This window comes from Calonectris borealis, chromosome 2, assembly GCF_964195595.1.
Source record: "Calonectris borealis chromosome 2, bCalBor7.hap1.2, whole genome shotgun sequence".
NCBI classification, from domain to species: Eukaryota; Metazoa; Chordata; class Aves; order Procellariiformes; family Procellariidae; genus Calonectris; species Calonectris borealis.
In genome coordinates this window covers 42,693,226-42,753,786 of record NC_134313.1, presented here as the reverse complement: position 1 = coordinate 42,753,786, position 60,561 = coordinate 42,693,226, and the positions used below count along the sequence as shown (strand labels likewise).

The 60,561-nt window shown below is 38.3% G+C and overlaps 1 protein-coding gene across 9 annotated transcripts; it reads right to left on the bottom strand.

Annotated features, from left to right (window-relative positions):
• Positions 1-3,162: 3,162 nt before the first annotated feature.
• NSMAF (neutral sphingomyelinase activation associated factor) lies at positions 3,163-43,905 on the bottom strand. 9 transcript variants are annotated; one of them, XM_075141793.1, is made up of 31 exons: positions 43,559-43,905; positions 32,526-32,615; positions 32,353-32,431; positions 32,204-32,271; positions 32,078-32,114; positions 29,192-29,242; positions 26,708-26,779; positions 26,277-26,324; positions 26,127-26,179; positions 25,478-25,607; positions 24,445-24,516; positions 23,483-23,591; positions 20,847-21,023; positions 19,872-19,951; positions 18,354-18,444; positions 18,196-18,259; positions 18,028-18,079; positions 16,862-16,982; positions 16,440-16,571; positions 14,583-14,625; positions 13,970-14,133; positions 12,420-12,528; positions 10,992-11,050; positions 10,204-10,271; positions 8,503-8,570; positions 8,144-8,267; positions 7,307-7,390; positions 6,104-6,254; positions 5,622-5,724; positions 4,509-4,618; positions 3,163-3,526 (listed from the first exon to the last, which is right to left on the bottom strand). In XM_075141793.1, exons 1-31 carry the CDS (start codon positions 43,609-43,611, stop codon positions 3,432-3,434), a joined length of 2,757 nt encoding a protein of 918 aa, XP_074997894.1. In that variant the 5' UTR covers positions 43,612-43,905; the 3' UTR covers positions 3,163-3,431. The 9 variants fall into 9 exon arrangements, 8 of the variants coding, with proteins under 8 accessions (XP_074997894.1, XP_074997895.1, XP_074997896.1 ...); XR_012672342.1 differs by lacking the exon at positions 6,104-6,254; XM_075141794.1 differs by lacking the exons at positions 25,478-25,607; positions 26,127-26,179 and having other exon boundaries at positions 43,559-43,749.
• Positions 43,906-60,561: the final 16,656 nt, after the last annotated feature.

Here is a 60,561-nt window from a genome sequence, read left to right as displayed (position 1 = left end):
TTAAAACTGTTTGCAGCTTGCTGGGTGTACTGGGTCTGGTTGGGACGGAGTTAACTTCCTTCACAGGGGCTGGTATGGTGCTGTGTTTGAGACTTGTGACTACAACAGCCTTGATAACATGCCAATGTTTTTGCTATTGCTGAGCAGTGCTTGCACAGTGTCAAGGACTTTTCTGCTTCTCACCCTGTCCCTGCCCCCTATGAGTACGCTGGGGGTGGCCAAGAGGTGGAGAGGGGACACAGCTGGGACTGCTGACCCAAATTCACCAAGAAAAAATTCAACACCATTTGACATCATGCTCAGCAATAAACTGGGGGGAGTCTTTCCAAAGTAGCTGTTGCTTGGAGACTGCTGGGCATCAGTCTGCTGGTGGGAGGTGATGAGTGATTGCCTTTGCATCACCTTTTTTTTCTTTTTTCTTTTTCTTTTTTCCTTCCTCTTCACCTAGTAAACTGTCTTTTATCTCAACCCATAAATTTTCCCAGCTTTTGCCCTTCTGATTCTCTTACCCATCCTGCTGTGGGGCAGATGAGTGAGAAACTCTGTGGGGGCTCAGCTGCTGGCTGGGGTCAACCCACCAGACGAGGTCATAGGCATGTTCAACTGAGACTTCAAGAAGTTAAGTAAGTGATCTGAAGTTAAATACCAGTTTTGGTGAGTGATTTCCTTCTTTTTTTTTTTATGCTCTGTTCCAGGTTTCAGCTGTGCAATCTAGGATTACTGAACTTCAGAGTACTGTTAAGTTTAGCAGTGTAAGCTCAGCTGTGCCTGTCAAGAAGAGTCTGTCTTGTAGCTTCTTGTTTCTCAAATGAATTTCTCAATTATGGTAACTGAGGGAAAAACCATTGCACTACTTCAGGCTGTAGTGGTGATTAAATTCATCCTGGGAGCCACTTTAATTAGACTTTGGTTACTAAATGATACGTCTCTGGAACCACTGTGGCAAGCATGTACTGGCAGTAATTGGTGACTTCATGTAGCGTTGGTATGATTCAGCCCTATGGGCATAGGACCTGTGGCAGTCATCTCTAAGTTTCTTGGCAAGCTAGTTTGCTTGCTATGAAATCCCTGGAGCCCAAAATTTATTACTGAAATGCTGATCTCTATATCTAGCCAGTTTTCACTTAGGAGCAGATGATTCAGCAGGGGCCAGGGGAGATCCACTGGACTTCAGTACAAGTACTTAGTGTTTTCCTTCCAGCTGTAGCATGTAGCAACCAGAAGTGAAAGAACTCATCAAAAACTCCTGTTTTCATGCAGAAGCTAGCTAGTAATTTGATTTCCCCCCCCCCTTAAAAAGCTAAGGCTGTTTTAGGCAGTAAAACAGCTAGCTGAGGGCTCTGTTTTGTGAGCATGCTTTACAGCAGAAAGCAAACATCAGATGCACTTAAGAACTATGCATTGTATGCATACATATTTAACCAAAAGAAAGTTAAGGGTATTTTCTCTCTGAGGTAGCTTAAGTCAAAATTCAGGGGTCACAAACTTTCAGGGTCATTTTCCTCTAGTTTAGATCAGTAGGAGCCCTCTAGTGACAAAGGAGCACAGCTGTGCCCAAAATTTGGGTAAGACAGCATCAAGAAAACAGGTATGAAGGTGTGTAGTTTACTGTTACTCAGGTAGTTCCTTTGTGATTTTCAAGCACATGACTATAACCTGAGTTGCAAAATTGCACATTAGCAGGACAGAATACAAAACTAGGATGTGCTAAGAGGTGAAACAAGTTACAGTGCAAATTCTAAACTCAGGCTGGTATTGTAATGCAGAAAACCTAAGCTTTGTGGGCCAGGGATAAAATACAACAGGGTGGAGGTAAACAAGCAGTGATAGGCACGCTTAGACACATAAAAAGCTTTTAATTCAATCCAGAAATCACCTAGGACATCTCCAAGCAAGTGTAGAATGTGGATTTCTATGTTATCTTTGCCTACACACAGATAAAGTTGGGAAATAAATATAATGAAAGGTAAAGAAACATTCTGCTGCAACATTAAGACTGGTAACAGCAGGCATGCATGGTATGGCTTAATATTTTGCCTCATGTGCCTTCACCACACCCACTCATTGATTACATAAAAATTCAGTCATTTGCTAAGCCAAGTGAGTAATGCAGCTGAAATGCCAGTTTGCTTTAGCATCATGCCATTACCTTACTGAAAAATAAGTTAGAAGTCCAGCATAATCAAAAATTGGAGGAATGAAAAAATAGCCCCTAACCATAAAACAATTGTTTTACAATGCTAAAGAAAGAGCTGTGCCCTGAAATAGGTGTTAGGTGTCAAAACCAAGGCAGGATGTCTACAGACAAAGGACTGACTGAACATAATTTAAAAGAATGCTTGTCCTGGACACATTGACAGGGCATCTTAATACCAGCACTGGAGAATACCATCAGAGAAGAAAATACTGATCTAGGGTCACACTCCGGCAACATCACAACTGCAGCTGCTTGTTGCTGTAATAAGCCATTAAGTTCTTTAACTTCAGAACAGCTCCTTGCAGGAAATCATATCCTTAAGTCCTACCGAGAAAGTAAGCCTAGAGCAACACTGCTTTGTTACTGGGTTAAGACAACAAGGGATTAGATAAACCCAGGAGCTGTAGCTCTGTTTAAATGCTGTATTGAAATTCCATCCCAAAGATGATTTGAGTTGAAAGAGGATGAGAATACCAAACAAAACATGAAGATGCTGAAGATTATTAAGAGAAGGATAGTAATAGAGATGATGAAAGGTAGTAGTAATACAGCATAAGACATGACAGACTAACTTCAGGCACAGTATTAGGGGAAGATTTATATCAACACATTACATATGTGTAACTATTCTCTGTTAGGGGATCAATTTTATGCTTGGCTTCCTTTCAGGCTAATACATCAGTGCTGTTTTTCAATAGGAGAAAGCAATGCAGAATATGTTCTTATTCTTCTCTATGCCTTTGCAAATGGCCACATTTGGAGACTAGATGATAGATAGTAGACTAGACCGACCGCTGCTCAAACCAACAGCTGCCTTAGCAGCATGTCATGAGACATGGCACTAAGTTGCAAGCATCCTTAAAGACTCTTAAGTTAAGAATGCAAATGCTTCTTTGAAACCAATTGAAACAGCATGCTATGATGCATTCTATGTAAATCAAACAATGACTGCAAGTTAACAGCTCTTTAATTACAGAAAAATAGGTCTTTAATTTCATCTCAGATATCATTTTAGACAAGCATTTTCAGTATAATAGTCCATGAAAAACAAATGCATACACTATGGAAGTTAAGAGCTCTCAGTGAAGTCACCATAACATAGAAAGTTGTAGTTGAACAAAGCTTCCTATCTGGTTGAACTTCGGCAGCCATCATTGCACACAGTTAAGTTAAGTTCCTTTAAAAGGTTTGGTTTAAAATAAGAGTTCATTTAAATGTCTGGAGGGAAAGGCACTTAATATTGCAGTTTCCAGAACATGATTTGTTTGTCTTCCCCTCCTGTAATAACACTGTTGCACTGTTCACTCATCCACATGGACATTACAGCACCTGGGGGGAACAAAACCCAAACAAACAAGTAAATCTAAATGCAAATACAAGTAGTCCTTGAGATGATGGAACAGATCTTTTTAAGAGTTTAGGATCATCTGATCATTAGTTTGGACCACGTTGACACCACATACGCTAAGAAGAATTTTAGTGGGCTTCTAGGTGGCTGTTCTTATTCACAGCAATGATCTCATGCTACATCGCCTCAGCGGACGCTGGGTACTACAGGGACGTCAGTTGCAGTGTAGAATGCAGATGGCACACTGGCTAGAGGATTCATGGGCGTAAGGGGAGGAGGTTTCTCTAGAAAGTGAGATTCTTCACTCTGCCATTTGGACTTCTGTTAAAAGCATATTCACACCTAGCATATGTCTAGAAGCCCACTTCTAAAGACTCCTCTAGCTATAGAATGATCTCTATACAGGTCAAGTTCCACAGTACAAGCTTATAGTAGCTAAGTTTGAAATAACTTCATGAAGGCAGCCTTAAAAACCAAACTGAATAAAACTGAGATAGTTTTTCTCCTTCACACATTTTGGTTGCTAATGTACTGAAGACTGTACAGATAAATTTAAGAAGCCTATAAATCCCCATCCAAAACAATTTCTCTAGGGAACTTTACTTAATTTGTTGTTAGACTCACAGTCTGGATGGACCTTGACAAAGTATACAACGCAGTCTATACTACACTTTATTAGGGCTATGAGGTAGAAAAATGTTGACTTTTGTGATATTGTGTGAATTAGAAAAATCCCAAGTAATTTACCTTTGGTCAGTCTTGTAAACAGCAATATTCCTCCACTGTTACTATATTTCCTAGGAGGTTCATGTGGACCTACTTTTAGTTCTGGTGTTCCAGACAACACTAACATCAAGAATAGCCTCCTGACTGAGTAGATGACTCTCAAACTTTTCAATACTATCAGAGCTGGAAAATAGGAATCTTTCATTCAATTTGAGAATGGGAATAGTTCAGGCATACCTGTATGTCCTTTGATTCTTTCAATAACTTTTCCTCCAAGAAGGTCCCAAATCAGTAACTCACCAGACTGACTTCCCGATAAGATGGTATTTCCATCCCATTTGAAGCACCTGCAAGTAAGCCTGAAATCAGTTCACTTCAAGCTTTTGTATAATGAAAGCAGAACATTTCCAAACTGACTAAGCCAAAAAGAATTCAAAATGGAGGTACGAAACTGAAGGAAACTCTACCCTTTAACACAGTCTTTCTGGAAAGGTTATTCTCAAATTATTTTAAAGGATCATGACCCAAACTTGCTTCTCTGACTGCCCTAGACCCAGCCAGACCTTCCCCTGGCAGAAGGATGAAGCATATTCCCATAACAGAAGAGGACCCAGTCAGCCATACATGTGTATGGTACCCAAGTGCTCTCACGAACCATCACTTTCACTTCTGTCACTTCATGTTCCTGAAACAGTCATTTCAAGTGCAAAGCGGACTTTCAGGGAAATAACTGAAGAAAAAAATATATATACACATGCATATACATATATATTTATGTATACACACACACACAAAAGAAACCAACAAGTGTACTCCATGTACGGCTGCTATATTTTTACTCCAGTAACTAAGTATTCCATTTGTTTACCTGATAAACCATAAAGAACTGTATGCATTTTGGTTTATGAAAAAAAGTGACTACTCGTTAATTATAATAGCCAATCTTTTCTTAGATTATCGAAACAAAAAGAAAGCATTGCAAAAAAAAAAAAAACAAACCCAAGATTATTGACAGAGATGATTCAAGTAAGAGAACTATCTCCTTGTTAGAAATTTCAGTAGCTCAGCTGCTGGAAGAGCTGGTTAGCTACAGCTCCCATCATCTTTTATGGACATTAAAGTTGTTGTTATTTACTTAGATACTTGCTTGGTTTGTCCCAGTTTGGAAAGCTTGATCATAATGCACACAACATGCTAGAATGTCAGTCTTTGCACTTTAAAAAGTAATTCAATAAAACAAAGTTGCCGGTATTACTGCCCTTTCCATTCTGCTATCACCAACCATCAAGCACCTCCACAGTTAACTAAGTTGGCCACGCAGCTTCATAATCTGTATGTTCTCAGAATTACCTCTGTGGCTCATCAGCGGCTACAGAAGATATAAGCATTCCAGTTTGTACATCTATTACTTTAAAACAACAGTCCTCTCCTGTGCTGAGTAGATGTCTGCTGTCTGTACAAAAGAAAAAAGCAAACAAAAGAAACAACAACAAAAAAGAATGTTTAGACATTCAGTTCTAGTTACCAAAGGAGTCTGCGATACAGCATGTTGGATGTGACATTGCCTGACCTACTTATTTATACATAATTTATTGTAAATTAAGTCTCTAAGCAAGCAATGATAAACAAAATTGGTTTAGAGCCTAGACCACTGGTCTACAGTCTAGTATGGCCTTGTGTACAATTCATAAATTCTTTATAATGAAGATGCATGTCAATCCAAAACATCCCAGCATCCCCCTTAAAGTACTAATTCCAATAACAAGGGTATATTACATGATATCAGGAATAAGATTCCTTTTGAAACTCCCAAAAACTGAAATCCAACGTACCAGGACTAAAAGCAGCATCAAACACAGTCCCAGAATGACATGGCAACTGGTGCAACACTGTTGCTGTAGTAACATCCCAAACAGTAATGGTACCCTCTTTGGTTCCAGATGCTAGTATAGTATTTGCAGCATTAAGGTCGATTGTATTGACCTAGGAAGTTAAACATCCCATGATTTTCCTGTTCTTTCATGTGACCCATCTTGAGACAGGTTTAAAACATATACCAAGCAAGCCCATTATCTGTAAGATGATATTTTATTTACAGAAAGCTTTTACATGTAATTCTGCAACATCCTTAATGAAGTACAATTATTAAAAATCCTACCTATAAAAAGTAAAAGATGGGTCCCTTTGATGATGTTTTAAAATGCTTTTTCTTTGCAGAATCAGAAAAGTAAACTGACATTTCAGACTACTTTTAGGAGCCATGCTGTCCATCTAAATGTAAGACTTTACCCTTAAGGGTAAAATCCTTCTTTACTTTTAAAGAACTTCCTATTCTCTTGGGTACAGTTGTTTCCAATTCTCTTGGGTACCGTTCTTAAATGTTATCAGAACTGTTTCAGTATTTGCCTATGTCGTGACCTGTTAAAAAACTAAGTATTAAGAAGGTTTAAAACACAGTAATTCTAAATATTCTACTAAAGTGACATTAGAGGCTATAAATAAAAGTGTGCAGTTACACATTTATGATTCACTGCACACGATGTGTTTATATATTTACAGTGAAATTCACTAATATGTTTTACAGCATGGTAAACAACTCAGAGGAATTCTTTTTCATTTGCTTGCCTTTGGCAAAGATACATTAAGAAGAAGCTATAACAATGAAAATACTTGAAAAACATTAGTCTGTTTTCAAAAACAAAGAAGCAAACAAAAATACCCCAGTCCTCCCTGTCCCCCCCAGAACCTTGTGCACAAAAGCTGAGCAAGACAAATTAAGAAACCTCCGTTTATACTGTTGCTTCAGTCCTTAGGAGTGGACCTTTCAACCAGGGAAGCAGGGGACACTGGTGCAGGACACATCAAACAAAAAAAACAGAACGAAACACAAATACCCCTACATGCACACTTCCCAAAGCAACACACACCCTCAGGCCCCTAACCCAATCCTTGTGCTTTACCACTAGATCTTGACTTTGATTTTAATGAATTAATTTGCATATTCTGAGATACTATATCTCTATCCACATACTTACACTAACATCATGTTCTAACTCTGCAAGCAGTTCAAAGTGGTGTTTTTTATTGCTCAGGGTCTCTCCAGGAACACAGTGCCACACCTACAACACAGATATTTAAGTTTGCTCAAGGAAGCATTAGTATAACTCTGGATAAGTTTCTTCAGTACTGAATTCTCACATTACAAGGAGGGCAGCTTGTGTTAACTGTGGGCCTTGCCTACGTGGCAGAATACAGCAACAACAAATGGCATCTGAACTCGTTCACCCTAAGCAGAGCCACACATTAAACATGACTATGCTGATTCCAGATGGCTTACAGAAGCCTACCTAAGTACGGGTATATCACTCCACTGAATGCATACTTAGCAAAAAGCCATACACAGAAGGCTTTAGGAAATTCTCTCCTGTCTCTAACTTCCAAATTATCTTTCCAGCTAACTGTAGGCATGGTCTTTAGATTAGCAAGTTCCCAGTCCGCTTAGCTGAAGAACGTAAGCTACAAAGCTATTAAACTTAAACATTTTAGAAGCCTATTCCACTCTGCAAACAGGATCACCAGCCAAGGTCACAAAACATTCCAGTTCCTCCAATAAATACAGTTGGCCTCCAAACCCCCCACATTTAAAGTAAGTTAGAAGGAATGGAATTTCTTTAAATTAACATTTTAGCTTTGCAACAGAGTTGAGATAAAGCTAAATGAGGAAGATATTCTAGAAATAAACTTACTGTGATACTAGCTAAGTTATTATTCTAGTACAACAGGTACATCCACTCCAAAGCATTTGGCTGGCTGAATATTACAAAATGCTAGCTATAAATAGTTATTGAAGTATAACAAACCCATATACAAACCTTCACAGTGGAATCCCAAGATGCAGAATATAAACGCCCATCACTCCAACAGATCTTACTGACTGCATCATCATGTCCCATTAAGATGTCTTGCCGTCTTCCAAATGCAATTGAATAAAAATATCTAACAGGAAAGGGTTATGAAAGCATTATGTCTTTGGAAAACGTAAATGTTTTTTTCTAAATACATGACAGTAACTTTGCTTCTACAGTTTCTAACAGAAATCTACAAAAAAAAGAGTAGAAATACAGACACTGCGTTTTAACAATGAATTTCTGTATCATTATCTAAAACCATAAACGTAATGACCAAGGCACTCAATGTAATTCTATAAAGTCAATAGGAAGCAAATACACACATATGATTGTCCCATGAAGAACTTATGACAGTGGTATCTCCTGGTAAGATTAGACAAGATGACAAAGCCTGTAAGAAAAAGAAGAAAAAAACCCAAAAAGTAGTGTTCAATTTCTTACCCCAAATCAAATAGAAGTACATTAACGTGCTTTTGGAGAACAAGAAGCTTTTTAATCTTCTATACAGACAACATACAGGTGTTATATGAACACTAATCAAGAACAATCTTATAGGTTGGACACTGAACAGCAAGAATACTTAAACCCTGGTAAACATAAAGGTAGCACTGAAGTTCAGAAACACATGCAGAACTGATGGATCTTTTTCAGAATGCTGGTATTTCAAAGACATGATATGTAATTCTTCACTCAGGAGAAACTGGATCAGCTCTTCATCTTGTAAGCTACTGTCAATTCTAGACGCAAACAGCTAACAGAAACTAAAAATGAAGGTTTCCTTTGATGTTTGTTCTCCATGGCAGCTACTTATCAGCTCAGCTCTTTCAAACAACAAATGTAACTATCTAATACCTACTATTCTCAACACGAAACATGCTTTACAGACAGCTGCTCAGTTACATTACCATCACTGGAAGCAGCAAGGGAAAAAAGTGAGCCCAGTGCTTCTACTAGTATAATTACTGGTCATGTTTTAGATCTGTTCTAAAAAACAGTAAGCTGCTGGACTGTAAAAAGACTATTGCTTCTAGCATTGCTGCAACAGATCAGCACTAAAACTACAGAAAGAGAAAGAATAAAAGAAAGAGTTACAAGGCCTCCTTATGAAAAACTGACTTTTGGCTTAGGATTCAGCAAAGAGCTCCCTTTTTACAGCGCCAAGAAGCGACATTCCTAAGTTTGCCTTGGCTAAAGCATTAGGAATTGCTGTATCTAGAATCACCTGCTAGCATGTGCCATGGCAGGCAACTTACATGGGGGGACCTGGTAGAGCACGCTATGGCTTCTGTCTGGGCAACCCATTTGCCTTTTTTGTTCCCTCTAAAGACGAGGGTACAGAGAAGGCTGAAATATCCTAGTGTCTTGCCTCAATAAAGGACTCTGAACATGACAATTGGGAGTGAATCTCTATGACTCAGGTCTGGCCACAGTGCTCGAGGATGGAAAATCAAATATAGAAGCTCTTTCTAAGTTCCGGTTTAGAAGCAGGGGAAAAATGTTGTTCAGAGGTTGCTGAGGTCACTGCTCATTGAGGAAAGACGGCTCAAATTCACTCAGCATAGATTCCATTCCCTGTGCTTGGTTTTCCTCTGCTGGCTGACTCACAGCCTTCAAACACTTGGGAGTAGTAAGGCAATGCTGGATGTGAGCACATGGGCAGAATTTAGGCTTTGTGATTCTGGTCCCAGTGACAGCTCAAGATTGTTCAGGAAGACTCCTCTGCTCATGCCAGGCTATCTTTGTCTGCCACAAGCTCTTCGCTGGATAGCAGGGCAACTCAGAACAGAGCTAGCACAAAAGTAAAGTGCAACCATTTAACGCTCCCTTCCCGCGTTCACAGAACACACGCTGTCTCCCTGGAGGCCTGGCAGAGAATCTCAATTCACTCCGCTAAATTATTCACACACAATACAATGGAGTAGGCTGGGGAAGAAAAGAGGCATTGATGCATACTAACAGCCATTTCTGTGAGTAGCTTTCAGAAGATTCCCAATGATCTCGTTTTTATTTTGACAGCAACTTACCATGTTTGAAAAGGACACACTTCTCTGGATTGTTTTTGATTCTTTGGAAAACATCTTCAAAGTTGAATCTGGGGATAATGGACAAAATAGAAGATAAAAGGACTGTTTTATATTATAGAAGCTAGCAATTTTGCTCTTGTTTGAATATTCAAATATCTTACTATGAAGAGCAGGTGTATGTTTCTCATGGTCTTTGAGAAACTTTTTATACAGCTTGTGACTTGAGCCTGGAACTAGCCTGTTTTGCACCAGTTACAGATGGACTCCTCCATGTCCATCAAACTCAAAGAGAACTCTGGTGTCTACAGGGAGAAATTACCACCTTCCCAAGCCTCAATATAGATAGTATTGAAATCCTTGAGTCAAAGTGATCTAAAACTTAACAAATTCCTATACTTAAGCTACTGAATTACAGGAAATATATATTTTACTTAATTTCCCTAATAGGTGACTCACAAAGATGACAATCCAAAAGCCAAACAGAAGTAGCCTTTACATACGAATACTGAAATTCTCTCAAACAGTAAGAAGGAATTGAGCATGAAGTGAAAACAAGAATCTTGCATTTGGCAGAAGATTAGGGCCACTCCTTTCACAACTGTAAAAAACCCAGAACTCAATGACGCCAGAAATATCCCATTTAATGTTGTCTTCATTTTGCTCTCAGTGAAGATATTCATGGGATTCAATCTTAACTACGTTTCAGAGTTTCATGTTATTTTGTTCACAAAACATTAACCTGCATTTACCCTGCAGGCTCTAGTAAATACCTCTGCAGTAATACTTACCCTGGGATGTAGTGAAAACAGAAGACCCATTGCAAGTGACTGCTATTCCAGTAATTGCCCTGTTTAATACAAGTAAGCTTATAGGTGATTTCATAGGTTTTGAAACTTAACCACCACACTGTAAATTGACTATAGTTGAAATTTGTTATTTGATCTCTGTAAGAGCTAAGACATTCAAGGAGATTAAAAGCACTACAGTGGTGTGTTATATGCCTAAAGACAAAAATACACCTTGATATAATACGTGAAACATCAGTACAGGTTCCCCATATTGTTCTGCAAGAACTTCATCCTCATTAGAAAGGACATGCCCATGTGAGAGGATAAATAGTTTCACATTCAGTCTTTCCAGTTTGGGATTAGCTAGAGAAAGAGTCAGGAACCTGTCTACAAGCAGATACTGAATACTTCAAGTGTCAGGAACTTGCATGTCTTTTCTCCTCAAATTTGACATTGGCAAAGTCACTATAGTCTAGAAATTTAGACACATAGCTTATGTCAGGGAGTTACTTGTTAGGAAGCACAGAGCATTCTGCACAGCCAAAATTCTGTTATACAGACCTGCTTCTATTTTTTTTTTTCAGTGGTCTTTAGGAAAAAAAAAAAAAAAGAATCAGAAGCTGAAATTCAAGTCTGCTTTCAGGATCAGGATTTCCCTGTTACCTAACCGGGTAACAGAGGCCCTTTCTCACTACAAATATTACCTTGTTTTCTGGACAAGAGAATGTTTCTTTTTTAGATTGGGTTACAGTCACCAAGAAAGTAGTTGCACTCAAGGTAGTAAGAAATCCTCCTACCCGTTCAGCCACTAGGACAAGGGATGGGGCCAAAGGAAAATCTGTTCTTTAAAATATAGCTGCTGTTGTTCATTGTTAGGTATTTTCAAAGTTCACCTGAAGTGCCCCTGCTGACTCATTGCTCCCTAGGAATCCATCAGAACAGTACCTGGATTAACTGAAAACCTACAGCTGGACTTGGCAAACTGCTAATACAGCAGCAGCTCAAGGTGTACAGTAGTTGAACTTAAGTGGTTTAACCTTTCAAATCAAATGGGATGAAAAAGAAGTTAGGTCCTCCTGGGGTTATAAATAAATAAATAAATGGAAGTGTCTATCTGGCTGCTGCTATCACAGTTTTAGAGAAGGGTAATCAATATCTGCTTCAGGTACTAAAGTGATGATGAACTTAGCTCTAGATCTGTCTAAGGAACCAAAAAAAAAAAATTCAAACTGACAAATATCTTTTCAGGATTGATAACCATCATATATTCAAATTCATCTTGTGTAATCAAATCAATGAGCTATCTCAATGAAAAGTATTTACCTTAAACCCTAACTCATCATTCAGATTGACACACAGATACCTCCACCCTCCACCCCCAATTAAATGGAACAATTTTGACTGTGAAAAGAAAAGAATAGTACCTACTCTTTGTGAATTTTATATTGCTCATCTAATTTTAGTTTGGCAATATTGTTCCAAGCAAGTGTTATACTTTCTTCTGTCAAATCTTCAAATGATTCTTCATTTGGAGAAACTGCAATAAAATGCCACAATAAAGTTTCATCACAAATAGAAAATAAAAAGATAGATTTCAAATAACTAGGTAGCTGAAGTTGCAAACATAAATATGAGAGTACAGAAATGATGCAGAGCTCCAGGAATAACAATTTTGGCTAATGCAGAGAGTGACAAGATCACTAACTTTTTTCCAAATCTCTTCCTGAATGCATAGGCTTACACAGTCAAAAATAAGATTTTAGTCCCAAAACCAGCGCTTTTAAACTGGAAACTACAGAATACATTTCCAAAATGGAAAAACCAAAACCAGAAACTTTTTTGTAGAGATTTTTGGTGTTCCATTGAGATGTCAAGACCTTTCCAAACGGAAAAGTACCAGGAAAGCCATCTACTGCTACAATACATCATGTGCTTTTATTATTCTATTGCATTCTGTTAGGAATGACACAACTTCATTTCACTGCACTGTTGCAAAAGTTAAGGGATAAAAAAATGCAACAAAATTGAGACAATTAGATGTCAATTACTATAAAAAGGCCAAACCCAATAGGAACTGTTGATCTGTGAGTTAATGACTTTGGCAGCATACCATGCTATCTATTTAACACATATGAACACTATTATCACCATATACAACTTTCAAAGCCACTCTTGCCATTCGGATGCTACAAGTTGCCATGCTAAGTAGCACTCATCTTCACTTCTCTGCTTAAAAATGAAAGCCATCAAAAGGTAAGTGAATTGAAGACAACCAACTGAGAAAAACCTTTCCATGTGATACCTGGGCTGAAGATTCAGTCCAATTTATAGTAGATCAGTATACATATGATGAGGATCATAGCATCTTAGTTTCAGAGAAATGGTCTAAGTTCCTCATTGAACAGAAGCCTGTGATGGCATTACATATTCTTTTCTTGAAGAAAGTTATTCAATCAACTACAGTATGTAGGGAAAACAAAGTAATTTCTTTACAGATTTTCATTAAAGTCATGGAAAAGGAAAAAAATTTGGATGCTTAATTTAAGTTCTTAGGGTTTATTTAGAGCAAGCCAATTGATCACCCCAAAGATATCCCCGTCCAAAATCTGAACAAATCTTTACATCATTTAGAATGCCTGCAGATATGGTCACTGAAGCTGCTGTCATATCAGCTTGATTTTGAAGTGTCATGAAAGGCCAGGGATGATAGCCCTCCCACAGCTTCAAAAGCAGAGGTTGAACAGTCCCAGAGGAGACCAGTGGAACAGAAGACAAAATGCAGGACAACGCCTGTATTTTCAAATTTGAAACTGGTCTTGCCAGTTCTTCTGTAACAGTTAGTGCATGGATTTATTTTGAGTTGGCTTACAGGGAAAGTGGCCAAGAGAGTTGTATAATGAGAACCTGTGGGAGAAAGATACAGAACTTCTCAAAATTACAAATCCATTACATCATCAGTTTATCTGTTACACATTTACCTGGAGACTCAGTTATGGAAACACTGTGACTAGATGTTCGAGACAAGCTTTTCAACTTCGGTATTATCCTTCGGGGATGAGGAACTGTAAACAACTGTTTTGGCGTCTGTCCAAACTCCAAGATTTGTGTCAGCAGAGCTACTTTTTCATTGGGGTCCATAATACTTTACAAAAACAAGATATTTAATTAAGCCAAGTAGGCAAGTACTTTTTTTTTCCTCCCCTCCCCTAAAAGCATGGGCCTGCATGTGCAGTTACTACAGCACTATAGGCCATCACAAATTCTTACAGAACGGATTTACCACAGATGTCACAGACAGTCACATGACAGCTTCATAATTTTGTTTATGTACGATGACAGTATGCTCGTCAATTAAAAACATACAGCAATTTCACAAAAGCCAGACTGAAGAAATGTTCAAGTAACAATCCTGCATTTAGCAAATACATGCTAAAACTGAGAACCTGATGCTGGTTCTCTGCATATTTGGGAGTCTAAAATGGAAGAGCTACACCATTCACATACAGAGCACTTTTACAGCCAATGGAGAACCTGGAGGTTCTGAAATTTAGCTAACTGTTTTAAAAAAACATTCTGATTCTTGTTAATTACCTGTTTAAATCCACTCCTCCTTCATAAGTTAATGGGTGAAACACTGGAAAAAAAAAAGTTTATTTGTACTATATAGATACACAAGGCTCATTTTCTTTGTCTTGCATACTTATTATAAAAAAATAGTTATATTTTTTACTCAACTTGCTTATGTTTGGGCAACTAAGCTATTTCAACTCTAGAGTTTGAGATCTTGTGTTTTAATCCTGGGTTTCTTACCTGAAAAAAGTTTAGGATTTCTAAGAGACTCGGAGAAAGTTTCAGAAGAAATCAGTCCTTTCATAAAGGAAGGATGACTTATTTAAGCTTCATTAAATACCCCCACACACCCAACAAAGAAATTGAAAAAAGCACAGTTGCAGAACTGGATCTCTGGTTGTTTTCCAGACAGGTAACAAAATGTAGTAAAAAAATGATCATAAAAATCTACCTATTCACCTGTTCATTTGCTATGAGGATAGCAATTACACAGTGAATTACTTTGGGGCCTCTGCATAAGAATACTTTATCTTTTGACGTAAGTTCATTCATACATAGATCCCTTCCGTCTCTCTTATCTACTCAAGTGTCTGCAATTCACTACACTAATAAAAATCCACCTTGCAGCAGCAGAAGCACATTGTGCATAAAAAGTGCTCTCATTTGAGAGGTAAAAATATAGGTGCTATAATTTAAATGCCGATTTACCATATTCAAAGCCTCTGGCACATTGTAATTGACACTTATGGTCACAGTATGATTGGATGCCAAACCCTGCAAACCTAAAATACAGCCAATCATGATTTAAGGACATGTGGGGAAGCATATTAAAAAAAAAACAATAACAACAAAAAACAGAAAAAAAGAACAAAAAAACCACCACAAAACAAATCACATTATCTTACCCTGGAAGTAGAAAGCACGGACTACCAAAATGAAGAGTTGCTTATTCCTTTCCTCTCCACTGTTGTAGGAAGGTTTTCTTCTTAAACTTATTCTATCTTGTTAAGTGCAAACTATCTCAACATTTTCTGTTACTTGTAATCCTTCAAAAGGATCGGGGCTTCTGGAATAAACACCCTATAAATCTGATCTGCTAATCTTCCTTTACCAAGAGGACATTTCCTTATTAGGTAGTAACATACATAGCTAAATATCAGACTGCTGAGTAAGTTAATCATTGATATTGCTATTAGATAAATTAAATTAAACACATCACCATACCAATCTCATAACAACATCCCCTTTTGTAAGCATTTACAATGGCTACACACATGCTCAGAATAAGATTGCAAACAGTGAAACTTTCCACATGTACAGTAAAAGGTATATATACTACTGCAGTAGTATATATGTACACAAGGACAAACTAGTCACTTGCATACTTTTTCCTTCATTCTTGTTCCTAAAGAGCTATAGCCTATTAGCCCCTTCTTTCCCTTGCCAATTCTCTCAGGAAGGGGGGGGGGGGAAATTGCATTGAAATTCTCACAAGCAATTACAGTGTAGGAAAGTTAAATACATGTTTGTGTGGAGACCCTACAGACTCCCATTTTTAATTGGGAAACACTATGTCCATATCACATTACCACACCGTGTTGTGCGAGCAAATAAGAGCCATGCTGTAGAATCTTCTTGCCTACCATCTTAAGTACATCCTCAAAGATGCAAATCACCATGAGGGCAATAGATTTTACTAGATAAGACACTATTTCCAGTAATGAAGAACTGCATTTCCTTTAAGGATCAAGCATACAAAGCATAGTTATGAATGCTCAAAACAAATCAGGCATTACAGATATGCTGTTATTTACCATTCCTGCTTAATTAAAGCATGCCTTTTTTTTTTTTTGCTATTTCTATAAAGTGTATATTTACCATTGTGAGCTGCAACTGCTTCACTTCCTTTCTGCTTGTAGCCAAATATTATGTCAATCCATTCATGAAGATGTTCTGATACATACTGACTTTCTAAAGCCTCTTGGCTCTTCTGAAGAAAGTCATCAGGACCTGGAAAGACAAAGGTTAATTAAAAGGAAAAGATATCCCATTCAGTATTGGTATCCATCTCTGTTCCTCCTCCTTCTTGAAAAGGCAACCAAACAAAAAACCCCCAACACTCCACACCATACCTCACATTTGCTATAAAAATTAAATGCAACTATTAACTATGTCAATGTTTTAAAGCAAAAATTATTTCAAAGAAAATAGAATGGGAATTTTTGAGAGAAGAATCACCATTCCAGGAATCTAGATAATCTTGAATCAATTCATAATACAAGAAGTTTGACTATTATTACCTGATGCCCAAGGGGGAAGCTCTACATCTTCAACCATCTTTCCACCCTGCCTTTTTCCCAAGTCCAACTTCAAACTGTTTACTAGAAAACTAGAATCATTTTCATAAAATTCTGGAATCAACTAGAAAAAAAAAGAAAAAAAAAAATTTTGAGGCTAGCTTAGCTTTGATCACATAAGTTATCAGTACAATACAGTCAGTAAAAACTGCAAATTATGAAAGTTCATACATCAAGCCCTAAAGTTGGGTAGTAATTTTTCCAAGCTTTCTTCTCTGTCAGTAAAGAAGCACTGGAAACTTCCTCCCATTATCCTTCCAACTACTTTTAGGCTTCTTGACTACCTACAAGGCAATTCTCTGAGCTAAATTCAGAGTGGCATAAATATTTTTAACATGTAATGTGTGACGTATGAATCCATAATACCTAAGAATATTTTCAGAACTCTCATTGCATAACTACCTTCTCATTTTAAGACATCAGGTAAGAGTCAAGACAAAAAACTAGAATAAAACTAGAATGATGACAAAAGTTTCAGAGGTCGAGTCAATTATTTAAAGACCACCACAGCTAACCAACCTTAATTCCATTACCATTAAGTGTAGACTTCTTTTCTTAAAAAAAGGTATCACTATATTAAACTTGACAAAGAAACATTATTTAACAGCACACACTATCTGACACTTAATCATTCTCAACATATTCTAAAAGTTACAGTTTTTATAAGGTGCAAAAAACTAAGATAAAACTTCTATAGTTTAACCTCTCCAGATGTACTGTTGTAATATAGCCAAATCCTTACAAGATTCCCGCAGACGATACATAAAATTGCATCTTTTCAGCCTTAATCCACTCCGGTAATTCCTACTTATTCTAATAACATTCACAATGACAATTCTGTTAAACTAAAAGCCAGAAAGCAGACACAGACAAGCAATCATGGAATTAGAGTGAAGGAAGAAGTTAAAAACATTAAAGGATTCATAAAATGCAGTCAACAGTCTTAAAAAAACCCCACACAACTAAAACCCACAAACAACAAAGCAAAAAACCAACCAAACAGACCTTATTCCCACCCCAAAACTCTCAAATCTAAACAGGAGACATCTGAGAACAGAAAGCTCAGCACAGATACCAAGAAGGACTTGAATAATTTTCAAGCCATTTACCTCTTTGAAATCTGTTGCACCATCCAAACAGTTTTTCCAGGTTTCTGCAAGACTAGATAACACATATCAATCACGCATTTGTTAACAAAATATTTTTAAGGCTTTGCACTCCCTTGATGCATATTTGAAAATAAAACCAACCTAGTTATAGACAAAATGTAAACAAACCTGTTGAACATTCTGTCAGCGTGATCAAACTTCCCATTCTGCAGACAGAGCATGTATTCTGGAGCTAAGCAGAAAGAAAAAAAAATCATCAGCTTGCTCCAAACCTTGTCCACTTTGGAGGTAATTGTCTGCTCACAGAGCATGTAAAGATGTCTTACCAACTCTAACGAGATAAAACAAAACATAACCCGGAGATGAATAATGGCTCCCATACATGAACTTAGGCTCTGGCATTTCCTGATAACGTGTCTGTAACGTATGAAGAAGAAAGAGAGGTCTGTTTAAAATCAGCACTCCTGCTTTCCTTCAATATTGAACACATACACACTATTTTTTTCAAGACAGATTAGGACTACCTTCAATTTTTTTTTCTAACAATAAAACAAACACTAAGTTCTAATAACCATGCAGCTTTAATCAGATCAGTAAATCAATAAGGCAAAAAAGTTGTTATAACTTATCATCCAGAATTATCAAGTTTTCAGCTTTTTTTCTTCTCTCACTTTCACACGTAACTGCAGTGACTCAACTTCAAAGGAGTGCAAACAAAGACTTCCTTTTTGTCTTTCACGTGGAGTTTCATGAGAGTGAAATGGAAGAACACATTGACTTAATCCAACCTGGAGGATTCCCTCCTATCTTAAACTCCAATGCATTATCCCTAAAACCTATCATAATCTAAATAAAATGACTTTTACTGCAGTAGGTATGAGGCAGCTAACAGTTTGAGGAAACAGTCAGATCTTAGAAAGAAAACTTCATTTACTGTTACTGAAAGCATAATATTGATCATGTTCTTACCCTCCACACCTTAGGAAGCTTTATGATTTTGAAATATTTAATCTTTTTTGTCAATATAATGCAGTTAGTCTGGCAATATATTTTTTTTTATAATGCTTCATTAAGAACTAATAAAGGTTCCAAAACTTTAAATATAGTTATGTTCTGTAAATTATTTTAGAATAATTCACTTACCACAGGAGACAATGACTTTATACAAAGAATTAAAAGCCAAGAAACTGAGGACCTTCTAAGCCTGTAAACTATGTGTTTGACTGCTTATGAAAAGAAAGCCTGCCTACTTTGAGAAATGGAAAAAGTTTGTGCACTGTCACCTGCATGTGGAAATTTCAAGTTGGTGCTCTGATCCCCATGGATCCAGATTTCCTCTCTTTGAAGTACTCTCCCTCAAATTCAGCATTTTTCTCAAATGGAAGTACTTAAGATTTCTACTATTTTGTTTTGTTTAATTCATGCACGTATTTTACATTATGCATTTAAATCCATTGGACTTGAAGTTTCTATTTCCATATAAGTTTATAGTATCTCAGTGCCTGCCATACAAATGCAGTTACAATCGTTAAATGCATTTGGGGATTTTATTTTAAAAGTGAGGTAAAACATTTAAAAGCATATACATATGAAACATATGAAACGGTAGTAGGAGAGAGGAAACAGATTCAAGTAATTTTAAATTAGTACTGACAAAATCAGTACTGATGAAATCAAGCTGAAAATAAATGTGGTATGTTTATAGGTAAGTTTGCTTCTGATATGGTTTATAGTTAGTTTTAGACATCTACATAATTCCCAAAGCTTGCTTGACAAAGCTTCTTTTATTGCCAACATGTACAAGGCCCAAAATGTGTAATACATAAAAGCCAAGATATACATACCAATAATCTATCCAGCCTTTCCTTATTCAGGGCACCAATTGGCTTACTAAGGTCACGGAATGTTTCAGGCTTTGTCAGATCTAAAAAACATAGTTAGACTCTATGCATTGATTCTACTAGACAGGAATGTACTCTAATCAATATTTAAAACAAAAACAAAACCCAAACAGCAATAAAACAAACAAAAAACAACATAGAACCCCTCCAGTAATTTTCTCTGCTCCCTAACTGCAAAAGAATAAAGTCTTACTGTAAATAGCTACTCATCTTCTTCCTTCCAAGTAGACGTAATCTCATACCTCTTGCTTAAGAGCTGGTAGTTACATATACGTGACCACTATTTTAACCAACATCACCTAGTCAATACAAGTCCTGCTACCTGAGGCACAAAAGCAGCTGGCATCGTCTTTCTCCCACTCATTAACTATCCTTTCAGGCTACAGTTAAGTTCTACCAAACAATCAGATTGGAGTGTTCGAGCAGATGCTGATGAATAGCATGAGATTCCCCTACTCTACTCCTTTTAGAGGGACACAATCCTCAAAAGGACAAGCTTCCAAAACAAATTCCACAAAGACCCTTAATCAAGGAGCCTATTTAGGCACAAGCCTTGTTAGCCTCTCCCTTTCAACTTGCAATGCTGTAAAACTGTAAAAGAACACCTGGATTCTACACATTTCGATGCATCCAACTTGTTCCATAAAAAGCTATTTTACTGGTGCTCAGTACCGCAGATTTTCAAAGTGACCAAGCAGATGCTTGGTACATACTCTGTGAAGAGTGAAATATTTAACAGAAAAAGGTGAGATATTTTGTCCACTAAACTCCAGAGGAAGGGTGAGTGCACAAGAAAACATCTAAGATCACTAATGCCAGGTTCATTTTGATGTACCATGAACTTTACACTGTATAAAACCCCTCAAAACATTTCAGGTTGGACATGATGCACTAACTTGTCTTTTTGTATATACATACCTAATACTGAACTAGAGTAGTCTGCTATGATCCAGGGAAATACAGGATATTGGGAGAGATCGTTGCAGCTTCTATCAGCCAGATTGTTGAGATGAAGAAGATACTGGTAATTTGATATATGTCCTCGCTGCCATTGTAACATATAACTTTCAGCTGTATGCTCTGTAATATGATTTTCTAAAGTAAAAGAAAACATTAAGAGTTTTGAGGTTTGGAGTTCCATCCCCAAATTATACTGTGATTAACATTATGCAAGGTATTATAAAATAATTAAGGGCATAGTTGTTTAAAAGAACAAGTCAGAATTAAATGGTAACTTCATGTTTCAATACCTACCATACTTTATACATTTTTTAAGATGTGTTCAAACAGGCCTAAATTGCATTCAAGAAAAAAAAAAAATCATGCAGAAGGAGCGCTGAAACCAAACATGGAAACAATGGATGGGAGAGAACTTGAACATTTAAGGAGGTATAGAAAAATATTTGCAGACCATGAACAGCTCTCTAGGCAATCAGGCAACCTTTAAGACTTCAAATTTCTAGTAGTTCTGCTAGAGTCAAGAAAAAAATTAAATATATTTTCCGACTGGACAACTAAGGATGGCCACTAACAATGACTTGTGGAAAGAAGTCATATATGTATGTAAATAGGATTCAGTTTCAGAACCACTGAGACAGAAAGACCAGAGGAAGATAAAACTTGACCACCACTCAAGAAAGTAGGAATTATGCACCTGGAGCTTCTGTTTGAAGCATTAGGCAGGGGCTCAAGAAATTCAAAACCGTACTACTCTCAACTCAATAGCTACAATACAAAGGTATGCTGCTGGACAGCAAAATGAACTGGGAATCTTGATTTCATTCTGTCCCTCCATCTTAAAATGAAATTAAAGAGGTTTCTTGGTTATCTTAGTCTGTCCTGTGTGTGGCAGGTTTATCAAGAGAAATGGGGAGGCTGGAGGTAGTTTTGCACAGGTTTTTTTCCTTTTGTTTTTGTTTTGTTCTGTTTTTAGTTTTATTGTTCCTTCCATTGATTCAGTTTACAGCATCTTGGCAAGTGCCTGAAATAGCAGAACTGAAGGACTGCAACCATGGCACCATGGCAAGAAACTGTCCAATCATCAAGTAATCACAGTGAAACCGCATCCTTGCCATACAAAGCATTATATGGCATACTCTTCATGCCTGTTTTACTGCATTTGTGTTACAGGCTGCTCTTCCTCCTGCTTAAAAGTCTTTAAATACCTTTTACTACCATGTACTGCTGAGGACTACAACACAAAGCTAAAGAATTAGGATTTCTATGGAACATCAAATTACTCAAATATTATCACTGCAATTATTAACTAGAAGGAAAGGAATTCAGATTAGGATATGGTGGGCCTCTATTTTAGCTCAGCATAGGCTGGAAAAACATATTCCAACCCTCCCTTCACCTTAGTACCTTAAATTCTACAAGTAAAAAGTGTTAGCACCTTCAAAAAGAGGATCATCTGCTGTCAGAGACAGCTACTGAGGTGCTACAAATACCTTTAGAGAACAGGCTCGCCCTTTTTTTATTTCTAAGCTCCAGCAACAACATCATCATCATTTTCATCTGCACCTTGAAATTTAATCTTTGAAAGTTATCCAGAAAACAAAGTCTGAAGCAGGGTAACAGCATGCAGTTATTTCAACAACAGAAAAAATCATGTCAGAATCTATTTCCTTTTCAAAATGAAAATCTAAACCACTAAAACGATTCTCAGAGGAAGTGATCGTTCCTTTGTGGCCTTTCCACTTTGCTTTGTGGGAAAATGTCAACTGATATTTAGGCAAATTCATTAAAACAGAACTAGAGCTCTGGTATAATAACAAAATAGTAAAAAATTTACATAAACACTTTCAATATTGGCAGTAAATATGAGTTTCAATGCTTCAGTTGTAGTAGCATTACAGAAAAACTATTAGCTTTTTCTCCTTGTTTTTCCAGGACACATGCTAGTCTTTTAGAAAGTTTCTGTTCATGATCTGCAAAAGATATGTATCACTTTCTAGGAATTAATGCATACAAGATTTAATAGAAATGAGAATTTAACTGTTTCAGAATGGTAATTTTCATTAACCACTGCTAAGACTGAGGGAAGTTCCGGTATTTATGCGTGTACTGGAAATCCATCCATTACAGGAACTTTCTCAATAGGATTTTCACTTGGACTTAACTGGCCAGGGGGATCCACCCACAAGTCAGTCTATATTCTTTAAGCAAAACACAATTTAGCTGAATGGATCTTATTTACCCCTTGCTTTGAAGATAAAGTGTTTTGTAGGTGTTGGTTTGTTTCATTTGTTTGGTTGGGGTTTTTTTTTTGGGGGGGGGGGGTTAAATGACAGTGCATATCAAGTTGCAAATCTAAAGAATTAGTTTCACCTTAATAATGCTATCTCAGCTTTCATACTCAGCTCTTCAAACAAACAGAATATATGCAACTTCACAACATTCATTCTGAACTTTGCTTACTTCTATCAAAAATTTTTAGGGTTAATACATCTGTATATTCTTCTCATTCTTCCCACAAATCAACAAAGCAAAACCCAGACAAATTTCCCCTCACAAGGTACTACAGACTACGTTAATAAATAAATACTGCAAACCTATATACGTTGCAATAAGGAAATAGAGCTCATCTCGATCTTGATAGTTGTAGAATTTCAAGTAGATGTCAGAACATAGATCATTTTCTGTGCAAAATACTTCAAGTCCCTTAAAAGTTAAAGGGGGGGGAAAAGTAAATGAGAGCAATTACTGACAAGCTGTAATATTCATATTTTTTAACAGAATAGATCAGTTACTAATATCTAAAACTTAAGACTCTAAACTGGGTAGCAGTTTTGCCCACAAAGCCTAACGTTTTGATCTTTCCTATTTCCAAACATAAAAGCATTCAGTTTACACCCAACTGAAAAAATAGCTTTATACCTGTCCAAAGACTGGCTCTGCCTGGATTGATTAAGCACAGGTAATATACTTTTTTTGTCCTAAGTGAATGGAGTGAGACAAAGAGTTAAATGTCTATTTAGTTTAAATGTGCTTTGAGACAAAAATTTTGTTCAAGACAAATTTCAGTGCAAACACTGAAAGCATACAACTGAGGTTCCACTGCAGCACTCGCATCGTCCCTCAGTCATGTACAGCAGGACTCATCACTCCACATTAGTCTCAATCTGAACCAGTGATCAACCTCCCTCCAATGAATCAATCCAGAGAGAAAATACACCATGAGAGAGCAATTCATTCTATCCCAAGATAGGTGTTTGAGATAAATGGAATGAATTGCTCCCTGGAGGTACTGCCTTCTCCCTTACCCTACACTGACTGCATATGAGAGAAATTTTTCATCCTTGACAAAGTTCACTCTTCCTGTTTTCATCTTTTTGACAACACAGGGAACTAAAACACTTAAAAACTAGAAAGGATCTTTGAGTGCTGTTCAGTACTTAATCCAGAGTTTTTAAAAACATGTAGCTTTTACCTAATGATGCACACAGTTTAAGCTGATCATTTTAAGAACAATATACACAGGAAGACATTTAAAAAAAAAAAAAATTGAGCTTACCAGTGGCATTAGGCCATGTCTTCTTTTATAGATGCGACGCACATTTTGCAGTGTTATTTGTACTACTGGTTTCTGTGGGAAGAAGAAAAGATGGAGATATTCCAGAAGGTATATGTTCTTCTACATCAACCGCTCCAGCCAATCTGAAGTTTCTCTCGACTAGAGATACTAGCAATATGAAAACAATATCCATGCATGTCATTTTAACAGTGGAACAGTGACACTAAGCAGTTACGTTAAAAAGAGGAAGCTTGTTTTTGCTGTTGGTTCTTGTCTGAGTAGCAGAGCAGTTTAAGAATAAATAGTGTATTACTTATCATCCGAGCCTGTCGCCAGTTATAATAATCACGCAAGAGAGGAGCAGAACACAATAAACTATACAAGAAGTAAGGAAGCCAGCGGGCTGCTGAGCAAACTGTTTGCCAATGGTGCCGCCTGGTGGTCGGAAATTGAATGGCAGTTTGTCGTCAGCTGTGAAACCCATATTCTTCATCTGGACATACTTTTAGTATATTAGTGGCATGCTAAGACTATCGCTGCTATTTCTGTGACGAAGTTACAAAGCAGTAACTTGTCTGAGACATGCACTCAGTTTTCCTCTAGAGAAAGAAATTATCAGTTTAATAGAAAACCTAGCTAAGATCTTCCAATATAAACTCCAAATGTATATAAAGCTCTCACTAGGTAAGAACAGCATCATGGAGTAAGATTAAGAAATTTATCTTAAATGAAATGCTACAAAAAATGATCTTTAAATATTAATAGAGAATGAGCAAAGGACATTTTGTGCTTTGTCAGTAGGAGGTCAACTTTAAGCAAGTTAGCGCAGAATAAAGCCTCAGAAATAGAGATACACTGAATGCAACAGCAGCAGATGCAACAGATCAAAAGAAAACTAAGGAGCTTCTGATTATAACTGAAAATAGAGTCGTCTCGGAGATATGCTCCATATGCATTTAAGAGGAAATGAAAACTGTCCACTAGAGGGGCAGCGTGCTCACATCATATGCAAGACCATCTATGAGGCACTTACAGGATATCCATTAAGAGGCTGGAAGTACAAGTTAGCATCAGTAACACACACATGCCCTGGATTAGTCACCAGTGGTGTCACCATTTCTGCTTTACATTCCATATGCAGCGTTTCAGAAATGCTTTGAAATCTACAAGTGAAGAAAGGGAATAAGTTTACCGCCAGTTCTTACTTAGGTAGAGCTACCCTTAAATTCTTTAGAAAGGTTTAGGCTAGCTTCTAATCTTGGGACATCAGAATGAGGACTTCACTAAGCCTATTTTAGACATGAAAAAAGTTCTTTGTTGAGCCCTCTACTTTAACAGGGACTGTAGAAAGAAAAAAGTTACTACATTCTGCACAAGTCTCAGAGCAGTAAGCCAGTTGACTTTTCTATACAGAGCCTTATTTGGCATATACTGATGCCCAATTTGCAACAAATCCACAGATAAATGGAACAGTTTGGCGAGATAAAAAAGTAACATGTTCATCTTCACAACACAGAATTTCCCATTCTCCATTCCAGATGGTTCAGAATACAAAGAAAATAACTCTCTGAATTAGAGAACTTATGCTGCCCCAAACAAGCACCTATTAACTACTCATGGAGTAGACTAATCAACCAACAAGCTGAAAATAACTTTCCAGTAGAAAGTGGTTAGAAAGATACCTGTTTTTATCAAACGAAGTTCTAGCCAAGCGCGATTGCAATATAGCAGTTATCTAATGTGGAGGGAAAAAAAGTTAATATGGTCTATGTTTCAAATGCAACTAGAATTTTATTATTAAACAGTGATATCAGAAATAATCAGATACTTACCATGGCAGCTTGATCTCCCATCTTATCCAGACAAGAAGCCCTGTAAAGCTAAAGAACAATGAGGTTTAAGTGAAACAGCACAGAGATCTCCCACACAGCTCAGAAGTCAATAGAAACTGGGAGGGCTTTAGCATTCTTGGTGACAGACTACTGAAAGAGCTGTTATTATTTCTTTTTAAAGTAGGACATGTTTGTTCATTGCTACTGTCACGTTATTACTTTGTCTATATACTACCACCCTGCATAGTAAAAGCTAATATGGGTAGCTTACAACAGCTGTCAGAACTAGATGCTGTGTTCAACTGCTACATTTTAAAAATAGATACTCCAAGAATTTCACCTTGAGAATTAAATATTTAAAGAAAGCTCTCCATTAAATATCAAAAAAGATGTTGCGATGAAATGTGTAGTGATATCAAATAACCACATACCTGATGTAGAGTTTGCACAACATCTCCTAGTTTCCCAGCAACATCCAGTTGGAATAAGTGTTCTGTTCTCCCCTAAAACCAAAAGTACATTTACTATAAATGAGTTTAAAATAAAGCTCAGTGAAAAAAAGTTAAAACTAAAATCAAAATGCTCTAAAACCTGGTCAAAGTATGCTGTCAAAGGTTGCAGTATACCTGTAAGATTCCAAAGGCAGATGTTAAACCTGATTTTTTTTTCTTTACAAATATATTTCCCCTGTGGTAAACCCTTTGTGCAGTATTTAGTCCGTTATTTAATACAGTGCAACATAATAGCTTTGAAGTGAATAAATTAATACAATGTAAACATCAGTAAATGTAGAACTAGTACCTGCTCTGTCTATTTTAATATCATACGTAAATTTACAACTAATAAATGACATGTTACAGTTAAACAGCTACTGTATATCTTTTAGACAAAAGATACCAGCCCATCAAACCTTTGAAGACTAGGCTATAAAAGTTACCATTCTCCTCTACATAAATAGTTTTGAGTTTTGAAAAGATCCCAAATCCAATCACAACCCATTTTGACTAGTCATTTATAAAAACCTCACTAACACATCACCCAGCATATGTGGCATACTCATTTTTCCCCTCTACAAAGTTTTCCCAGCTTTCTTAAGTGTCATTTCATAGTACATTATTTCTGGTTTTGACTTAAGTATATTAAAAGTATACGCACGGATCAACTGATATTAACTCTTACACATAACTCATATTTAGCAAAGGTGGTAGGATCCCTTGATGACCCCTGAATGTAGTATAAAACTGTATCAACACATTTCTATAGGGCTTTGTAACTTCTCAGGCTAGACTTTAAAAAAAAAAGTGATCAGTAAGACTACATTGAGACATTGATCAGTGGATACAACTGGATTAATTTAAAACTGAAGGAAAGAAGACATGGAAATCTAGATGATCTTCAGTGTAATGTATGTGATCTAAGCTGAACTGACAGCAATCCAAGAGGAAAGCATGCTTCAGGAAGCAAATGGAGCTAGAGTAAAGGGAGACAAGAAATTCAGTAGCAATTTAGATAAAAGCCTTTTAACATTTCACACAGAGCACCATTTTCCTTCAACAGGGAAAGCACGGCTCTCAGAAATCCTAGTGGATGGTCTACAAGGATTGCTTACAGCCAGCAATGTAATAGCTTTTGTGAGCGGTTCTTTCTGTAGCTCTCCAACCATATGCAAAGATAATAGCTCAGTATTTTGTAATTGACCTGAAACAATCAATACAAGACATGGAAGATAAAATGTACTACCAAATTCCAGCACTCAGTGATGCATCTGGAACTGACAATGATTCAAGCAGAAAATACTTAGCAGCAAAAAAAATTCTGAAATGATTGAAAGCAAACTAGATTTCTTGTTTAATATGCAGAAACATAGCTGCACTTTTGTGAAGTAAATTGTAATGGTTAACTGTCAGGAATGTTTTAGGTATGAATGAATCTTGACTTAGGAGAAAATAAAGTGAAAAGCCTTCCAAACAGCCCTTCTGATGCTTTTCTTTTTCACTGTGCTGGCAATGTGATAAGATATTTGTATGATACTTAATAAATCTTGCACATGGGAGCAAAACAGAAAATAAAAGGACTAGAAGAGAAAACAGGTTCAACACATGAAGAATTAATGGCCTAAAGCAAACAAACAAAGAAAATAAAAAAATCCTAGTTTAGAGACAGATCTAATCACAAAACCAACCCAAAGCAGTTGTTGAGAGAACAGAGATCATCTCTTGCCTCTTTGCTGTTCGTTACAGTAACACAAATTTATGGACTCCATCATTCTTGAACTTCTTACTTGAACAAATATGTTGAGAAAAATAATTCTGTCTGTTTCAATTCTTGGGCAAATATGGTGTTTAATGACTCTGCATTTTCATTTTGTGTTTGTGTCTTAACCCATCTCACATTCCAGGTAAAAAACCCTTACTTCTACGCCTTGAAGTCTCCAGGCTCAAAATCAGAGCAGACCCACCCCATCACCAGAAAGCAACCAGAAGTAAGCTCCGATTTCTGCTGTAAGCAGCCTTATCTGCCATTTCTTTGAACTGTGAAGCACTCAGCTGGGAAATATCAATTAGCCATCTCTCATTTCAGGTGTGGGCAGAACTGATGAGAAGCCATTTAGCCAGGATGCAGTGTCCACTGAATACTAGCAGCCAGCTGACAGCTCTGACTGTTGAGCCCACAGAGCTGCATATCAAAGTAAATAGCAAGTGTCAAGTCTGCGGTATGTCCTCCAAGAAGCATCACAAACCCATTATGGAAGAATTAAGACACTTGTTTTATCAATAGGCACAATTAGTTGGGTCTTTTTTTAAGCTTTATTGTCATATTGCTCAAATTATAATTATTTTACTCTTTCAGAAATGAGAACATAAATCCTCGCAAAACATCAGTTTGCTAAGAATAGTGCAAAAATATATACTTACTCTTACTGTTTTATAGGGTGCAATAATGTTTCTTTCTTTAATGAGAAAAACCTGAAAGAGTAGGAGATGTTATAGTTTCAGTTCTTAAAAAAAAAATAAAATAAATCAGAAGTACTGATAAACACAAAGTTAAGAACGCTGTTTAAGCAAGCAAAACACTGAGTTGCAATATCCTCCTTTAGCTACCCCAGATAAACTGCAGAAAAACAATGACCTTTTGTAGCAGCTAACTCTAAGAGGGGCAAGTGTCCAATTTAGTTCGAGGCTTACTTACTTATGTAGTTTATTACTGGGTTTTTATTCTAATCATATGACCTTCAAGGATTTGGAACATCAAAGCCAATACACACAGCCATCTGGCTAATCCCATTCAACGGAAGGATCCTCCCCCTCTTTTCTTCTGGTGGCTCACGCCCTTAGGGTTCTGTCCTGATGGGGAATACCCCACAGGGGCAACTCACAACATAAACTACTGTGTAAACCTTCCCAAATGAACCCCTTCTTCCACTGTCAAACATTTTGCTTCAAGTTCCAACTGCCACAAACACCTCATTTCCTATCCCATCCACAAGCATGGTTTTGAAAAGTTTTGTTTCTCTGATGCTATTCTCACATCTGAGAGGATCTTCTCTCCCCAAAACCCACAAGAAACTACTCTCCTTCAGAACATTCTCACAACTCCTATAGAAAGACTTGACTGCTAGCACATTGGTTTGTAGATACCACCTTACTATCTGCTGTCTGAAAAAAGAGAAGCCAGAAATAAGTCGTGGTTTTGCTCTGTTTGTAGGGAAGGCTCAAACTTGCTAAATCTCAGGCCTGAGCGTAAGACTTGGGATTGGTTCTGAACTGCACAAAACACACTGGACTACACTACCAACTGTCGTCGACTCCATGGCCCAAGAGACTTGGTCAATCAAAGGGCCTTGTCCAGTGCCTCGGCTTGCTTCCTACACTAGCACACCTGCGGTTCTACACTCCAAGGCATGGTGGCAGGAGCCTCAAACCAAGAGCAAATATTAAACTCGCAAGAACAGATGCTGTACCATTCTCTAGCCAGAAGCCTTCTGACTGGCACGTACAACCTTCCTACTTCCCACTGGCTGACAACAGAGCCAACCTTCACCACACGACCACTCGCAGCACCATCCAGCCAGAAGAAAGTGAGTGGTATGTTTAGAAGCTTACAAGCTCAGCATGCTTCTCCAAGTGCTACATTAAAAAATAACGGCAATTAGTGCCTTTCATCTGACATCAGCATGTACAGACCTGAATCTGAGTAAGAGACACCTGCTTTACACTCAAGTCGCTCTTCTGGAGGACAGTTAAACACTTTTCTACACTGAGCGCCCCAAATTACATGAAAAAGTAGACGATACAAGTAAAAAGAAAAAAAATGTAAGCAGAGCAAAAACTTTAGCATACTGTATTCATTTCCTATTTTGGAGGGTCTTCCCCCAATTTTATCTTGAGAAAAAATACTGAAATAATCTCCAATTATTAATTCCATTTGCTGTATTTTATAGCCATTAGTTTCTAAGTTGCCTGTTATGCAAAGCAAAGCTTCTTATCCAGCTATGCGTTAACAATTTTTTTTAGCCTGAAAAGGCGAAGATGTTTAAGATGTTCCAATTATTCGCTATGTGCAGCTTCCTATAAGGCAGAAATTCTACTTAGAAAAAATATTTATAATTAGACCATGATTTGTCATAAGTACAACCAGTAAGTACTTCACACTCGCAAGTCCCTATGCGTTTTATACAAAATAGCAGCATTTATCACACCACCCAACTATTTCAGAATGTTTCCCCAGAGACAGGAGGATGACTGGCAAGCTACACATGGGAGGGGCAGGGAGCGGGGGGTGCTAACCACACTTGCCATTTTAAAAGTTAATTCTCCTTTCCTGTGAGATGTTTTTATAATTATTTGTTCTTCAGAACATATACTAATGATGTATGGTGGAACAACTGCATGGAACAGTCAGAAATACCTTTTTTAAAAACACACAAAAAACCTGCCAACACAAGAAACTTTGATTACACAATACTCTTCAAAGAAGCAGTTTCAAGATGAAATTAAATATACTGATTATTTTAACACAGTCCACAAACTTCTCCAGCATAGATAATATTAAATGCTTGAGTTCATTTTTGACTGCAGCAGTACTTAACTGAGCAAGGCTATCAATTTTAGGAATTGCTAAAGACAGATTTTACAAAGATGCTAGAATGTTTAAAAGGATATTTCCCACCTCATCTCTGTTCTTTCCTGAAATGAAAACATGAACATTTTTTGGAAACATTTACAGCTTTGGAACACCTATCAGTTGCAATTTATCAAAGCTTGAAGTATATTCCCTTGGTTAACATTAAGTATGAGCATATCCAAATTAATTACAACTCATGATTGAAACTTGAACCCAATACGTCAGGACAGCTACTGAAAATTATTCGGTGGACATACAGTACAGCCCAATGTTTTCACAAAGCTGAACTGCAAGGATCAGGATAGCTTTGCCATTACCACTACACGCTGCAGAAAGTAAGAGAAGCAATATAGCAAGACCAAAAAAAAAAGATGATTAATAACCAGTTTAATTTCAGTCTATTCTCCTTTTTCATTCAATTCTAAAATTGCCCTAAGCTCCATTATAAAATGCACGGTGCAAGAAGTTCACTTTATCAAATTAATGACTTAATGAAGTCATTAACAGTTTGAAATTTCCGGCATCAACAGCTTCACATTAATGCTAAGTTTTTGACACTAATTAGCTTTGTTTCCAGTTAACCCCCCACCCTAAGACTCCAGTTTCAAGAAAGAAACCATTAAAGAACGTAACCTCTTTCATTTATACATCAAGAATCTGTCATATGCAGGTCTTACCTGGTTACATACAACAGAAATCCCTCCAGATGTATCCCTAAAATGTAAATAAGATATTTGAAGAGATGGGCGTTTCAGCTTTAAAAGGAGTTAAATAAATATATACAGTAACTCAAATTCACATACCGTGTGAAAGGGTTATTTGCTTCATTATCTTCTGGGGCTTTTATACTAATGCAGTCTCTCAGTGGTATCTGCAGCAAGTTATAAAAACACTCCTTCTTAAAAGCTTTTTAAAGAGAATCTTAAAGAAATTTTAAGTTTGCACTGCTTACCTTGATAATGGGTTGGATATTGTCATCAGCTTCAAAAATGATTGACTTTGAACAGATTTTTAGAGAGCCTCTGAATTTTCTAAAAGTAACAATAAGAAAGAAAGTAGTTATGTGTTAGAGATGCATGAGACTAGAACGACTCCAGTATATGAAAGTATGACAGAGTTTTGTACCTTTCATCTCTGCAACCTTTATTTATAATATGATTAGCTGTGTGCTGTTCAAAGTAATATTCTTCCAGGTTAAGAAGAAGCAGTGAAAACCTACAAATAAATAAAAATTATTTATTTAAAAAGAGAACACCATAACAGTTAGTATTCTTAATAAATATATCAAGTGTTTGGGAAGTCTTCACTGATTTCTGTGCCGTGCCCCACACTCCAAGAACAAATTAATTTAAATTAACTTTTTGAAAGAACAAACCCATATGGAAAATTCATGTACACATGAAGAAGATCGATTGATGCTCTTCTAACATATATAAGGTTAGATATTTGATTCTGTTCATATGTCTCAGATAGGAACTATCCTAATATAGCCAGGCTTTCCCCCCAGTAAGCATTAGTTTAGCCCCGATCAGTGTATGCCAGTCAAAATATGCAATGACACAAAAGGAGGGGCAGGAACTAATCGTTTGGAATGGACGAGATTAGATCTTTCTGAAACAAAGCCAAATTACATTGGTCTAAAGTGTTAAGTGAAAACACGGCCATGGTTTTTACATGGCTGAGCCACTCGATGGATACCCTCTGAGGAAGCATTACCTTTCTCTCCAACCACATTTCTGCACATCCTCTGCACCAATGCCTGTTCAACCCCACAGGAAGCCTATTTATGGACTAATCCAACAGACAATGAGCCTCAACAACAAAAAAATCAAAAATAATAAAAAAATTGAAGTCTTCTAAAGTATTTAATTCCAGGATCATAGTAATGCCAGTGCTGGTACGAGGTAAATGTAAATAGGCTAGATTAGATATAACATGAAACTGCATTCTCTAACGACTTAACTTAAAAAGCTGCTACAAGCAATTAAAACTCGCCAACTTTACTAACAGGGTGAACACACGGTCACATACGCATTTCAGCTGTGGGGAATGCCAGAATGCCAGTGGGCATTGGCACAGCAGGAGGAGCAGAAACATCTTATATCACTTCAGTTGGAAGTACAACAGCTTGTTTGTGTGCAGCGCTGGCTTGATCTACAGAAGTACTTAGTATTTATCTACATCCACGCTTTGAGCTTTTTGTACTGTGTTCGTGATGTGCTTCACGACAAATGCCCGTGACAATGCTAATAAATGCCAAGTGTCCCCAGAGCAGTATTCAAATAGCAGTAAACATGTTGAGAGTTCACAAAATGAACTGATGGTACTGAACAGCCTGCGCATTAAGAAAGCATATTTCACAATAGAAAAAAACAGCGTTACTGGAAAATACATCTTGCTCACGTAAGATCTGTGTTGTGTCTGTTATCTTAAACAGAACATAACAATAAAGGTTTACTGTAACTACAAGTAACAGTGGGTCCATATACTCAAAACTGCTTGTGTGTCCAAGACACCTTGTCCTAATGCCCTGCTGCTTTTTCAAAACGGCATTATCTTTACCTCTCCTCTCTTGAAAACAGGTATTTTATGATGCCATTAAGAAACAACCGATGTTAAAAATGTGAGAAAACATATGAGTTAGAACAGTATACGCCATACAAAACTCCTTAAGAAAATTCAACCCAAATCTCAAAAAGTCTCTTCAGCCTCTACCCCAGTTGCTGTCTGGTTCTTGAATATCTCTCGTTTCCAGTGGGGTTTTAGGGGCTTTGTCTTCACGTATCCTTTCTCAGAAGACATAACTTCAGTTGCCTTCTGCTTCTCATAGAAGTCTGATCTTCAAACTTACTGCCACCTGTGAAAGCATGTCCTATCAACAGGTATAAATTGAATTTCCAAGTTTCTTGGTGCCTTTGAAGGAGCCAAATCATTCTTTTCATATTTATTTTGATCACTCACTTTCAGCAAGCTAAAATAGAAGGTCTAGCTCTACATTTTGAGGAGAAAAAAGCTTCACTAGGAACAGGCTGAGGGGGGAGTATGAAACCATAGCAGCTTCCACACAGTTTCCATTAAATCCCATTTTCCAACACATCATCCAGTTGTAATCATCTGGGACAAACTTAAAATTTCTGGCATTTTGCAAACTCAGATCTAGCAAGTCCTGTCACATTTGGATTGAAAGCTTTTTAATAAAGCTACGTTAGGATATACAAGGAACAATTCACTATCAGAATGTTTTTCTTTCTAGTATGTATAAGCATATACATTCAGCTTATAATCCACAAGCCAAAACATTTAAATAAAAAAAGTTAAGAACAAAGATAATACCCAGACTTGTCTGAAGAAAAATCTACTCTCTCATCAGGGAACAGACACTATCAACATAGGGAACAATCCGCTTCACAGCAATGACTTTCATGGTCCCACAATTTTTCTTCCAAGCAAACTGGTAACGTCTGGTTGATAGAACTAATTTCTGAAATTCTTCATTCTTGGGCTCTTTCCTTTGTCTCCACCTATTCTTTTGACAAACCCCCACATTTTTATACTCTTTCCAAATTCACCTGTTGGCAGCACTAGTAATTACTAGACTTCCCTTTTAAGTTTTTAGTAAATGCAGGAATCCTTCATACATTCAAGATAAGCCATGTTTTTACATCAAAACATTGGCTCTGTTATTCACAGTAACTACAACATGCTTACATAAGCCAAAATACATAAACCAAGAGAGTTCTCTTTCAAATTTTTCAGGATAACCATCCCTTAGAAACTGTTGTATCTTTACACTCAACACCTTATGCATCAACTCACCTTCCCAAAATCAGAAGCTGTGGGCTACTGGGAAGGATTTGAGGTACACTTTCCCTGGCATAATCCTTAGTCCTGCTGAATCAGATGATTTCATGAAGAAAATAATGCACAAAGTATGCACAAAACCTCAAGATAAACTCTTCACATAGGCTAACTAGGTACTGTGGGAAATTGTAGGTTTCTTCCTTTTAAATACAGTATTTACTAGCAGCATCCCGTTTACCTTTTTGCTATTAGTCTCTCTGTGTCTCTTCCACACGACTACTTACTATCCAGTTTTACACACAGCATCGCTGTAGAGCTCCTTGCTGGAGACCAGCGACCTCCTGTGCCGTAATCTCATGCTCACTTTCTGATCTCAGCTTTGCTGTCTTGAAAAAGGTTGTATTCCTGGCAGCTGTTAAAGCATTTTTCTCCAAACATTGTATGTCATATAGGCAAGTGCATTTTCCACATTTTATCTTTCCCCCCATGCTCTCCACAGAGCCTTCCAGGTGGTTCTGCAGCCTCTTCCAAGTATTTCTGTGCTTGTTGCTACTCTCCTACTTGCAAGTCCCTTTACTCTAACTGCATTTTCCTATATTTTTAGGCTACTATGAGTCACTTCTGCAGGCAGACAGAGTCACACATCCAATCTCCACAAATACAATCACCAATCTCTACTCTTCTCAAGCACCCATTGCAATTGGGACGAACTTACAGCCTATCCAAAGATTCTGTCACAAAAACCGCACTTTTCAAAATTCTACCTTTCTTGGCCATCAAGTATCCCTCAAACCACATGATTTCACTGTCTGCTTCTTCACCAGGACAAAAGAATGTATGATTAAAGATATCACTAGCTAAGAAGAAATATTGCTATTCTTTTTCCTGGAGTCCAACTGTTTGCATACACATATCAAGTCTATCTTTAACTCTTTTTCATGATACTGCTAGTGTGTTCCAGCTCCCTGGAGCTTTTCGCGTCTCCTTTTCTCCTGCTGTTCTCTTTCAATTGCTCATGACAATAGTCCCTCTTACCTTCATTTCTACAAATAAGTTTTCAAGTTCTAGTAATGATACTATAAGTGGAACCAAAATTTTCAGACTTGCATCTCAACTAATATAACAAATCTAGACCAGTTCAAGCTACTGCTAATTACAAACTTTCGATATTATGAAGCATGATCTCTGGAATAACCTTCTGTAATTTCTCAACTCATCTCAGTCCTTACTGCTTAAGTATTTAAATTTCGTTTGTCTGTGTTAATGACCCATAGGGTTGTCAAAAAAAGGAAAAGTCAAGTTTCATCAGATGTTACTAGAGTACAGTCAGAGCTTTTTATCTTCACAAAACAGACTTCTTCCATGTAAATAAGTAGAGCTACTGTTAGTTATTGTATCAATAGGGTCCCTCTTGAGAACCATCACTGCACAGGATGATACTTCAGACTTGCCAGGAGGTTTAACGAGTATTTACAGATAGCAAGGGAACAGATCAGTCTCTGGTATGTTGCGCGAGTAGGCAAACACAGTGTTGTGAAGGCCTGGAAAAATAGGAAATCAATCACAATAGCTACACAATTAAAGCAATAGGAATCTTCAACATGCAACTAAGCAGTTGGGACTTTACGCTGACTGTCTCCCAAAGAGCTAAAGAAGGTATTCCAAAGACACTTGTGATATTAAGATGACTGACATACAAAATTTATATACTATCAACTGGTATGTAGTCCTACGACAGGAATTTGTACACACACTTAATATAGATCTAAAATAGTAATTTAATAATTCTGTGCATGACAGGAGGGAAAAAAAAAAACCCAAAACAAACCAAAAAACCCCAACAAATAACACTAGGAAGAGAATGTATGATACCCTGTATAAGAAACAGATTAAATCTGTAACAGTTGAGAACTGTATTTTGGTCTTCAGCCACTGAGCACCTGCACTGTTCCTTGTCCTGAGTAATTAGTAGCACACGCTGTAAGGGTATGACTTACCACACTGCCCTGGAAGAACAGCCTGGATCTCAAAGCCAATGTCAAGTCAAGGTAAGATGAAGCAAGTCTGTTCCCAGTCTACACTCCCTTGCCTTCAAGTCTGACCCCAAGACATAAAAAAACCCCTCAACCTCAGCAATTAGTCAGGCAAACTGATTTTCCAGTGAGAAGGACTGGACAACTTCAATAAGGCAGTTGTCTCCTCCCCAAAAATAATAATAAAGAAACCTATCACAAAAAAAAAACTTCTTTCCCCCAAAAAGCAAACCATAAGTATTAATTGGGAAACGTACAAAAATACGGTCATATCTAAAATGAAAAAGATTTTTTTTTGGTCCTTTTAAATTATCAGCAAGAACTAGTATCTGAAAAAAACCAGTTCTGGTTCTAACACAAACAGTTGTGGTTTTTAATAAAAATCAAAGGGATCTTCCACATTTGCCTGCTGCTCTCCAACTTTTTATTCCTATAATACAGTAATAAAATATTGGAAACTGTTCTGTTTCAGGCAAACAGAAAAGGATCAAGTTTATTTTTCTTATCATCAGCAAGTCGTTCGTATTAATCCATTTTCAAAATATATAACCCAATTGTTACTTAAAAATCCCAAGTATAAATGATTTAATCAGTGTTTATTAAAAAGCTACTTAGAGAAGTGTAATGCTATATCTTCTCTTGGAAAGCAACTCAAATATCTATTGACGCAAAATCCTTTGAAATCAAGCAATAAAACTCACACCTTAGAGTGTATTACAGGATATTTTTATGCTGGCTTCCTAATAAAGACACATTTCACAGGTTTATGTTCACAAATTTTGTGGTATTTAATGGCTTGCAACAGACTGATGAAGTTAGTAAGCCACAGTTATGTCTTCAGGGATCATTTACCATTTTCTCTTGTATATTGACCTTGACCTACTAGGCTATTTAAAAAAACCCAATATATTATTTTGAAAATAACAAAGAGAGACAAATTAGACAAGATTTTCAAAGAAAGCTCAAACCCCATGAAAGTACCTATAAGAAGTGAGAATTTGAAAGATGTTCAATGCCTTATATTAGAGCTTTTTAACAGTCTGGTCTTTATCCTCAAAGTCTCACCAATAGCAAACAAGCTTTTAGAAAACTTCTGAGAAGATGATATTTTCTAAATACATGTGATCATTTGAAAAATGGAACTTAAGGGGGGGAGGGAAAAGCTTCAGTAGCGTCACTGGTCCAACCTAGCCCACCAACTTGTAATGCCTCAAAAACTACTTACAGTTGTGGAGACCATCCACTTCCAACTGAAAAAGCTATCACATTAGCAGATAGATCAGAATACAAGCTTCTGTTCAGAGCTGTGGAACTTCCCCAGGACAGTTTTGCACAGATTTAGTAACCTGAATCAGTCCATGGAAGGGAACATGAAGTACCAGAGACAGTACAATGTGAAGGGGTCAGGGGCAAGAACAAGGTGGCCAGGAACGAGACCTTACCCTTTGGAAAGCAGCAAGCCTGTGCAGCAACTCTGCCGTCAGAGACGCTCAGAAAGAGGCAGTTTCACTTTCCAGGATGAAATGAATTGGTAGCCACCATCGCCACCAGGGCAAAGCCTTGAGCTTTAGGGTGGGTGGAAGGGCACTTAAGCTATTACATCTCAGGTTTAACACAAACCCTGTATTCAAAATCAACAGCAGAAGCAGCTTGGAGGGGGGCAGGAAAGAAGAACATGCTAGGTAAGGGAACATCTTCTATTGTAACAACTCACATAGCTGGAAAAAAAAACAACTTTAAAGAACATAAAGAGTTTCCCAAGTCTGAAATGAAAGGAAGATTGTTCAGTCATAGTTATGTCTGTCTGTCTGGGGTACATGTTGGGGGGCAGGAGGGGAAGCAGTGGATAATCAGTATAATGTAGTCACACACACCTCCACACCCCCCCAGATAACTTTAATGAAGGCTCTAACAGCTTTTGTGTTGGAACATTCAATTCCCTCCCAGTGTTAGAAGTACACAGAACCTGATGGAGTAAAGACTTAATCTTTTAATAGCGTATGACGGAGCTGTTTGAGCTTAAAAGGTAAGCACCTACACTTAAGGGGAGAGGTAAATTAAAGCATGCTAATATAATTTTGCTTGAAGGCTTATTTCAAATTCCTGTCTTCGTATTATATTAAGAAATTCTCAAAAAATCCATATGGAAATGATGTGGAAGGTATTTTCTTGTGAAGGGAACCAGTATTGGTTTGAGAAGAAGCTTCGGGGAGGGAGGTTGGAGGGGAGGGGGGTAGGCAAGCACCTTGCCAAGAAAAACAGAACTTAATCTACAGCAGCAGAAAGACAGCGGTGACACAGGTAAGGCTTGTAAATGAACAAAGCAGTTAAGAACTCTGGTTGCTCTGTTCTAAATACAAAGCTGAAAGTGACTTGCTTATTTTTGCCTTTTTCAAAAAACTCTCATATAATTGCTACTCAGAAAAGGGCTGAGGAATATGAGTCAAGAACACACCCAAGACGCAAAGGAAAACTAGGCATGACACTAAGTAGCAGAAAAACACTTGCAAAACTTACACCTCATTTGATGTCATCCACTACACACAAGGTTTGGGAACCCAAATGGCACCCAAACATTCCTAGCGTTGTTCACAGAACGCAACAAAGAAGCAAATCACAGTTTGCAAACTACAACCTGGGGTTTGTAAGTCCTGCCAAGATGCTATAAAATATCGTCCAAATAAAGAGTGTGTTGTATCAGGCTTAGTCCACTTGAGCATTTTACTGTTACTATACTTCAGTTTGGAAAGATGTCTTCTGAGATCCAACAACACGGGGGGAAAAAAAGAAAACAAAAAACCCAACAAACCCACAATTTATTTTGTACACCAATGTCACCTACCAACTGAAGCACTGGACTTATTCAGATTGGACACAGGAATGAATGTGCAGGGACTAGTGTCTTGGCAAAATCCTGTTTATACCACCCAGAGAAGGTACCCCATTGATCCTGCTTTAAATTCTTAATCTGTGATTGAATTCTTACTATTTCCATCACTTCACCAGGAAAGCACATGCTGGAAATCTACTCAGACACAAGGGTTTCAAGTGGCTGATCCAACACACCTTGCACAATCACTTGACCTGACACTGGAAGTACAATCCTGATAACGGAAGGACATTGCCAGGGATGAAAAAGCAGGCCAGTCCCATCCAGCAGCAGCCCACACCTACGTAAAACCAATTCTAAAATTAAACCTCCTCCTAACAAGACCAAACTATCTATAGGCCAGCTGTAGGACTCATTTGCTGATGTTTGAACAAAAGCCTTCATTATGTATATTTTGTCCCAAGAGAGTAAGATAAGGCTACAGATTTAAAAAAAAAAAAAAAAAACAAAACAAACAAATGCCCAAGCAACCATCATGCAAAAGATCCATTCGCAGGACCTACATGCTGCCAGTAGGTTGCTTGGCGTGAGTGAAGTTCCCAGCAGAAGAGATGAACCCCTCGAACAGGAGGCCGAGCAGCGTGCAAGACGAACCAGCAGAACTATATTATAAAAAGCCTCTGTATCAAGCGTTAACACTTGGTCGTCTTTGAGCACACCTCCAACAGAACCAAGAAATCCATTTGTAAAGAGAGCAACAACCTGAGCCAAACACCACACCATTTAATTTGAAGTTTTGCAACTAAAATTGTTTGTAAAAAAGAATTCCTACTCGTGAATGCTGAATATTTTAAAGACTAAATTATGTAACCATGCACACAACACTAATTAAAAAGGGACATAATATCTCATCTTTCTTTACTCTGAACACCTGGGCAAAGGGAAAATAGAAGTCTACTAATACAGATGATTTTGAAGAGAAAATTCCTGCCAGAATGAACCCTGCTCAGTACAGACATGGATTTATTTAATCACATGTAACGTAAAACCTGCTGCTTGTTCTCAGTGTGCGCACACAGGACATTTCAGTATTTTCTTGTTTTCTTCTAGAAAATTGCATACAGCCAGAAAAGTAGGTTTATGTAACCAGACATTAAAGGGGTCCAACTAATTAGTTAAGAGGAAATAATTTTTTTCAGAGCACTTAAACTGATCTGATCTTCCTTCCCCCCAAAGTAACTGCATAAGAAGATTAACTTTTTACCTAATAAGTTTCACAGTACTCTTAACCAGAACTTTCGTAGCTTACATTTTTATAGAAAGCAATGTACAAATAACAACAACAACAACCCCAAACAAATAAAAAACCAACCCACACATGAAATGCAGTTGCCACTTCAGAGAGTCCTGGTCATCTCACTAGGAAATACCTACACCGAGACTACGTAAATCAAGAGAAGCTTGAAGCAGGAGTTGGTGTCTCTGTAACAATTACCCAGCAAGAAGGCGAAAAAAGCTCTCAGGGGCTATTCCTTCAATTAAATGATATAAAGAGCTTTTTTTTTTTTTTTTTTTTTTTTACTGTTTTAAGGCAGAACTATAAGGAAAACAGGAGAGAGAATTTGATATTTCTTATTTGATATTTTGGAGCCCAAAACCTTTTAAATCACTTAAATGTTTTTAAGATTTCCTTGTTTAGAAAAGCATAGGAAGAGAGGGAGGGGAAAAGACCTGATACAGGGTACAAATATATACAAATTTACTTTTATTTTACACAAATATAAATTGTTAGGCAAGAGGAAGAAACAGAGAAATGAGTTTGCAGATATTTATATAGGAAAAGCTACCAGGGCAAATGAAAACAAGACTCATCTTTCATGAAGTGCTCAAATTACAGACTCAAATAATAAGATCCTAAAATGCTTCCAAATACGAGCAAAGAAAAATATTTCTCATTAGAGACTTTCAATAACTGCAGATCAGTCATGCTGACAGACATTGATATGTTGGTTTTGATTTCAGGGCTTTTTAGAAGAGATTTAGTTCCCACTTGCGTTCTTTGGGACATGTCTGATGAGTTTTGGCCTTTTTCTCAGCTTCTCAAAAAAAGGAGACTATTTACAATAAATCATTAACAGAGCTAATATAATAATTCTTCTAGCTTTTCCTATACTTAAGATGTTTTACTTCAAAATTAAAAATCCTTCTCTTTTCCTTCTACACAGGATGTTTATCCATTCTCCTTGCAGCCCCTCGTACATAACTGAAACCACAGCAGCCCCCAAAAGCAGCAAGGAAAAGATATTCAATAAAACAAAAAGCCACCTAGACAATGTCTGTACTTTGAAAACACTTCAAAAGTTGCAGTAGCTTCACGGGCTGAATAGCTATGAATCAGAATTTATATGGACAAAGTGAGCCGAGCTCTTCGTCATGTGGTTTTCTCACCAGCACCGCACAGTGCTGCGTACCCGGCAGCATCAGGCGCAGCAGGAATTTGCACAGGGCCGGCACGGGACCAGCCTGCTGCCCGGCCCCAGTGCCCACAGCGGGAGGCAACCGGGGAGCCCTGCTCCCCCGGAGAAGACACCCCTGTCCCTCCACGGCACCACCCTCGCTAACCTATCGCTCTCACCTCACAGAGATTTTCCTCGACGGCCGTATTAAGATTGCAAAGGGTTTTGAAACTTTGTGACAAGCCAGATGCAGACAAGCAGGACACTAGCTAAAAATAAGGGAGTAAATAAAGGATATACTCAAGCACGCGTGATAAGCCTTTCTTGTACGTTCAGTTAGCCACAGGAACACAAAATAGAGATTACAGTCAGAAAGCAGGAACGGGGTAATTGAATTTAACGCTTTAAAGAGCTGTCACAGAGTCTGTAATTTAAGGGCTGACAATACGCTGATTATAATGTTCAGGAAAAAAAATAATAAACTCCACCTATAGAGAAGCAGAGCTGTAACTCCATACCACTAACACAACTGAGAACAAACAAATAAATAAAAATCTACGGACGCTATTTTCAAGGCGAAACTGCAATATGAATGCCGCTGCATTCATACGTTCCCGGGTCTGTTCTACAGCCTTTTCAGCCTTAACTCTCGGAAATCATTAGCTACCTGATTAAAACAGTACCAACAACGAGGGCGAAGCCCAGCACAGCAGCTGGCCTCTGATCCCGCCGCTCCGCCGGGGCCGGCTCCCTCCCTGCAGGCGGCCCTGCCGCCCGCAGCGCTCCTCCGGCCCTCCGCCTCCCCGCCCCGGGGGGCCCCGCCGCCCCCGCCGAGGGAGGGGGCAGGCCGGGGAGGAGGGGAGAGGGGGCGTGTAGGCTGGGGCACAGCGGCACCGGGCCCCTCTCGCCGGCGAGGGAGCGGGCGAGGCCGGCGCTGCGCCACGGGAGGCGCCCCCACCCCCCCCACCCCCCGCCCGCTTGTCGCGGGGGCCGAGGCCGAGCGCGGGTGGCCGGGGCCGGCGGGGCAGGGCCGCTCACCTCTCCTTGGAGTACAGCTCCCGCTCCAGCCGCCGCTTGCGGATGAAAGCCATGGAGCCGTCCGGCCTAGGTGCCGCCGCCGCCGCCGCCACAGCAGGCCAGGCCAGCCCAGGCCAGGCCAGGCCGCGCCGCGCCTCAGGGAGGCGGGGAGGGCGGGCCGGCCCGCGGCCGCAGGCAGGCAGCCGGTCTGGCGGGCCCGGCCGGGGGCGCACGCCCCGTTTATACCGCCGGAGAGGCGGGGGGAGGTGGCACAAGGAGCCGGTCGGCACCGAGGTCTCTGCGCCCTCGCCCGGGCTGCGGCGCCTCTGCGGCCCTTCAGGCCTTCCAGGGCGAGGGGCCGCCGGGCTGCCTCAGGAGGGTCTCGGGGAGGGCCCTCACCACGGGAACGCAGCCGCCCACCCACACCCCTTCCTCCATCACCTTCCTTCACCCCCTTCCTTAAAGCTTCTGCCGTTCTATTTTTATTGTTGGTGGCGCGGAGGTGCCACCCGTGTCCACGGCTCCCGGCAGCAGGGGCTGGGCGTGGAAACGGGCCCGGGGCGACGGTGGGCCCGGCCCTGGCACGGCCAGGGAGCGCAATGCCTGGGCCGAAAACCCTCTTCGTGAGCGCACAGAGGGACGTGCGCGCCTTATTACATAGCAAAAGAGTCTATTTACTTGCATTTAAATAAAAATTGTAACAGTAATGCCACTGCAGTGAGATTCCTTCTGCCCGTGTGACAGATGCTGCCCGGGCAGGAGGTGAAGTTCTGCCAGGTGTTGAAAACCTAAAAAAAACCTCTATGGAAGGGGGAGGTAAATAAAATCCCTTAGTGCGTATAAAACGCTTTAGTTCATATAACTGCCATGGTATCTGAACAATTTATAATGTGTTTACTGACATGATCTCTTGTGAGGTACAAAAATACTGCTATTTGCATTTTTATCAGTAAAAAAAATTGATTCACAGAGGGGATGTAATTTTTCACATAGGAATAAAAAGAATTACGGGCTTGTAGGCCTCAAGAGATTGTCTAATCCAGTCTCAGTGCTGAGGCTGAATCAGGTATATGTTGATCAGTGTCACTCAAACATTTTCAGTTTGTGGACCCACAAACATGAATATGAGAAGTGTTGTACATACTGGGAAGAGGTTTGCTTTTGCTGATTGTCATTCAGGGACCTCCTAGGAGTAGATCACCGAATCTAAGGAGGCGACAGACCACTGTTCGAAAACCAGAGATATCATCCGCGTGAACTACTTGTCTAATCGATTTGTAAAAGCACCTGTTGGAAGGTAATCTGCAACACTTGCATGTAGCTTGTACAAATGTCTAACAGCATTTACGGATATGTATTTGTCCAATATCCAACCTGAATTTTCTTTGCTCCATTCCTTGTTGTCATAGTCCCAGTGGAAATGGACAATATTTGTTACGTTGTTCACATAGGTTTTAATAAATATATGTGTAAATATATATATTTATTTATGCAATTGTTTATATGTGCAGATATGTATATAATCTTCTCACAGACGAAATGATTTTGTTCACTTTCCTCATAGACTGCACTCATAAATGATTTACTCTTACAGCTTTACTCTGGCTTCTTTTCATTATGACTTTTGTCTTTACCTTAAGGTATAAGCCCCCGTGTAGCAGTCCAGTTGAGGCATCAACACTATCTCTAATGCAGTAATTATGTCCCATGTATTACACGAGAGGAACGTCTATAAATACATCCCAGAAATAATTTGCTTTTCTTCTTGTGACAGAAACTTCTGCTCAGAACCTTTTCTAACATATTGCCACCTAGTTCTTCCCATTTTATTTTGTACGTTTGAGTTCTTCTCGGGTGTAATATTTTGCCCTAGCCTTGATGATTTCATCCTGCTAACTTTAGACACTTATCCAAGTTATGAAACTAGTTTTGAAATCTGATTCTGTCTTCTAGCTCCCAGTTTGGTGAAAACCAAGATTTTTTAAATATATCTATATTCTGTTGCATCTTGCAGATCACTAACGGAAATATTGAATAGAACTGAAATGAGAACAGATCCTTACGGGATCTCACTGCAGATGCTCTCTAAGTTTGACTTGTGCAAGGCAGCGTGCCATTTGGTTGGTGGTTTCATGAAAACTATATTTCCTTTGCTTTTTGTTTTAAGAAAACTGTCATGGGACAGTGTCTAAATTATACTACACTCAAGATCTATGATACTTACTGTTTCTCTTTCTCTACTGAATCAGTGAAATTGATTGTAAAAAAGGGCATTAGATTAGTGTGAGAGCTGTTTCTGGCAAACTTATGTTAACCTGTTCATCATGGAATTTCTTCTAGAATATCCCTCAGGATCAAAATTAATCTGGATAGCTTTGGACCTGCTTTCCTTAGGTAGACATGGTTTATGCTTTTCTGGTTGCTTTGGACCTAAATAGGTTTTAACAATTCTGAGGTTATTTTTGCTATATTATTAAGTAAAGTTCTTCAGGCCCAATTATCTTGAATACATATAATCTAAATAGTTTTTAACCCATTCTTTCTCTAGATATTATAGTAAGATAAATTTAACTAAGTATCTGGGCACATCTAATATATTTCCAGAACGTTTTCTTGTTGCCCTTTATATCCCTTTTCATCTGTCATTCATTTTGTACTGTAGGCTTTGTGATTTTATTCTTTTATTCATATTCTTTTATGTTACTCTTCAGTTATATCCCCTTATAGTGACTTTTTTTTTCAAATCCTTGAAGAGCTCTTAATGTGATGTTAACACAGTCTACTTAAGCTTCCCCTGCTTCCTTTTGTTCCCATCAAGATAGCTTGCTATTGTATGTTTAATTAAAAATGAGTCTATTGTTCTCTGTAGAAAATCTAGGTTAGCTTTAAATGACTGAGCTCAGGCCTAGCCCATACAGAAAGGAGGTTAATTAACTCATATAGAATGGCATGCTGTTGTGATGAGCCTGCTTTTAGTACCCTGACTAGCGTGATTAAAGCTAGCTTAACTATTTCTACATAACAATGCAATCCGTAGTTGGCAGTGCAGGCATGCTTTTTCTTCCTCTTTTTCTTAGAGTAGGGAAGCCTATTTTGGTAAAATGTGTCATGATCACTTTCACCCAGTTTACTTTCTGCCTTTAAAATCAAAATGAGCTCCTCCCTACTTGTCATGCAATTTGAGCTGGTAATGCCTCTTATAACTTCCTCTGTCCTGTGAAGCAAAAGATCATCCCTAAAATGTTACAAGAACTTGATGGACCTTTTATGTCCTGCCATATTGTTTTTCTAACTGGTATTAAAGTAATTGAAATCCACTGTTATCTCATGGGCAAGCTTTTTGAATACTTTTATTAGTTGCTCAGAATAAGTCAGAAAAAACATCAACCTTCTCCTTTTCAATACGACTATAGTCTACTATGAAAAATAGACCCCAATCATGACATACTTTTACTTCCTCCTTTTTCATTTTCACCAAGAACAGTATCTTTTGTATCTTCCTGGATTCGATACAAAATGATTCGTCCTCCCCTGATTTCCTGTGCCCATTTTCTTTAGCATTCTTATATACAACTATCACTGAAGTGTGCCACCATATCTCTGGGATGCTACTAAAACCATATTTTTTCCGTAGGTTCACTAGATCCCTGGTGTTTGACTTCAAATATGCCAAGATGTTTTTCATTATTTTCTTTTCTCTGCTAATGCCTACTTCTTTATTCTCTCTTCCTCTCTGAGATTCCTTGTTTCTAGCTCTTTGTAAGCCTCTTTCAAAGTCCCTTTCTAATGTTGTTAAAAGTTAGCATTTTTTTAAAGATACAAAGGTCACTTCCCCATGTCTGAGAGTCACTTTTCTCAAATGCTCTTTCCTGTCCTTGTTGAATGGACATAATTTCTCCCAATAATATTATGGAACAATACCCCACGATCAAGTAGCGCAGACCTTCTGCCAAACCATCCACAAAACTGTGCCGTTAACCCCGATATTTGTCACGGAGTGAGCAAAACTCAATCCTCCGCATAGAGGTATTAGTCTTTCTTCTGTCAAAGTGCTGTTATAATTCTGTCAATCTGGCTGGTTTCCTCCATTTTAGATTTGTGCCAGTGTCTTGCTAATGATGTCCTTGTCTTCGCTTGTATTGTCCAGGTAAGCACTACTGCTCATTTTCCTGAAGAAACTGGTGGAGAGCAAATGATTGAAAAAATTAGAATGACAAGACCTAGAACCGTTATATTTTCACACGGGTAGTGCCACCTGAAATAAATAAAGGATTCAATTCAGGCAATGCCCACATATCAGCACAAGCTTAAAGATGTACATAGATTTTTCTTTCAGGAATGGGGGAGTACATACGAATGTATATTGTCCAATATATACATTAATGTCATTGTGAATACAAGATTCATGTCTCAGGTGCAGTACTATGCTTACTGTGCCAGCAGTTTTATTAGGGAAGGTTTTTACAATACTGCGTTTCTGGCAGATATTCTTCAGGGTTTTTATCCGGTAAAGCTTTGTCTTTGAGGTACCTAAAAAGCTTCATGAAATACAATGCTCAAGTGTTCCATGTCAATCTGTCCTATTGAGAATTTTTAGACATGTTCACTATAGGCTTAACCTCAACTGTTGAAGCCAGTGGTGAAGTTCCCACTGAATTGTTGGGAGCATAAAAGACTCTAAGTATATTTCAAGGATTCATCCAACAATATATTTATTCTGCAAGGTAGGTCAATGGCCAACCCATGACACATTAACCAAAAGCAAAGCTAGTAAAGAATACTTTAGCTTATTGTTACTAGAGCTAGTCAGAAAACAGAATCACCTTTTTTTCACTGAAAAAACCATAGTCACCTGTCAGTGTTTTCCAATGACATTTAAACTATTTAAAATAAGTTTGCAGTTTTGTAAAGTTAGCATTTTTTTAAAGACACAAATGAATAGTTTCGCTTTCAGCAAAAGTTTAGGGCAGGCTAAATTCTGCAAAGCAGATGCTAGCTCCAAGTTGTTTGTGGCATATGCTATGTTTTCATTATATGTGTGCTCACAGCCTAGAATAATAGATCCTTAACTGGTACATCTTGCTTCTACCACAGTAACAATAATAGAATCAACAACATCAGCAACAACAACAACTAGATGTGCCATGGCTTACCTATTGCCCTGATCTGATTGATGATTTGGAGGTGCATGCAGAAATTCCACTAATTTAAAAATAATCCTATAAAGTTTACCCTAATCATACCATTGCAAGCTCTGTGGTGAACACATTTAAACTAGTTTGTAATCAGATTTTTCTTACTAAATTCTAAGTTTTTTTGAGCTAGTTGTAAATCAATTTATATGTGTACACAAAGAAGTTTGTGTTTAACTGATTTAAAATCAATTTTAATTAAGCCAATTTTTGTCAATAAACAAATGCATAATTTACCATATTACCTGAATCAAAACAATCCTAGAGGCAGATTTTCAGTGTCAGCATTTAAAGCTGTTCTGTAGTAAAACCATGAAGGCAAGGAAAAGAGAATTTTGTACAATTATTTTACACAGCAATTAAAAGTGACGATTTTATCTAAAAGTAACGTTTCTAGTGAAATCCCTCTGAACTACACCTATGATTAAATGGAGTACTTGACTGTAAATTTTTTTGATTTTAGTACTCATTGAAGGATTAGGTAGTTATTAAAACTCCTTTAGGTCTCTCCATTCCTTTGCTAACGTTACTAACAGCTCTTTTTCATAGGTTAAACCATGCAGAACTCGAGGGCTGGATTCTCAGCCTCTGGTTTGGTATACACTGCTCAGACAGATCCCTGCACTTCATTATGGAAGTGTCCTGAAGAGGACTTGTGTTGTAGTGCAGGGTGTATGGTAATCCAGAAATAATCTGGTACGCTTTCATATATCTGCACTGCTGGGGAATACTAACTTAGCCTCTTTAAAGGCATGTAAGATTTAAAGATCAGAGGCAAAATTTTAACAGAAAAGAGTATATTTATTAAAACAGGTTTAGAATCCCTGCTAACTATACTGGAGAAAACGGCTGATTATGTTCATTGAGTAAGATCCCTTCTCACACCTTTGGTGTCCCAGCTACTTTATGAAGCTGATGACTTGGCTCCCCTCCAACACCCATACATGCTTCATGTCATTAGATGCATAAAAGTCACTCTGCTCTGCTGTATAGCTACTAAATATGGTACCACAAGTGTTAATTTGAAAAGTGGATGAGCGGTTGAATCATTTCTCTGTGTAGCCAGTGATTTAAGGAAAAGCCTTTTAGTAAACTTGTTACATATAGTCCACAGGGCAATAGAGCTCTATTTCATATAATAGTAATGAAAATAAATATGGATAGTGATGGTGAGAGAAAACCCAAAAAGTCTTGGGGAGGGAGGGAGTATCTATTGAGGACAGATACGTTATGCAAAAGTAGTATACAAATACAGACTTACAGATTAAACTCTGATTTCCATTTTATCCACAACCATAGTATATCACTTAAATGGAAATTTAAAAAGTAACTTGTAATGTTGTTGGGTTTTCCCTATTTTTGTATGGGCAAAGTTGATTTGTTGGCAGGACATTAGTTTGCAGATTCATACATAGTTTTATTTCTTTGCTTGTGAGCAAGTGCATGTGACTGTATGTTTAAGAATATATATGTATAAAACTCTATGGCAAAGGGAAGTTTAAATCCCACTCTGTAAATGCTAAAATCAGAAGCGTCCCTTTTTTGGTCAACAGGTTCTGCTAGGAAGTACCTTCCCTGGGAGGGCTGGTTTGCTTAGATGTGGGGGAGGGAAAAGAAAGCAAAAGAAGAACTGAGATGCAGGACTAAACTGCTTAGGTAGGTTGCCTTTAAAGCTTTTTAAAAGTTTCAGCCAAGAATATTTTAAATGCTTATATTTTTTCCATAGATAATAGTCCCAGATATGTTAGGCCATTTATTTATTAACTACTTCTACTCTGTATCCAACAGCATTCTTGCTGCAAAGAAGAGCTGTGATAGAATAATATTCACGCTTCCATTTTAGTTCAGTAAAACAAATCCATAATTTGGATTAATTTTCAGACATACGTGCAAGCATGTAATATTTCTTTAATATATATTCTAAATTATTGGTTGACTGAATGCTGCTTTCCATAAATCAGAACCCAGTTCAGCAAAGATAAAGAGCAAACCTATGATAACGTAAGTTCTGTATAAAAGCTAATACTGTGTGATGAACTGGGGAGATACAAGATCAGCTCCACCAAAGCCTGAATAAACAAATTAGGCTGCTTACCCTATATTGAAGAACATACAACAAATGTATAAAGGCCCTTCCTTCTTCATTCCCGTCTAGAAAACTTGACACATTTTGTATGATGTGTAATACCGATGTCCCATGAATATATTTCTGAATGCAAGACCAGATTTTTTTTTAACTGGAAAATGCTGTCTCCTCCTCTAGTCAGTAGAGCTATATTTTATTTCAGAGCAGCTGGAGAAGTGACAAGTGAACACAAACAACTCTTCTATTCAGAGCGATTGTTTAGAACAGAATTTCTTCAGGAAATAATTGTACTTGAGGCACTAGGGATGGATTCTTCTCATCTAAATTTAGCCACATTAGGCCTCTAGTCTGAGATAGTCTTCCATGTTTCTACTGTACATCATGGAGAAAGGTGGGTGATTCACTATTCTTATCTCGGACATCCCACCTGAGGAGAATGAATTGCTTCCTATAGGATCTCTGTTCACTATGAAGAGACTCCAGATAACTGTCTTAAATTAGACATTCAATTTTAAGGTAACTACAGCTGGGTAAAATGAGCCATGTGCCAGGAGGTGCTTTTCAAAGAAAAGTCATGGATTATGTTACATTATTTGTTAACAGCAACCCCAAAATTGCCCCAAAGATTTAACTCACCTATTGCCTTATAACACACATGCAGGAGTAACTTCCAGCACACTTTAAGCATGTCAAGATCTCTGTGGCTGATCTCATGAGTTACAGTGATCAGGCATGCCTGGACAGGCTGTCCACCAGGCAGCATCGTGGAGGGAAAGTTCACCGGACATCAAGCACACTGCTCGTACAGCTGCTTTGTAAGGTGTGCTTTTAATTGTGGTGGAAACATAGCCACTATCAGCTGACTGGTTAGAAGGAGAGAGGAAGAGCAGTCTTTTGCATTTTAAGAGGACTGCTTTTAACCCAGGAGCAGAAGTGAAATTCTAGGTTCTTGTGTGCTCTGAACAATTTCCAAAACCAAGCTAGCACTTCTGCTCAGTACTCATAAGCATATGGTAATTTTTACAGTATCACATATAGAGTTCCCAGTTGGTATGATATGAAAGAGAAAAATTCAGTATTTGATATTGCTGCCTCATTATAATAGCCTGACTTCAATAGCCTTCTGTTCAAAGAATTGGAACAGAATAGGGTGTGAGAAGCTACTTAAGACTACATCAGTCAGCAATATGCAGAAAATAAATGGAACAGTTCCTCATGCTATATGCCTTCCAATATTTAAACATTTTTAAAACATTCCTAAAGGGAAAGACCATTAATGAAAGAAGCTGTTCAACTTCAAGGTACCTGATCACTTCTTTCAAAAGTATATTGGAAAGGTGGTTTAGACACTCAGGCAGTACTTGGCTTGTCATTCTTGGGTGGTAAAAAAGAGTTCATATGCTGCAATGGCATACTTTAAGTAACTAAGAATTTTTAAAATTTTAAGTAAGAATTTTTTTTTAAACTAAAGATTTTTAAAATTTTTGAAATTGCAAAAGGCACCTACTCTTCTTCTGAGGTTTTGAACCTGAAATCCATTGCGTCAAAGGAGCCTGTGTGCTCAGCATCTCTAATGGTCAGGCATTAAAGGATGCAGCACTTTGGTTGACAACTTAAGCAATGAGCTGTGGTGGTTTGGGAAGAAGGGAACAGAAGGAAAAAAAGGCAAGAGTATGGTTTATTATCACTACATGGATCACCACATCTGTGTCCAACAAGTGGGATGCATTCTTCTAGCCAGCAGTACCTGGGAGTTGGATCTTTTTGACTCTGGTTATTTTCCTTCCTCTGACTGTAAGGATTTGTTACCTCTTTATGGAAGTAAACAGTAAATTCTTTGGGAAAGGGAGCATCTTTTGGTTGTGTTTGTACAATATGTAGCAGGATATTGTGGTCCTGTGGCAGATGCACCAGCCCTGCCACAGGTCCATGACACTAAATCAATTACAACAATAGAGCTACATTAGTTGTTGATGATGATGGCAACGGGACCAAAAGAAAGTCAAGGACCCCAAAGGTCTAAATTAAGTTATGAGACCATAAGCAGATGCCATTAGCAAAAAGAAATGTTATGATAGACAAGGTAAAATTCTACCTGTAAAATACTGACAGCATTTTGTTGACATTCGACTTTTCCTCTACTCTGACCACTGCTTCTCAGTCAATCACTAGAGCAGTATCCAAACCCTTCCAGAATTTGAAACCTTGTAATTTAGGGGTGATGTTTAAGTGAATTTGTCTCTTCAAAAATGTTTTTCAATTTTTGCCAGCAAATGCATATCTCTTTGCAACTGGTACAGATGTTTCTCTGGCTGATCTCTGCTGCTAGCTGTGCTCTTGTCACTGTCACGTGTCTCCAGATATGTAACAGCTCTTTTCTCTACAACCTTTTTCTAGAGACATTAAGAAACTTTATTAAGAAGCAAATAGTTTTCAAATTATAATTTTTTATAACTTCATAGGAAAGTGAGAAACAGAGCAGGAGGAAGTATAATGAAAAGACAGGAATTTATCACACATTTAAATATGCATTTAAAATGTAGACATTGTCTAAATATATGAATACTGATTACGCTGCTCCCAGTGCACTTAGGACACTCCCAGCCAACACATGAAACCACTTTAAAAGCTAGAGGATATGTGCAGAGCTTTCAATTCTTGCAGGCTTTTCACAAAATAGATCCAACTGTAAACCACAGGCTCTTGTGAAATAGCAACACCACACAGGTTTATTCTTCCTTATATTTCATCAGAAGCTACAACCACAAGTGCTAACTGTCTACGCATGATATAGGAATTAATTTGTAAAGGGGGAGATGTGGTGAACTATCAAGAAAAGACTTTTACAAAATCACCTATGGTATTATTCCTGCTTTTGGGACTACGAGGTAACAAGCATGATTTGTAGTGATACTCCACTCTGCTCTCGACCACAGCAAGCCCTGGCAGACCACTGTTCTTGAAGCTTGCTTATTACTCACCAAGGCATGACCTGGGATTTTCAAAATGCTTGTATTTAATGTCCTGTCCGTGGATGCTCAGCTCTGCCAACTTCTCCCTTCGCTCTCAAGTGTGTTTTATAAAGTGTTTGCACTGCCTTTCTCCCAGTTCGTAGGGCTTACGATTACCTGGTGGCTGATGCACAGCTCCGTTTGCTGGTGGAAAATCAGTACGACAGACTCAGGAGAAAACGCACACACTTCACCTTAGAGAATGATACTTCTAAGATTGGTTCCACCCTAGCAAATCAGAAATTTAATATGTATTTATCTACTACATTAATGAGCATTTGAAATTAATTTACATATATTTTAGATAGACAAAATCTGGAAAAATAATTTGTAGAAATGTTTTCTTAGACGTTTACATTACCTGTACTTGTTTATCCAGTGTTCGATCATATAATAAGTGGACATACTAAAACCTAAACAATTTCCTTGATGTATCCATTTCAATCCATTTAGGATGCTTGTTTCTGACAGAGCTAGCTTCTGCATTTCAGAAAACAAAATATGGATTTATACTCCCAGTTTATGATGTCCTTCATTAAAAAAACCTCTATCAGAGCCTTAGGATACCACCATGTGATAAAAATTGTTATGAGTTTTCACCTAGATGAGATCTCCTCTTGAATTGTACACAGCAAAGATTTCAGCCAGAGAGGTGAGTGAAGTTGTTCAAACCTTATAAACTGAGAAAACAGAGGAGGCCTTGATTTATCAATGTGTGCAAGAAATTTTGAAGCTAACTTTAGGATTATTATTAGAAATGCCCAAGAAGTAGACCATCAAAAGCCTGTGAAGCTATTTCCCTGTACTTATGTCAAAAAGATAACCGGTCAGCTTTCCTTAGATTAAAAAAAAAATCTGAAAAAAAACCAAAATAGAAGTGCTATTTCACATTTTTGGTCACTTGATGGCACTAAACTAACACTGTATACATATTAATCACCAATAGCATAAGAATATTTCTGTGCCGGTGTATTTTTTTTTAAGGCTTGGCCTGATGAAAGTGCTTTGTTTTGTTGAGGGCAGATTTCAGACATAAAAGAGATTAAAAAATAAACAAACATAAAACCAAGCAACAGTTGTGAAATCTGGCTGACTGTGTTCCGTCTGCCTTATTAAAGTTCATGACATACTACAAATACCACGACGTAATGGAATACAGAGCATTTCTGAGCAAAACAAAAGTCAGTTTTCCAACATAACACACCAAAGACCAAGCCAAGCCTTCCAGCATAAAATCTGAGAGAAATATCTGCAAACTTTGGACAGTGGCGTTTCCACCAAAATGTGTGGCCATCGGGTGGCCACCTACCTGAGGCAGAGCACATGGACATCCTGGCCTTTTCCATGTCTCAGTATCTACAGGGAAACTGCCAATATTTCAGGGCTAAATGTTGGGTTCATTGTGTGAATGCAGAGGTGAAGCAAGGGAGAGCTTTGCTTGGATGGTCTGTCATGTAATAGGAAGCTCCTGGTCTGATAGATGGCTGAAGAAGGCATTGCAGCTCACCATGTCTCCCAGTAAAGGCACCTCCTCAAGGTCTGTCCAGCAGAACATCTGTATTATCTTTATTTGTACTTAGAAATCTGAGAACTGAGAAATCTTCAGCTAAACGGAGCCTTTTTTGGGACTTTTCAGGAGTGGTAAGGGAACATGTTCATTTGATATTGGCAGAAGTTTTGAGCTTTCAAAATATTTTCCCCTCCTACAAAGGGAGAAAAAACAAAATTTTTGAAAATTTTCACAGATCAGCAATCAAAAATGCTTTCGTTGGATCAAAGAACATATTTTATTCCATTAATGCCTTTTCTCTGGATGTTTTCAACTTCTTTTTCAACAGGAAGTTACTCAGATTTCAAAACCTCCCAAAAGTTTTGAAAGATTTCTTTTACAACCTCCAAAGGCAACCTAAAGCAGGATATTTCAGGACGTTGAAAAGGCAGGGAGGGGATTTTTTTCTTTTTCAAACGGGGATTACATTCAAGCCTTTCCCATAAATAGGTTTTAATGAATCAGTAAACAGAACAAGTCGTGGCACAAAATTCCCAGGCAGCTCTAGAAATGATGCTGCAGATTGCAGCGGCTCTCCCCCTTTCTCGCAGCACTCCTGAAAGAGCAGTTGCGACCGACGGAGCAGCGCTTGCACAGAGGGACTTTCATAGAGCTGAGTATGGGAAATCCCATGACGTCACATGCGCCTGTCCTAGCTTAAGGGGAAGGAAATGTGGTCATTGTATCTTAAGGCAATGTTTTTTCTTTTGTTAATTTTTACAGTTAGAGCTTTTTTTTTAATGTGTTTCCATTCTTCTTTTATTACCTATTGCATTTTCATCTACTTGCAGCATGGGAGAATTGGATGGTACTCATCCTGAGGGGAAAAACCTCCATGACTTCACCACTTCTGGAGCACTGGAGCATTTATCTGCAGGTTTTTTCGTGTTGTCATTGTCTAGCTGTTGCAGAGGGAGGGTCATGATGGACTTCACTTTCTCATATCCTCATACTTTCCTATCTTCAATGATTCTACAACTATCAAGAAGTATGGTGCTTTCTGGGAGTTTTGTGGGCTTTACAATGGCTTCGGTTAAGTGGAAGATTTGCAACTTGCCAGCCAGTGAATCCGGTGTCAAAATTTTGGTTGGATTTGTCATCTCATGTGTCCTTAACCATGTTAAGCTTGAGGAAAGGGGTTGGCCAAAGCATTACAGTGGTTTCCACAGTATGCAAAGCCAATTTCTGCCCTCCCTTCTACTCATGAAAGTTAGTGGCTTTCCACAGGAGGTAAATGAGGACAGATTTGGCTTTCTTGGCTTAAAAATACCTTGTTTTCATGGCTATCTGATTATGTACTCACTAAATTTAATCCAACTACAACAAACTGAATCTGTTCATGAAGTTGGCTAAATGTGAGCTAAGCTAATATAAACCATGTGAAAAATCACACTGTTCTATGCAGTACCAGTCAAACAGTATTTGAAAAATATATGGAAATATAGAAATGTGTATGAAAAATCGTCTCAGAAATAATAGATGCAGGTCTAGTTTTTAGATGCAGATCTAGTTTTTACATGATAAATAAAAGCATAGGATCTCAAGCCTAAATTCAAACTCACAAACTCACTGCCAGAGCAACAAAGAAGAGAAATGAGGAAAAGCTCAAGAAATCTTCCTTTCAATATCACACACTGTCATATAAATTTTCCACTATTACATGTCTTAGTCTCTTATGCTTCCCATACATGTGCTGGAATCACTTAACACAAAGCCTAATTTTTTATAGGTCTGGTAAAAAATGATCATCGTTTTAATTACATGTGAGGGTTTGATTATGGTTGTATGTATGTAGCTCAGAAACTGCCCTCTCCTTACGTTGCTGAACTGTGATCATTTTCCAAATTGTCTTTTGGTCATACAGCATAAATTGAGTTATTTCTTCTTTTATAGATTTCTAAAGGGTTTTAAAAACATTGCAAAAGTAATCAGTCTGTAAAGATTTGAATCAATAATCTAGCATTTGCTGAAAGGGCTATTAGAGGGGCTTTCAGGAAGACGGACACAGAGAGATTCAGTGGGTTTGCCTGGCTGAGGGATGAGTTTGCTGGCTGAATGGCGTGGGCACTGCTGCCTTGCCCCTCTGTGTCTTCATGGAACCTCATGATCCTTATTCAAACAGATTTGCATTACATTTCTACCTGAATAAAATGGGATAAAATGCAGAGATTACTGTGACTCAACCAGAAACACTCCTGGAGACTCCTAGGGAGACCTCTCATGTCCACTCACTTCACTACTTATCCCTTTTAGTCCTGATCAAGCATTAGCTACCTAACTGGGCAGATCCACAGCTCTGCTGTATTCAGTTTTATCTTCTCTCTTATAATCATGTACACTCAGACATGGTAAGATTTATGCATCTGACAGATGTTTAGCCTAACCAACTCTTCATTGCAAACAATTTTAGTTATAGGCCTTACTAGCCGTAGAATGTGCTTGTCAGAGCTTCATAATAAAACTGGAGATAAAATCTTGGTCTCAGCGGATAGGTTCATATTGAATCTTGAGGGACAGCCCTAGCAAGGCTCAAGTTTGCGGCTCATCCATCCAGCAAACCTGGCCCCAGCAGTGGCTCCTCCAGAATACACAGGAGCCTGCATAATACTTGGTTGCTTGTTAAATGCAAACATTAAATACAATTAAATACGAGGATTTAATTAATCATTAAATTCAAGGAAGTGGATGGCAAAGGGATCAGCAGGGAAAGCAATCCATGGGTGTCAACTGTTAGGGAACGCGCAGGGAGTTTCGTGTGGCCTCAGGCTGCTCTTGAAAGACGCAGATGTTGAGGTTGATGGCAACAATCACATTGCTGTCACCTTCTAATTCTGGAAATCCTTGTGTCTGAGTGTAAAAGACAGAATGAAATCATTGCAACCTCTTCTGCCTTGCAGAGACCAAAGCGACTCTGTCCATACGATTTTGCTCATTCTCTACTCTGTCAACATTTCCACCAACTTCAGTAGAAATCTAAATCAGGGAAGTCCGGCTTTAATATCTTTTTATGCCCACAACCTTCCCTTCACAGAGCCTACCCATTTTCACGAATTCACAGACTATATTTTTACTTATAGTAGAAGAAAAAAAAAATTAGTTACAGACTTCAAACAAATTATTAGTGCATGGGTACTGAAGGCTGAATTCAATACAAAGAAAAAAAGTTGTGAAGCCAGATACTAAGCTAATGCAGCTTGGCATAGTTCCCCTAACATCAGTGGAGCTCTGCTGATTTACCCAAACTGAGAATCTGGCCCCTTAAAATCTAAAAATAAAGCTACAAGTACCTACAAAATTTGAACTTTGTACTTTGAAATATAAGGCAGACACTTTATCCACGGGTCTATGCAGTCTTTGGTTAAAACCCACTGGAATTTAGACATATTATTTTTGGCCACTGGAAAGTGCTCGTATTGTTCCATGAAAGAAACAGAAACATGTTGTGAATTCAGGAGAAAAATTAATAGAAAAGTTTTTTAAAAATAATTAAAATAAAGAAGGTTTTGGAGTTCATACAAAGTGCATTTCTTCATCCCAAATTAACAGCTGTGTGCATGAAGATCTGCTCAAGAAGTCAGACTTAATTTAGCTGTCTTCCCTCAGAAATTAAGTGTGGTAACAGAGGCAACGAAGATTTTTTTCCCCGCTTTGCTAACTGTTCATTTTCCTTTTAATCTCTTAATTCCAGACCTGAATAGTGTATGCAATTTTGGAAAGGCTTCATCTTTACCAAAGAGTTGGGTGTGTTGACTCTGCGGTACCTCAGCGATACCCATCCTTTCTGCCTTTGCAGCCTCTCTGCCTGCTGAGGGACCCCCCTCCTCTGCAGCCCCACGTACCAGCTGCGGGGGGGCTGCGGGGTCCCGGCAGAGACTGCAGCAGTGGCCAGACAGGCACAAAAGACTAAAGAATATGTCCCTGGAAATGTTATACAGGTAAGATGAACTGACCTGCCAGGCCATGGATCACAGATTGGGCATGTCGATGAGGCCATGCACAGCCCTGTAACTCAGAGCTGAAAAAAAAGGGTGGTTTTCCTGTTATCATGGGTTAAGCATGACAAAACGGGAGTTTTGACTTTTCAGTCAGCAGTGAAAATTCGGAATAATTAAATCAAAGCTAACGGTCTCAGGTGGAAAACCGAACAGAGGATGTATGTACCCAGGTAAACATACACGCCCCGATCCTGCACTCTTCAGCCACTGGAAGCCATGGAAGTGTTTAACACACACCTACCCAGCTACATAACAGGAGTCACGGGGGAAACTCATACTCGGATCACCTGCGCTGCTTGGTTGCTCAGGAGCCCGCTGGCATGATTCTGTCCTGTGCCAACTAGCATGCTCTGCCATAATGGTCAGATTCAGATTTGGGGTTTGGCGGCATTAAGGACCATTCCCAAAAGGGCAGTATGAACAACAATGACAAGAACTGGCTCGCTCCAACCTTCTCATTTCTCCAAAACTGTACTAGCAGCTTTAGTACCCTCAAACATGTCAGCATGTCAAACCCAAGGCATGCAACCGTAATTTTATTTTCATGCTGCAAAAGCACTGTTTTGGTAAGCTGCAACGTGCTTTCGTATTACTGTGAACGTTTTAAGCACATGCATATACAATGATAATTATAAGTTAGAGCCTCAGGGGTAGCACACTGGGCCTGAAGGAGTCCTGAAGGACAGGTGGTACCTAGTGTAGACAGGATCAGGCCAGGCCACTTTGCTTCAGCGCCAGATAATGGTCCCGGAACAAGTGTTATTTAGCAGTACAGCTGTAGTCACAGCGACTGCCGAATCAGGTTCAAAAAATGAATGTTAGTGCTGCAGAGTAATTTATTTCTGTGAGCTGAAATGTCACCTCACAGAAGGTAGCAGGTACAAGCATAGGAAAGGCCTTTATCCTATACATGCTTCAGGTAAGCACGTTAATGTAAGGATATAAAAATAAACTAAAATATCAAAGTATAAATCAGTCTGGCATGTGTTTTTCATTACAGTAATTCGTTTACGTAATGTCCCTTTAAAAAATGTCCTCAATTTTTAGCCAAGTGTAACTCGTTGATATGCTGTATTACATCTTACAAACCAGAACACAACAATAATAAAGCGTCATGTTTTATTGGACAGAATGCATAATGCAACCTTTTCCATCTAGAGAGGTTCCTCTTTTCTCACTGGGATGAAGTAA

Coding starts and splice junctions, on each gene's coding strand:
- NSMAF (XM_075141793.1), bottom strand. CDS start 43,611: ATGGCTTTCATCCGCAAGCGGCGGCTGGAGCGGGAGCTGTACTCCAAG. Junction 32,432..32,525: donor AAAGGTTGCAGAGATGAAAG/GTACAAAACTCT, acceptor TGTTACTTTTAG/AAAATTCAGAGGCTCTCTAA. Junction 18,445..19,871: donor AAAGGCTGGATAGATTATTG/GTATGTATATCT, acceptor CATACGTTACAG/ACACGTTATCAGGAAATGCC.